The sequence below is a fragment of the Elaeis guineensis genome, chromosome 1, assembly GCF_000442705.2.
Source record: "Elaeis guineensis isolate ETL-2024a chromosome 1, EG11, whole genome shotgun sequence".
NCBI classification, from domain to species: domain Eukaryota; kingdom Viridiplantae; phylum Streptophyta; class Magnoliopsida; order Arecales; family Arecaceae; genus Elaeis; species Elaeis guineensis.
The window spans coordinates 182,478,622-182,550,710 of record NC_025993.2 but is presented as its reverse complement, the minus strand read 5'-3'; the positions used below and the strand labels follow the sequence as shown (position 1 = coordinate 182,550,710).

General features: G+C 36.6%; 2 protein-coding genes and 1 long non-coding RNA gene across 34 annotated transcripts in view; 2 read left to right on the top strand and 1 right to left on the bottom strand.

Annotated features, from left to right (window-relative positions):
• LOC105040066 (putative disease resistance RPP13-like protein 3) overlaps nucleotides 1-165 on the top strand; it is a 7,395-nt gene extending 7,230 nt beyond the window's left edge. Inside the window, exon 4 of the mRNA XM_073250667.1 lies at nucleotides 1-165. This exon is cut by the window's left edge and continues 70 nt beyond it. The gene's annotated coding sequence lies outside the window, so the exon portion shown is untranslated.
• A 51,741-nt stretch (nucleotides 166-51,906) lies between these two features.
• Nucleotides 51,907-55,172, top strand: LOC105040005 (uncharacterized). 12 transcript variants are annotated; one of them, XR_012137847.1, is made up of 9 exons: nucleotides 51,907-52,324; nucleotides 52,413-52,466; nucleotides 53,146-53,337; nucleotides 53,416-53,636; nucleotides 53,743-53,852; nucleotides 54,062-54,156; nucleotides 54,303-54,389; nucleotides 54,498-54,845; nucleotides 54,963-55,172. It is a non-coding gene; the product is annotated as an uncharacterized lncRNA (long non-coding RNA). The 12 variants fall into 12 exon arrangements; XR_012137845.1 differs by having other exon boundaries at nucleotides 54,291-54,389; XR_012137840.1 differs by having other exon boundaries at nucleotides 53,743-53,938.
• Nucleotides 55,173-56,407: 1,235 nt separating this feature from the next.
• Nucleotides 56,408-66,749, bottom strand: LOC105040004 (uncharacterized). Of its 21 annotated transcripts, XM_073250665.1 has the most exons (6): nucleotides 66,471-66,749; nucleotides 66,157-66,280; nucleotides 65,959-66,061; nucleotides 62,055-62,096; nucleotides 57,801-58,145; nucleotides 56,408-56,608 (listed from the first exon to the last, which is right to left on the bottom strand). In XM_073250665.1, exons 1-6 carry the CDS (start codon nucleotides 66,628-66,630, stop codon nucleotides 56,507-56,509), a joined length of 876 nt encoding a protein of 291 aa, XP_073106766.1. In that variant the 5' UTR covers nucleotides 66,631-66,749; the 3' UTR covers nucleotides 56,408-56,506. The 21 variants fall into 21 exon arrangements, 6 of the variants coding, with proteins under 6 accessions (XP_073106766.1, XP_073106762.1, XP_073106763.1 ...); XR_012137838.1 differs by lacking the exon at nucleotides 65,959-66,061 and adding an exon at nucleotides 62,948-63,060 and having other exon boundaries at nucleotides 57,860-57,951; nucleotides 66,157-66,678; XR_012137833.1 differs by lacking the exon at nucleotides 65,959-66,061 and adding an exon at nucleotides 62,948-63,060 and having other exon boundaries at nucleotides 57,860-58,162; nucleotides 66,157-66,668.
• Nucleotides 66,750-72,089: the final 5,340 nt, after the last annotated feature.

Genomic DNA, 72,089 nt, shown 5'->3' with positions numbered 1-72,089 from the left:
TAGCTATCTTTAGTTATTTATGTTTAATTGGATTTCTTGTCTATTATCTTTATGTTTGGTTTGGTTACAAATAACATGTTGGAATGTTGTGACTCTCTATCATCTTGGGATAATTGTTGTTGAGGATAAATTATTGCTTAGATTTTTTATTACTTTATTCTAGAAGATTAGTCTTGCTTTTATCACTATTAAAAATTTCACTATTAGCGACGACTAATTGCCATCGCTAATAGTGATTTTACTGTCTAATTGATGGTCTGAACAACCCTTGTGGCTAATTGCCCCTATTAGTGATAGATTTTTTAACCGTCGTCAATAACCACTATTAGTGATGGCATTTGTGATAACTAAATTTCGTAGCTATTTATTTTTTATTTTTAAATCAAATTTTAAAAAAATTTAAAAAAAATTAGTGACGGTAATGCCGTCCCTAATGCCGTTGGTAATAGCTAATTTTATTTTTTTAAAAATTTATAATAATATTTTTTTAAATCTATTTTAATTAATCGCAATCAATTATGGTTCCTAACATCTATTATAATTAAAAATCAAAGATAATATGACAATCACAAATAAAAAATTAATTATATTATATTAAAAATATAAATTATATAATTTTACAAGTAGTATCAAAAAAATACAATACATCAAAATAAAAAAAATCAGATTAGAACCTCCTCATCTCCTCCTTGTTCTCCTGCTTCTCTCCAGTAACTGATGGAAGAGAGTCAGATATCCCAGTATCTTAAAATGAAAAAAAATAAAATATTATTAATAAATTTCGATACGGAGGCGTATCTTTCAATACGGAGATGCATCTTTCGATACACTCCTTCGATTCTCGAATAGATTATTTCTACACATTTCATTCGATGATACGGAGCTATAGATATCGATCCATCAATTAAATAGTTAGATTAAATTTTTAGCCCTTTGATTTTTTTTCGAACTTAAGCCTAACCATGTGAAGCTTCTAAATATAAAAATTTAAAATAACTAAAAAAATTATTAATAGATTTATCTGTTGTGATGCCTGTGACAACGAACCTAGCTGATCATGCAGATGCGAATCCTGAAAAATATCAACAATCATATCACGGATGGTGTCTCGAAAGCTCTGAGGTCGCTGGCTCAAAAATTTCTGCACGATCTCTTTCATATGTGTGTCAGCCCATGTCTGGATTATCGAGCTCTGAGAAGAAGTCATCGACAAAGATCCTCGAGCTGATAGAGGGTCGAAGCTGTGGTCGAATCCTATGATCTGTCTCCTACTCAGCCCCTCCGATGGTCTTCACCGTGCCATGATATGAGATACTCCGTATCATTCGTCTACACAGTTTAGAAATTTATTAATCCATACATAATTCGCCTACACAGTTTAAAAATTTTTTTCTTTTATTTTTTTTTCCTTTCTCATTTTCTTCTTTCTTCTTCTTCTTCATGAAAATAGGAGAGGGGAAAAGGAGAACTCTAAGGCTGGCCACCTCCCAAGGTGGTGACCTTTGACAAGCAGCAGTCTCTAGTAGTGGTGGAACCCCAATTGCCTCGTTCTTCGGTAGAGCATGGCCGGCAACAATAGCTACTCCGACGAAAGAAAAGAAAACAAAAATAGGGGAGGCTCGGTCCCCAAAAAAATCTGCCATCAACCAGCTCAAAATTGATCAACAATGGCGGCTTTAGGATGGTGAGGGAGGAAGCAATGGTTCAGGGTTCTATTACCTCAATTTTCGATGAGATATTTAGTTCTCTTTTCTTTTGAACATGGAAGAAGGCTCATCGGTCTATTACCTCAATTTATGACAAGATATTTGGTTCTCTTTTCTTTTGAAAATGGAAGAAGGCTCATCGGATAAAACAAAAGAAAACCTATGAATTTCACTAGCGATGAATTGGGGATGAGGGTGATTTGCTTAGAGGGAGGGGGGAGATTTATAAAGGAGATCTAGAGCTCAAATAAGCTCTAGAGTTTCGGTCCTAGTCGATCTCGAAGAAGGAAGATGGACTCCATCAAGAGTCCTCTTCTGCCTCATGTACCTAGTGCAAGGGGTTCCTATTTTTTTTCTTTTTATTTTTGCTTGCTTTAAAATTCATGCAATGGAGGTTTTAAAAATTTGGATTCTTACAAGATTAGAATTTTATTATTACCTATCTAAGAATTTTTTAGAAAAAAGAAATAGAATAATTGGAAGCCCAGAAACACAACAAATTTTGAGATAAGGGTAGGGATTTAGTCCATGTCTCTAGCTTTGGCGCAAAAATGCTGTTGTTATCTCTCCAAGATAAATGTTTTTATTTTCTATTTTTAAAAAAAATTAAGATGGGGAAGGAAGCCTAGCCAAATATTGAGATGAGGGCAGTGGTTACACGCAAGTCTGTCTCTTGTTTTTTTTTTTTATTAATGATATAAACGAGAGGGTTGACCACCCAACTTTTATTGATAGGAGTAACGTTTACAAGGGGAAATATGTACAGGTGGAGAGGCCTGATTGCACAGGGTTTTCAAAGGTCCCCATAGCAAGAAAATATTCACTGCAACGGTGATACCACATCACCATTGTAACAAACGAATCATCAGTTGGGAATGAGTAAAATACACAGGGTAGTGTGGGGTATATAATTCATGGGAATTGATGAAATACACGACAGTCAATGAAATATAAAAATTATCATTGGTTTATTATAAATTTGATATGGTATCACCATTGCAACGAACATTTTTTCTCCCACAGCCTAGGCCATGCATTGACATGACCACGAATTGTGATTAAAAGTAAACAAAAAGGTGAATTCTGCTACATCATCATCGAGCGGAACCTATACTACCACTATTGTTGATGATAAAACGTGTTTCAAAAATTGTTGATTTCCAGTTACCTGTTAGAACAATAGTAAAAACACAGATGTGATTTAAGAAGAAATAAGAATCCAAATAATATTATAACAAAGATTAAAATTGATCAAATCGGAAGCATGAGAGGCACTATACCTTAAGGCATATTTCTGTCCTTCATGTAGAAACCCCGAAAATACCATCTCAAGATATGATCGATATCCCTCCACTTGCGAGCACGATCGTGGAGGAGGTTGAAGAAGATATTTTCAGCACCCAGGAAGAGAGAAAGAAATATTGTAATTGAAAAGAGAAAATTATAAGAGAAAGAAGATTAGAAAGCTCTTGGATGGCCTATTGGATTAGGTCATAAGGGCTCTTTTTATAGCCAAACAGAATGACTGTTTACGATCGTTTATAGCCATTGGGACTTTTATTAATCCATTAAGATTTTTAATAAGGAGCCCAATAGTCAAAATCTTTAATACAAAGCCCAATGGTTAGAAAAATAAAAATAAGATTAAATAGACATGACTATTTTGGTAATTAGGAACCTAACTGTAATAAATTAAAATCACGATAATAAAGAGATTAAACTATTTAAATGGTAAAATTAAAAAAATAAGATTAAAATACTTGGAGAAAAATCTTAGAAAAATTTTGAATTTTTCTTTTAGATTCTCTCCAACAATCCCCTACAAAATTCAAATTTTTTTCAACAATTTTAAAACAAAATAATATAAATTTTTGGATGCTTATACTATGCAATGGGTAAGATGACTTAACATTATTTAGTATGAATAATATCGATCTGAAAAAAATGAGGTGAATCAAATCTTGAACTATATTTTATGGATCCAGATTTTAACTACCACACACATATATAGTATAGAATTCCCTCATCGCGAATCTGTACATTATTGGTCTTGCACATATATCTTGATTTTTCACGAGAGTTATTAGAGATTGCCTAAATCTCATATCCACGACTATGTATGGATACTCTCATATAGGTGCGCCCCTCTAGGGATATGTGTAGAGTCACATCTTGTGGACAATACTATCTTGAGTCTCATTAAGAACTATAACTCTTCCTTAACCACTACATAAGAGCACTAAATACCATAGGGATGAGATGTAGTCTATAACTCCTATATTAAATAAACGATATGTGCTCTCTGTCCAATCAATTAGCTTGTTATTATCACATTGAATCTCCTTCAAGGGATCTCCTATTACAGAGGTTGGGTTCTCATTATTGGAAGATCCATTATAGGCTAATCCCCATCCCTCATGACGACTTTAGGACCTTAGCCCTATTTAAACCTTTAGCAAGGTAGATTAGTAAAAAGGCTTCCCCACACAACTTTTGAGATACTTAATATCATGGCATTAACTATATTCTATAGCTGTTCAGTCATATCACTAGAAATTATCAAGAAATATTACTTAAAAAATTAAGCATGGATTTCAAAATATGAACTATATAACTACTTGGGACAATAAGTTATCAAATAGAGCATGAAACAATACATCATATATATTGTATTTTTCCTTTTGATGAAAATTGTGTGGTATTAAGTATTTCTACTTAATTATAAAAGTATATTTCAATAACAAGTGGAAATAATCTAATATAAAATCAACCTATAGGTAAAATTCTAATGAATTTGTATTAGCATGACAACATTGGCATGATAACAACAAAACTGTAATACCAACAATGAAGTTACCAATCTAACAAGAGTTAGGATATGAAAGTTAAGACATTTTACTTGCATATTAAAAATGTAATGGCAACAATTGAACCAAGAATGGCAAGAGTAATGTATGAGTTGGCACAACTTAACAGCTCTAGGTCCACAGAAAATAAACTTGACAATATTCCAAATGGCAATAGCATATATTTACTACCTCTCTCAGCCCACCACGTAACTGCCTCTGAAAATAACTATTGAGTTAACACAGACATGCAAACACACACTGTCCGCCATAAATGATGGACACATCAACTAAACTATATATTATGTCCTAATATAGTAATAACTATTTCATAGACCCAATTCAGCACCTCTGTGCCCACAATCATTTGTCATCACAAGGCAAATGATGGGAATTCTGACAACCAAGGTTCACACTTAACTGATGCCTAAAAGCAATACAGACAGCCAAATCCAATATGCAAGAAACATAGGACTGTTTCATATTGTATTTAGCATCCCATCCTAACAATGATAACAGCATGTAGGATTTCACCCTTGTATCTGTCAAAGAATGCTCATTGTAAAGTAGCAAAAGAAAGCTTGAGGGGTTGAAAAGTCTAATGCAGACACTCAAAACAAGCAATTGATCAAGAAAATAACCGCAAGAAAAATATGAAATTGCATAAACATCTATGAGACAATAAAATTATTTCAAGTGTATTTACATAGATCTTCAGGATCAAACAGCTAAGTAGGAAGACATATCAATCTCTATTATATATATTTTTGCAGTACTATATCACCACAGCAGGATTTGCAAAGCTCTGAGGCTATACCGAAACAATGGGAGGGTTTTTCCTAAGAGAAATAGGCTTTCTAAATCCTTGATTTCAAAAAGTCCACTCTAGCCCGTTTTCTTTCAGAAATTCTAGCTGACAAGCTTGAATGGACTTTTGCAGTGTCCAGAGGAATGGTGCAAAACCAAAAGACATCCGAATAATAGATGGTGAGCGAGGATGATGACCAAATAATTCCCAATTTCAACACCCCAGTCACAGATTACAGAAAACCCCAATCTGATCAAATTTCTTTATCAAACATTCACTTGCTGATTTTATTATGCATAGGAAATTAAATGCTTTTTTTTTTTCAGTCATTGCAAATTGTTTGCAAATTTTAGTAAATAATCTACAATGTTTTTCAGATTTGGATGCTTCCAAAATTCTTTAGAAATCTCTTTTATCTCAATTATACATGTTTAACCATTCCTTCCAGATTCTTTCCGAAAGTAAGAGCTAAAACCTAAACTTGTTAACCACAAACTGATTAGACAGACAGGCAAACAGAAGGACGCATGAATAACCATAAGGGAGATCATCGTCCTCTTCTAACATAAAAATGTGCAGCAGCAAGATTTAAAATAAAAATATGCAACAACTTTGTAATTAAATTATCATATTTAAGTAATGGTAGAAAAATAATCATGACTAGATGAATGTAAAAAGTTTTATGGAATTTGTTTGTGAACACTCCATTGTCTTCTTTAAAAAAAAAAAAATCTTAACTTTGTGTCAGAAAAATTTATGAACTCATCATATATTAGCATTCCAAAGCAAGGTAGGATTCAAAAGTAACTCGCAAATGGTTGACTGCTTAACATAATACTTGTAAATGGTTCTGACTCTGTTCTGATGAGTAAGAAACTACAGAAGGAAAATAGCAAGTCAAGAATTGGGACTACATTTACATCAACTTATGGAGTCTTCAATTTGCAATGCATGATAACAATCTACCGTTTAACCATAAGAATTGTAATAAGATTTACCTCAATTAAAAACAAAATCAAAATAGAAAGGAAGCCAGTGCCTGCTACTTTTTCTAAAACCAGGGTATGTAACAAATTCATATTGCCAACCACCTATTTAAACATCACATAAATTTGTAAAGACATTAGAATACTATGTTCATCCCACTTCGTGACAGTCTCATGATTCATCAAGAATGACACAAGCAGTTAAAAGCAATACATATCTGCAACAGCAGCAAGTGATCATACAGCATAGCAAAGAGTTAAAGACATATTTGATCTTATGACATAAGAAGATTAGTAGATAAGCACATAGAAGAAACAAGCTACGATATATATAAAAAATATTAAAGAATTTAAACATCTTTTTTTCTTAATCACAATTTGCAGAAATATGCCTTAGATTGTTAGAACAATAGTAAAAACACAGATGTGATTTAAGAAGAATAATAATAATCCAAATATAATATAATAACATAAATTAAAATTGGTCAAATCAGAAGCGTGCATGACACTGTCTTAAGGTAGGCATATTTCCATCCTTCAAACAAGAACCCCATAAATACCACCCCAAAATATGATCGGTATTGCTCCATCTGCGAGCATGATTGTGGAGGAAGTTGAAGAAGACTCTTTCAGTACCTAGAAAGAGTGGAAGAAATACTGTAATTGAAAAGAGAAAATTATAAGAGAAAAATGATTAGAAAGCCCTTGGATAGCCAATTGGATTAGGTTCTAAGGACCCTTTTTATATCCAACCAAAATAACCGTTTATGATCGTTTATAACCATCTATTTTAAGATTTTATTCTTTAAATTTTATTAGGTTCGAAATATTTTTATACATTATACGATGCTCTCTTAGTTTTGGTTTCTAAATCATTAAAATTTCATTGCCCATGCTTTTGTGACATTACAGGTGATCTACATATATTTCATTACTTTTTTTAGATAAACCCCAAACATTATGCCAACATTTTCTGTTAGTGGCCAGTAAAATTTCAGTCATTGATCTTGGTTTATCATATTGCCAAAATAATTAGATGAATTGGTCTTTCCATTAGTAGAATGAGATTTAAAAAAAAAAAAAATCATCTCCCTCATCCGCTCCCCTTCCTCCCCAAGGCCCTCACCCTTAAAAGGTATTGTGGGGGTGGCGACCTCCCCACCAAGACGCCTATGTCGAGGTAGAGGCTGCGGGCGGTAGTGTCGCGGAGGCGGCGCTCGATGTTCTCATACCACTCATTGCCACCGTCGATGATAGAGTCATCGGGATCCATGAATTGGGAGAGGGTGGTGATGGTCTAGTCGATGAGGGTGCCGGGCTTGATGAGGATGATGATGGAGCGAGGGCAAGCGATGCAGAGGATGAAATCATAGGGGGAGTGGTGGCCAGGGGGGGCCACCCTCCGCCACCACATGACCAATGGTCTTGTCGACTTTGGAGGCGGTGCAGTTGTAAAAGGAGATCTGGAAGCCCTTCTCGATGATGTTGAGGGCTAGGTTTGGATCTATCACTGCCAGTCCGACGAGCCCGATGCACGACAATACCGTCGCCTCCATCAATCGATAGATCGAGTGAGGGTTTCGACAACCAAAGGAGGAAGAGGAGAGGAAGAAGACACCGGAGGAAAAAAGAGTAGAAGGGTGGCGGACGCGGCACCGAGGGAGGGGAGGGACCGTGGGGTGCGAGCGGCAAGGCCAGGGTCGGGGGAGGGTGGGGGTTTTGTGTGGGGTGTTGGTTCGGGACTGATTTTTTTTATAATTTTTATAAAATAATATTTGCTATCTATATTTTTTAATGATAATTTTTTAAAAAAATTAAAAAAATTAGTATTATATTTAAATTTTATTTAATATTAATTTTAAAATAATTAATTTTTAAAAATTTTAGTTAAGAATAAAAATAAAAATTTGAGTTGACTCTAATTTCTATCTTTGTATGAACTAAACAACAACAATGGGAATCATCCATTTCGATTTCGATTCTGATCACAAACTAAATAGTTCGGATGATTTGGCCATTCTAATTTTGATTCCAACCTATTTCCATTCTGATTCTGATTTCAATTTTAATTATGAACCAAACGTCCCCTTAATGGATATTGAAGGAAATGGCTTCACAGAATGCTATAACTTCTTTTTCTTATTCTCATATGATGTGTTAAAGCTGATGGATGCCGATCGATTTTGCTTGCTATATTCTTATGATTATTTTCTTATTTTTTCTGATGATGATCTAAACTTAATGGATATTGAAGAGAATGGCTTCACAGATCGCTATAGCCTCTTTTTTTATTTTCATATAATGTGTTAAAGCTTATAGGTGTCGATGGATTTTTGTTGCTATATACTTATGGTTGCCTACTTATTTTTTCTAATGATAATCTAAACTTAATGGATCTTGAAGGGAATGGCTGCATAGATTGCTATGGCCTATTTTTTTTGTTCCCATATGATGTGTTAAAGCTGATGGATGTCAATGAATTTTGCTTGCTATATTCTTATAGTTGCCTTTTTATTTTTTCTGATGATGATCCAAACTTAATGAAGATTGAAGGGAATAGCTCCATAGATTGCTATGGCCTCTTTTTCTTATTCTCATATGATGTGTTAAAGCTAATGGGTGTCGATGTATTTTTCTTGCTATATACCTATGGTTGCCTACTTATTATTTCTGATAATGATTTAAACTTAATGGATATCGAAGGAAATGGCTTTACAGATTGCTATGGCTTTTTTTTGGTTCCTATATGATGTCTTAAAGCTGATGGGTGCTAATAGATTTTGCTTGTTATATTCTTATGGTTGTCTTTTCCCTAATGATTATCCAAACTTAATAGATACTGAAGAGAATAGTCCACAGATTGTTATGGCCTTTTTTTTAATTCTTATATGATGTGTTAAAGCTGATGAGTGTCGATGGGTTTTGCTTGATATATTCTTATGTTTGTTTTTTTATTTTTTTCGATGATGATTCAAACTTAATAGATATTGAAGGAAATAGCTATACAGATTGCTATGGCCTCTTTTTTTTTTTATTTTCATATGATGTGTTAAAATTGATGGATGTCGATTGATTTTATTTTTAGCTGATAGCAAAGGAATTATTTATAATCGAAAGCAAAAATGACTCTCTTATTACCTTACTAGCTCTATATATTATGTTGGTATCACTTATTTTTACTGCAGATAATACTTTGAAAAGCCTATCAGGTGAGTTGTATAAGAAAGAGAAAGGCAGCTCATCATTATGATACATTTGGCATGAGGTATACTAAACAAATGATATATTTGGCATGAGATATACTATGACCTCTTTTTTTTATGGTTGCCTTCTTATTTTTTCTGATGGTGATCTAAACTTAATAGATATTATATAGAATGCCTCCACAGATTACTATGACCTCTTTTTCTTTTGTTGTTTTTTATTTTAAATCTATATTATTTATCTTTGTTATTTCTAGGCTATGTGATTGTCTGTTTTGTATTTTACTTTTATCACGAGAAGATTTGAGTATGTTTTAACCTTTTTTCTATTCCACTTTTTTGTTTAGGACATGTTTCTTGGTTGTGTATAATAGATGATGTTGTTTTTTGGTTTTGTTATATTTCAATGAACCTATAATTCTTGTAATAGAAAAAAATAATATAATTTTAAAATTTTTTTTAGATTTGAATTTTAATGATCAATTATTTTAATTAAAATAATTTCAAATTGATTTTGATATTGATTTTACAATCAATATTAAAAATAAAATAATATAAAAAAATATTTTGATCGATTTTTCAATCGATACTTTAAATTAAAAATATTTTAAAAATATTTATGATTGATTTTGAGATCAATTTTTATTTAATATTTTTTTAATAAATTTAGCTTTCACTTTTGTGATCAATATAAAAAATAAAAAATTACTAGAAATTTGCCTCAATTTTGAGACCAATTTCTTAAATAAAAAGTATTTTAAAAAATTAGAGATCAATTTTGAGATCGATTATAGTTTAATAATTTTAAAAAATTTAGCAATCGATTTTACAATCAATTTTAAAAAGAAAAATATTGTAAAATAATTTGTGATCGATATTATGATTGATTTTTTTAAAATAAAAATATTTTAAAAAATAGAGATCAATTTTGAGATGATTTTATTTTAATATTTTTTAATGAATTTAGTGATCAATTTTGCAACCAATTTTGAAAATTAAAACATTATAAAAAATAAATTATGACTAATTTTGCAATCAATTTTTTATATAAAAAATATTTTAAAAAATTCAGCAACTAAATTTTTTGATTGATAAATCAATTGCAAAGTAGTTAATAATCAGTTGTTTTCGATTGCTAAATTAGTCATAAAATTTTAATTATTTTTTTTACTTTCGATCGCAAAATTGATTACAAAATTTTGCGATGGATAAAATCGGTCATAAAATATTTGCAACCAAAATTTTTGCGATATCGATTGCAAAATCATCACAAAATAAATTAGCAATCGATTTTTATTATTTAGCAACTGATTTTGTGGTCACTAAAATCTTATTTTCTTGTAGTGCACCCCCTTCTCCTCCTCCACCCACCTCTTTGCTACTCGCTTTTCTGCCATCGCACACTGTTCCTCTCCTCCTCCATCCATCTCTCCACCGCTTGTCTCTCTACCACCATATGCCGTCCCCTTCTCCTCTGCTCACCACTCCACTGCTCGGGCCGGTCGCTCGCCTTCCCATCGCTGAATCCTTCTGGGTTTTGTTTGCTTGCTATGCTGTGAGTCTATAAATAGATGGTGAACTTTGTCAGTTTTGTATCCTTTTTCTATTAATGAATAAAATAGGGGAAGCTCATCGCTTCCTCCTTCTACACTCAAAAAAGGAAAATATTTGCATACAAGGGACCGACTCAATCTCTAACCATGCTAAATACATAACAGCAATATATTCACTAGAAAAAATTCATGATCATATCGTATTCGTATATAACAGATGTCTCTAACATGGGTTAAATAAAATAGTAATGTAATGAGAGAGAAGAGAGGGATTGGAGTACCAGTGAGGCCTTCATAGGCTCGATGAGAGAGATGAGGTTGGCATAGTCCTTAATGATCTGCTTGCTCTGAAGGATGTCGCACATCCGAGAACATGCATGCAATAAAATTTGAAGTGCAACAGAAGAACTTCAGATCTAAATTAAACCTTTTAATCTACATAGCATGCATCAACAGATCTAATCTATAGGCTAACAGGATCGATCACATGCATTTCAAGATGTTGAAAAATAAATCAAATTTAAATAAAAATTATTTCACCTTTGCACGGGTAGCTTTTCACCGCAATCCGATTGCTGTGGTAATTAGGTGAGGTTCTTATAGAGCCGCATATGCATCCGATCTCTACGGATATCCGCATGAAGCTTTCAATCCAATTAGAAGTCAGTTGCTTCATCGGGATGCTAGCACCCTTGCAGAAGCCATCTCCTGATAGTTGATGCAGATCTTCTCCATCGTTTTCTCTCAGAATTTTAGAGATGATGGAGAACAAGAGCAGGAAGAGGAAGAAGAAGAGATCCTCTATCTCTTTTTTTCCTTAGAACCCATGCCACAAAGAGGAGACTTTGGAGGAAGAAGATGTGAAGAGAAGAGGAAGAAGAGAACTCTTTCTCTTTTCTCTCATAAAAACCCAATACCTAGATGTAAACCCTAGGACCTCCATGCCCAAGAAGGAATCCATGCTTAAGAGCCTCACGCCCACACTTTTTCTCCCTTTTTTTCTCATGGTGAAAATCAGATTTCCATCCATTCATCATGCCAAAAACAAAACACTTTTATAATGGCATGCAAAGGAAGTTTAGATGAGGTCAAATCTCATCAAGATAAGGATTACCCTTGAACTTGAATTCAAAACAATCTCATTCTATCCAAAGGAGGGCGACAAGAAGGCTATTGGCATGGAGAATTTTCAAGCAAAACCTGAATCCTGCGTGAAGAATAAAGGCACAAGAAAAGAGATTTTTGGATGAGTTCAAACTCTATCAAGATAAGAACAATCCTTATCAGGTTTGAACTTGAATTCAAATCAGAATTTGAACTCAAATTCAAATGGATTTTGTCCAATCCTTAGGTGTGAGGTAGGAAGTGGCGACAATGCATTTTGGCATGGAGAAACCACATGCAAAAACCAGATTTGCATGAGGATTATTGGCTTGGACTTGGGGTGTGGCGCAAGCGAAGAGATCCAGTCAATTGGGTCTCTTGGTTGATTCAATTTGGTTCCAATCCAATCTGATTTGGTTTGAACCAAAGAGAGAAGATAACCTAATCTAATTAAGAATCCAATCATCTTAATAAAATTCTAATCTAATTAGAAATTAATTAAATTCAAGTCTTGATCAAATTAGAAATTGATCTTTCTTGCAATTGGATTATCTTATTATCCAATTAGGATTGATCTAATCAAACCCAATCCAAGTCGAATCGAATCCAATTTAATTAGACTTGATCTGAATCCTATTGCTTAATCAAATTGAGCCAATTAGCAATTCAATTGCTAATTAATCCTCTTATAATTTATTAACTCTTAGTAAATTACTTTATCGTAACTTTTGCATTGAATCAATCATCAATCATATTAATAATTAGATTCCTCTATGATTCATAATCATAGATCAACCATCTGATTGGATAAAGATCTCTTTTATGTGTGATCCTATAGCTCTATTCTGTCTACTAGTGAGATATATTGTGATTCCTATCATAATATCATCGAAACTCCTTTCAACGGATTGAAATGATTTCAACTTTGCCCATTAAAGGTCATCGATTATCAAGACGATGCTCGATGAGTCTCACAATCCATCAGCGACACCTAGCAGTATATAGTAACAATCCAGCAGAATAAAATATTAAACCTCTAAGTGCAGTTACCATATAATTTGATTCTCCTATCGTGAGTTCCAACAAGATGTAGGTCAAGGATAACTCGTCAAACTCGTTCATCCATCATATATCAGATTCAATAAACTCAAATCCATATGAAACCTTATGAAAACTCTTTTTCATCATTCACCTATCATGATCATGGATTTTAAGACTTAGTCTCATGAACTACATAGGACCTCTTCCTATCTATCAGGGTCGACAGATTCTATCTTGACACACATTCTATTCCTACAATGGACCTACTATAGCCAACATACACCTCAAGATTCTGAATGGCTAGGTAACTAAATATTGGTACAGTTAAACTACAGCAACTTTACTGTGAATAGTTGAGGCAACACAGATCAAAGAACTATCCATATAATTGTAACTTTGAATAAGTCACCGATAAGTGGATAGCCATCCAAGTGACTTCTCATGTTAGTCACGTTCAGTACCCTTGATCTTTATCAAGCATATATACTCTCACTTCAGTGTTCCCATACTGTCGACTCGAGACTCGTCTATTCATGAAGAGAAGCGATCCATACACCGATCTATCCGGATCAATCATCATTCCCATGATGATCCATCAATTGAAAGTATTTAGGAATTAACCACTAATGATACGTGCTTCAAATTTTTAACTTTTGAGAATGTGCCATTATCCATTAATTCCTCGGATGATTCATGGATATAATTTAAACACAACATGAATGAAAAATAATTTAAATTTATTTATTTCAAAATTTTAATCACATAATTACTCCCCTAGAATGTGTATATGTGTCAATCAATCTGACTTCTAGGGCATACATCTAACATGCTCCATCCTCTCTGAGAAAATGTCATCTTTGAACTTGACCACCACCACATGCTTCACTACACCCTTCGCCTCCACCGTCTCCTCTCGCTTTCATTTTGGCACTCCCATTCTATTCATATATGAAGGAGACCTCAATATTTGCTCACCCTTGTGTGATGATCGCTCGGCGAAAAAAAGGATTTTGCATTTAATTCCATTTGCCTACATCTAGGCTCTCTTTAAATTAATGCCCTAGTTTTATAAATTTCATATGTTTTTTTTCTTCTAATCATGGCAGATGCACAGCAGATTCAATCAGTCAAATGCACATATTTTTATAGTAAATAATTTATAAAATCTCATATTTTAGAAATCTTTTATATAGACTTAAAAATAGAACTTATTGCATATTTATCTTCTAAAGATTAAGATTTGCATCCTTACAAAGTGGATGTTTTCCATGGACATATAAACATAATAATTGTATAAAACTAGCACTCTTTTCAATGCAAATTGAATGTTAATTTTCAGGGACACCAATATAAAAGTGTAACACTACCAAGTGATAATAAAAATGATTTTTTTATTAACATCATCAACCAAAAAATAATGGGAGGGGCACCATGCAATAATAAGATGATTTGAGAGGTACATACGTGAATAGTGATTTTTCAAAAATAAGTACATAATAATCTATATTTTACTAAAAAAGTGTTTCTTGCTTTTACATAATAATCTATATTTTACTGCTAAACGTATATACATTTTTACATCAAGCAACTAATGTCTATTCATAAAGCTAGAGAGAAAAGCATTCAAATTTCAAAATTAAGTTATTTTTAGTGAATAAATATAATTGGCAAGAATCCATAAATTTAAAATATAAATGAATCTTCTTGAAAAATATAAATAAAGTAATCAATTCTAAGGATTTTCTTGTTTGATAAGAATCTAGTATATCTATTAGGATAAGTATGGTTACTTCATTTAGTTGTATGAAGACAGTCAAATAAATAAACATAACATTTACATGCAGGCTTTGAGGTTGACATCTTGTCCACCTCTATTAAGGCATACCAGTCATTTGAATAAAACATACTACATTACAAATTAAAACAAGTGATAAGTTTTATGTTAAATAATTTATAACAAAACATTCTTCATCTTTAAAAAAAATAGTTCTTTTGTTATAAGTTTGGTTCATTTTGAATATTATCAAACTATTGTATCCATATTTTTGGTTGATATCAAAAGTTTGTTGCATGTGCATCATCCCTTTCCACCTATGTGCACTGATTGCTATATTGTGTATTTATCAGCGGAATGTGTGCATTCACTTGACCATTGACATAAATCTATTTTGTAAAACTAAGGATAATATTAAAATTTGCTTTTATAAACACTTTGTAATTTGAATTTTAATATTATATTTTAACTTAAATAGAAAATAGAGGAATCCATAATGGTCATTACATTTATTGCGCTGGTTAAACCATATTTTTCAATAGGACTCAGTGTTTTTCAAAGCGCTTATTGATTATTGCTAAGCATGGCTAGACCTATCACACCTCAAACCTAATATGCAAATCAGATACATGATAGTCGCATACTCCTTAAGATAAGATCCTAAAGAATATACAAAGCCTATAAAATTCATCATAGTCTCAACATCCTATGAACATTATTAATCTTAATTCATTACAAATAGCCCACAAATATCAAACTTTATATAATTTATAAGACATATTCATCCAACTGTCGCTGATGGTGCACGCTCTATCTAATCGACACTTTCAATCATGCTTCTAACCATAGCTAAGTGTATGTATCCTATAATTCTGAAAAAGAAAAGAGAAGCAAAAGGGATAGTGATCTTTAAAACCCAGTAAGAATTCCCCCACACTCACACTAATATAATAATAATTTAAAAATAACATATGAATAATATCAAAGAGAGAGCATGTATAAACTATGAAATCTCATGTCAAGTATTCAGTATAACTAATTATTGATATGTATAAAACATACATCGTATACCATCGAATATCCATATGTAATGGCCCAGCCCATAGGGCTGTTGGGCCTGGCAAGATTTTGGTGAGCCCAAAAGAACCCACGAAAGGAAGGAGGAAGACTCCTAACTAGAGTCTTCTTCCCTTCCGACTCTAATGAAATCAGAGTGATAGAGTCCGGCAAGGGTTAAGAAAACTCCTCTATAAAACCCCCTTCTCCTCCCTTTAGGTCTTTATCATGGAATTTTGAGAGATTTTTAAGAGTTTAGAGAGATTTTTTCAAGATTTTTTTCACAAATTCTTGGACGGAAAGAAGGGTCGTCGGAGTTCTTCTCGACCGTCGGAGCAAGGTAAGCTCCTTTCTCTTCTTTATTTCGGATCTTTTCCCACCGTCGATGTGCAAGGAAGCCAGCAAGCTGTCGGTTTGGATTCAGATAGGGCCATCCCTGTTTTATTTTTATTTCTTCTCCCATGTGCCGCCGACAACAGCTGTCGTTGGGGCTGTCATCGGGGCTGTGGATTCACCACCATCGGGAGCTATCAGGGGTGGCCGGAGTTGGCCTTCTTTGGCTGCATGTGGGAGAGAGGGGATGAGGGGGATTGGATCCCCTGTTTTGGACGAGGAGAAGAGAAGAAGAGGTTTTTTCTCTCTCTTCTTAAATAATTAAAAAAATCAATCAAATAATTAATAAATTAAATAATTAATTAATCAATTTATTTTTTTAGATGGTTTAAAGAAATTTGGGAAGGAAGAATGTTGGGGACAAGGGTGAAGATTTTGATAAACCCCAATAGAAGATTTTAGGAAGTTAATTTGATTCATTTGATTTATTTTGTAATATTGATTTAATGTATATAGGAGAATAGTCTATCAGATAGGAGGGCATCGAGTAGGGTTTTGACATTCAGAGCATAAGGTGGTGAGTCTGATTTATCACTGCTTGAGGTAAGAATCCCTGTATATGATCATCACTGTATATGCTATTTTAGCACTGGTATTGTATTGTTTATTTTGCATCGTTGAATTCATGATCGATGAATTTGCTATGCTTAAGACACCATTATATATTATTTGCTTATATGATTTTTAAACATGAGTATGTTATGTCAATATATATGTATCAGTGATTGATGGTATGATTATATAGGTATGATATATTTATTTTGATTACTCTACAAATTAAAATTAATTAATGAAGTCAACATATTATAATTTTATGAAAAAAAGAGATATGATTTGGATTAACCTCGTCATATGGAACAGTCCATCAGGAGCTTGTGCCTGAGACAACCGGCTAAGACCTTATACCTGGGATAGCCCCCATGGGCTTATACATGGATCAGTCGGTCAGGAGCTCATGCTTGGGACAGTCCGTCAGGAGCTTATACCTGGGACAGCCCCCACGGGTTTATACGTGGATCAGGTGGCTAGGAGCTCATGCTGAAGACAGTCCATCAGGAGTTTATACCTGAAACAGCCCCCCACAGGCTTTCATATGTATGACAGTCAGTCAGAGGCTCATGTCTGGGACAGCCTTGAAAGGCTTATGAGTGAAAATTTGATCAGATGGAGACTGAGGCATAGTTGAGATTAGTCCAAAGTCGAAAAGGATAAAAGATTATCAAACTAAAGTTATGGAAAGATGAATCAGATGTTAAGATTTTTGTAAATTAATGTTGAATAAATACCTCGCATGATGTTATATGATGATCTATTATTTATTAAATGCATGTTTATGCTAGTATTTGAATTATTATATATATATATATATGAGTCTTCATAAAATTGTATTAGTATTAATATATTTTTTACTTTATCCATTAGTCTGATGTACATGTGTAGTGATTCTTACTGAGCTGAAGTAATTCATGCTCCCTTGTTATTTTTTTTTAGACCCACAGGATGCTTAGTTCGGATGGGTTGGGTGAGAGAAGACAAGTACTAAAGCTTTTAATAATTTAACTAGTTTAAATTTTCTGATACCAATGAACATTTGAATGATTGTATTTGAACAAAGTTTACTATTTGATTTGGAGATGTGACTCGATTGATATATTTGGTATTTATGTGATTATTTAAAATATTTGAATTTATAATTATTTAGACCTTACATGATCTCTAGGGCACTGCTCTAGGGATTATGTGGCTGTGTCACATGGCCAACCCAGGTGCTGGGTTTGGGGCATGACAGAGTGGTATCAGAGCTTAGATTTTAGAAATCCTAGGATTCACTTCAGAGAGAGTGTATATGGGTAGACTTTTTAATTGGAATAAATTGATTTGAGGCACATTCTTGACTCATGCATAAATAAAATCTTGACTAAAGTGAACCTATGTAGGTGATATAGCGTGAGGGACTGATCATGGGCATAATCGAAGACCTACTCATTTGCTGATGGCTCTAATGTCTGGGAGCCTTCTATGCAGCAAGAAAACACTTCACCCTCATTGATTAATGAGGCACTGCAACAAGAAGATCCTAATGAGCCTGCTGAAGTCACTCCCGAGATAGAAATCCCTGATGAATTTGAAATTCAATTCAGAGAACAAGTTACTGCATCCCAATTAATGCAAGTATTGGTTCAACAACAAGTTGCTACGAGGGAAGATATGAGAAAGATATTGGAGGCACAGTAGGGACAACAACAGCAGATCATGCAACAACTATTTCAGGAGCGACAGTCTCTGCAGCAACAAGGAGCTAGAAACTAGCATGAGTGTCAAATTAATTTGATAAACTTCAAGAAATATGCACCACCGGCATTCACTGGAACCTCAGATCCTATGGAAGCTGAAAGTTGGCTGAAAGCAATAGAGAAAGTTTTTCATGCTCTGAGATGTCCTGCTGAAGAGAAGGTCACTTTTGGCACTTTCATGTTACAAGGTGAGGCAACCGATTGGTGGGAGATGGAGATCGAAAAGATAGGGCCGAATGACACACCTTTGATTTGGAAAGAATTCAAAAATATTTTTTATAAAAGATATTTTTCTCAGAGTGTTTGACTCCAAAAATTTCGAGAGTTCGATTGACTGGTGCAGGGCCACATGATAGTTGCTCAATATGCAGCTAAATTTGAAGAATTATCGAGATATGCCTCTGCACTGATAGCTGAAGAAAGTGTTCGAGCCAAAAAACTTGAGAATAGACTAAAGGATTGAATCCAGCAACTAGTGACTGTGTTTGAGCTGCCCACTTATAAAGAAGTTGTTAACAAATATTTAATAATAGAAAAAGGACTTAATGATGCCCAAGCAGCAAGAGAGAAAAGTATGAAGAAAAGAGGCTGAGCAAATGATTCTCAAGATCAAAGTAACAGAACCTTCAAATCAAAAACCCCAAAACCAAATCAGACAGCCACTGAAGAAAAAGCACAACCTCAAGAAAGTATTACATGTTATAGATATGGAGGACCCCATCTTAAATGAGATTGCACATGGCCTGGAGGATAGTGTTACAAATATGGATGAGATGGTCATAAAGCAATTGTATGTCACAATGAAGGAGAATCTCAGAGACAGCAGATGCCTCAATATTTTCAGAATACCTCCGCAAATCAGGCACCTCAGGATGTACAAAATCAAGATGGGGGACAACAAAAACCTAGGACCCAAGGATGAGTTTATGCATTGACGCAACAGGATGCTAATGCCTCTAACTCAGTGGTGACAAGTACTGAATCGACCTCTAATTCTTTTTAGTATACATGCCATGAAATATTATGAATTATATGCTTCAATACATATGGACATATAGCCATAGATGATGAATGTGTAGCATGTAATTATCTGACAGGTATGATTAAAATATCATCCAACAATGTCTATGCTCTGTTTGATCTTGGTGCTACCCACTCTTTTATATCAACTAGTTTTATTAAGAGGATCAATGAGTTGTCTCCTGTACCTTTAGAAAATGATCTCTGTATCTCTACGTCACGTGGAGATGTGATCTTGGTTAATTCAGTTTGCAAAGATTATATCCTGAGTATTGAGGATAGAGAGATGAAAGCAGACTTATTAGTCCTAGAGATGAAGGACTTTGATTTGATCTTGAGGATGGATTGGTTAGCAGCGTATCATAGCACAATTGACTGCTTTAAAAAGATAATAAGATTTCAAATCCCTAATCAGTCATAGTTTAGTTTTGTGAGTAATAAACTCTTCTTCCACCAGAAGTTCATCTCAGCTTTTCATGCCAAGAGACTCCTTAGAACAGGATATGAAGGATTTCTAGCCACTGTATTAGATACTCAGGATAAGAAGCTCAAGTTAGAAGATATCTCTATGGTGAAAATTTTTTTTGATGTTTTTTCAGATGACCTATCTGGATTACCTCCTGATCGAGAGATTGAATTTTTTATTGATTTGATTCCTGACACTAGTCCAATTTCTAAAGCTCCTTATCGAATGGCTCTAGCAGAACTAAAGGAATTAAAAAAGCAATTACAAGAGCTATTAGACAAAGAATTTATTAGACCTAGTGTATCACCTTGGGGCACTCCGATGCTATTTGTGAAAAAGAAAGATGGTAGTCTTTGGTTTTGTATAGACTATCGAGAATTAAATAAGGTAACTGTATGAAATAGATATCCTTTACCAAGAATTGATGATTTGTTTGATCAATTGCAAGGGGCACAGATCTTCTCAAAAATTGATCTTCATTTCGGCTACCACCAATTGAAGATACAGCCCAGAGATATATCAAAAACAGCCTTCCAAACTAGATATGGGCATTATAAATTTTTAGTTATGCCCTTTGGTCTGACTAATGCACCTGCAGCCTTCATGGATCTCATTTATCGAGTGTTCACACCGTACTTAGATCGATTTGTTGTTGTATTTATTGATGATATTTTGATCTACTCCAGAAGCCCACTCGAGCATGAAGAACATCTGAGGATAGTATTGCAAACTCTTAGGAAAAAGAAGCTATATGCAAAACTATAAAAGTGTGAGTTTTGGTTGGATAGTGTTACTTTTCTTGAGCATATCATCTCTAAGGATGGTATTTCTATTGACCCAAAAAAAATGGAGGTAGTAGTTGAGTGGAGCTGATCTTCTAATGTATCAGAGGTGCATAGCTTTTTGGGGATGGCTAGCTACTACAGAAAGTTTGTGGAAGGTTTCGCTCATATTGCTATGCCCCTATCCCATCTAACACAGAAATGAGTAAAGTTTGAATGGACAGATGAATGCGAACAAAGCTTTCAAGAGTTAAAAAGATAGCTAGTGACTGCTTTGATTTTAACTATTCCATCTGGGATGAAAGGTTTCACTATCTATAGGGATGCTTCTCGTAAAGATCTTGATTGTGTTCTAATGCAAAAAGAAAAAGTAATAGCTTATGTCTCTCGATAATTGAAGTCATATGAGCGAAATTATCCTACATATAACTTAGAGTTAGCAACTATAGTTTTTACTTTAAAAATATGGAGGCATTATTTATATGGAGAGCATTGCGAGATTTTCACATATCATAAAAATTTAAAGTACATCTTTACTCAGAAGGAGCTAAACTTGAGGCAAAGAAGATGGTTGGAGCTACTAAAGGATAATGACTTAACAATAAGTTATCATTCAGGGAAGGCGAATGTTGTAGCCGATGCTCTAAGTAAAAGATTCTCTAATGAATTGGTCATTTTGATTACCTCGCAAAAATCTATTTGCTAGATTTGGAGAGATCAGGAATTGAAATGCGACTACATGATCCTCAAGTTCAACTTACAAATCTTACAGTACAACCTACCCTGATTGAAAGGATTAAGTCAGCTCGGAAAGAGGATTCAGAGCTACAAAAGATTAGAGAAGCAGTAGAATCCGATACACAAATTGAATTTTTGATACATATGGATGGTTCATTGAGGTTTGATAATAGACTATGTATTCCCAATATTTCAAAATTAAAGAACAAGATCTTGGAGGAGGCTCACAGTTTAGCTTACACCATGCACCCAGGAGGCACTAAAATGTATCAAGATTTAAAGGAAAACTTTTGGTGGTCTGGTAAGAAAAAGGATATTACACAATTTGTGGCTCAATATTTGGTATGTCAACAAGTAAAAGCTAAACATCAAAGACCAGCAGGACCATTGCAGTCTCTTCTTATTCTCCAGTGGAAATAGGAGCATATTACTATGGATTTTGTAACTGGTTTACCTAAAACACTTCCTAATAATAATGCTGTATGGGTAATTGTGGATCGATTGACGAAATCAACTCATTACTTATCTTTCCGAGTTGGTCTCCCTTTGAAAAGATTGGTAGGCTTGTATATAGAGCAAATAGTGAGACTGCATGGGGTACTAGTTACTATTGTGTCAGATCAAGATAGCAGATTTGTTTCACAATTTTGAAAGAGCCTTCATAAAGCCCTTAGTACCAAGTTAAATTTCAGTACAGCATTTCATCCCCAAATTGATGGACAATCAGAACAAACTATTCAAATCCTAGAAGATATGCTGAGGGCTTGTGTCATGGACCTAGACGGTGCATGGGATAATTACTTATTATTGGTTGAGTTCGCTTATAATAATAGTTACCAAGCAAGCATTCAGATGGCTCCTTTCGAGGTATTATATGGAAGAAAGTATAGATCACCTATTTATTGGGATGATGTGGGAGAAAGAAAGTTGTTGGGATCAAAAATAGTGCAACAGATAATGGATAAAGTATCCATAATCCAAGAATGACTTCGTACAGCTCAGAACAGGCAAAAGAGTTATGCTAATAATAAAAGAAGGGAGCTAAAATTTCAAGTAGGTGATCATACTTTTCTAAGAGTTTCTCCCACTAAAGGTGTAATGAGATTTGGAGTTCATGGTAAGTGAATCCAAGGTATATTGGCTCTTTTAAAATTTTGGATAGAATTGGAGAGGTTGCATATCAGTTAGCGCTAATGCTGGCTTTATCTAATGTACATAATATATTTCATATATCAATGTTGAGAAAGTAAATTTCAGACCCAAGTCATGCAGTGAATTATGAACCCTTGCATCTACAGAAGGATTTGACTTATGAAGAGTATCCAGTACGGATTGTTGATAGAAAGGATCAGGTGTTGCGACATTGAACTGAAAATACAATGGAGCAACCATAGTGAAAAAAAGGCCATATGGGAACTCGAAGCAAAAATGAAGATCAAGTATCTGTAGCTCTTCAAAAACTCAGATATACTAATTTTGAGGGTGAAATTATTTTTAAGGAAGGGAGAATGTAATGACCTAGTCCATAGGGCTCTTAGGCCTGGCAAGATTTTGGTGAGCCCAAAAGAACCCACGAAAGGAAGGAGGAAGACTCCTAACTGGAGTCTTCTTCCCTTTCGACTCTGATGAAATCAGAGTGATAGAGTCCAGCAAGGGTTAGTAAAACTCCTCTATAAAACCTTCTTCCCCTCCCTTTAGGTCTTTATCATGAAATTTTGAGAGATTTTTAAGAGTTTAGAGGGATTTTTCAAGTTTTTTTTTCATAAATTCTTGGATGGGAAGAAGGGTCATCGAAGTTCTTCTCAGCCATCGGAGCAAGGTAAGCTCTTTTCTCTTCTTTATTTCAGACCTTTCTCCACCACTGACGTGCAAGGAAGTCAGCAAGCTGTCGGTTTGGTTTCAAACAGGGCCATCCCTATTTTATTTTTATTTCTTCCCTCATATGCCACCAGCAACAGCTGCCATTGGGGCTGTCATTGGGGCTGTGGATTTGCCACCATCAGGAGCTGTTAGGGGTGGTCGAAGTCGGCCTTCCTTGGCTACGTGTGGGGAAGAGGGGATGAGGGGGATCAGGTCTCCTATTTTGGATGAGGAGAAGAGAAGAAGAGGTTTCTTCTCTCTTCTCAAATAATTAAAAAAATCAATCAATTAATTAATTAATTAATTAATTGATAAATTAAATAATTAATTAATCAATTTATTTTTTTAGATGGTTTAAAGAAATTTGGGAAGGAAGAATGTTGGGGACAAGGGTGAAGATTTTGATAAACCACAATAGAAGATTTTAGAAAATTAATTTGATTCATTTGATTTATTTTGTAATATTGATTTAATATATATAGGAGAATAGTCCATCAGACAGGAGGGCATCGAGTAGGGTTTTGACATCCAGAGCATAAGGTGGTGAGTCTGATTTCTCACTAATTGAGATAAGAATCTTTGTATATGATCATCACTATATATGCTATTTTATCATTGGTATTGTATCATTGATTTTGCATCGTTGAATTCATGATCGATGAATTTGCTATGCTTGAGACACCATTATTTGCTTATATGATTTTTAAGTATGAGTATGTTATGTCAATATATATGTATCAGTGATTGATGGTATGATTATATGGGTATGATATATTTATTTTAATTATACTGTAAATTAAAATTAATTAATGAAGTCAACGTATTATAATTTTACGAAAAAAAAGAGATATAGTTTGGACTAGCCTCGTCATATGGAATAGCGTATCAGAAGCTGGTGCCTGGGACAGCCAACCAGGAGCTTATGCCTGAGAAAGCTCCCACGAGCTTATACGTGGATCAACCAGTTAGGAGCTCATGCTTGAGATAGCCTGTCAGAAGCTTATGCCTAGGACAGTCTCCACGAGCTTATACGTGGATCAGCTGGTCAAGAGCTTATGCCTGGGACAGTCCGTCAGGAGCTTATGCCTAGGACAACCCCCCACAGACTTTCATACATGGGACAGCTAGCCAGGGGCTCATGCTTGGGATAGCCTTGAAAGGCTTATGAGTGAAAATTTGATCAGATGGAGACAGAGACATAATTAAGATTAGTCCAAAGCCGAAAAGGATAAAATATTATCAAACTGAAGTTGTGGAAAGATGAATCAGATGTTAAGATTTTTGTAAATTAATATTGAATAAAGACCTTGCATGGTGGTATATGATGATCTATTATTTATTAAATGCATGTTTATGCTAGTATTTGAGTTATTATATATATATATATATGAGTCTTCATAAAATTATATTGGTATTAATATATTTTTCACTTTATCCATTAGTCTGATATACATGTGTAGTGATTCTTACTGAGCTGAAGAAGCTCATGCTCCCTTATTATTTTTTTCTTTTTTAGACCCACAGGATGCTTAGTTCGGATGGGTTGGGCGAGAGAAGATAAGTACTGAAGCTTTTAGTAATTTAACTAGTTTAAATTTTCGATACCAATGAACATTTGAATGATTGTATTTGAACAAAGTTTACTATTTGATTTGGAGATGTGACTCAGTTGATATATTTGGTATTTATCTGATTATTTAAAATATTTAAATTTATAATTATTTAGGCCTTATATGATCTTTAAGGCATTGCTCTAGGGATTGTGTGGCTATGTCACATGGCCAACCCGAGTGCTGGGTTTGGGGCATGACACTATATCTTTTCAAAACTGATATATCACATATATATTAAGTAAAACTCTTTTTACTTAATTGTAATTTTTTATCTTATCATTCATATCTCATTAATATAATTCGGATCAATCAGCAGTTGTCTTTAAGGATTTGGACTAATCACGATCATGTTGCAGTCTGTGACTAGCAAGCCATATATCATTCAACCTGTAGAGATGAGCCAAAATAATCACTCATAGAAGCAAAACAAAATATCTGTGCTTCAGCTTGTGGTGGTAAACTCAAACATCATGTATCTATCTGTGGCAGGGCTATTCTCGAAACCATATATCTGTCCATGACAAGCTATTCTCAATATCATATATCTGTCCATGATAGGCTATTCTTGGTATCATGTTCCTACCAGTGACGAGGCTATTCTCAGTTTAGCATAACTAGTCCAAACTTCTTTTTTTGATCATCAATTTATTAAATCTCAATTATATCAGAAAAATAATGTATCATATTATGTTCTTTTCAAAAAATCTCAATAGTTAGTATCATAATCCAAACCATTCGAAAACAATCAAAATTTTGTACAAACATGTGATACAAAATATATAAATAATTATGCCGATAATTATAAATAAATATCAGCCATGAGCAATCAAATCATGCAATGCAAAATAAATATATATATCGGTGTTTATGTCCAAAATCAAGATCCTTACCTCTATCAGTGATTGATTCAAACACAATCATCGGTGAACTTCTCGATCTATGAATTCGAAATCAAGGTATTCTGCTCGACACCTTGTGAGGACAATTGCACCTCTACATGACCAAGATAAAACATAAAAATCATAGATAATTTGGGATAGTAAAAAATTATGATGAACAATCCTAATATCATAAATCCACGATCCCTCTTACGGTCAACTAAGATCTGGATTTGTTTAAGACGTATCTGGACCCTCCATTGGTCTATAAGATTTCTAGAGAGAGAAACTCATGAAGAGAGATAGAGTTCTAAAGGAAGAAAATTCTTGAGAGACAAATTAGAGAGAAATTTGTAGAGAGAGAAATTTTAGAGAAAGAAGATAGAGATAGGAGAGAGGGAAGAGGAAGAAGAATTTTTTTTTTTCTCATTTTCTTTTTTCTTCTTCTTCTTCATGGAAACAGAGGAGGGGAAAAGGGGACTCTAAGGCCGGCCATCTTCCATGGTGGTGGCCCCCAACAAGCAGCGGCCTCTATCAGTGGTGGAACCTTAGTTGCCTCGACCTTCAGTAGCCGAGCATGGCCAGCAACAATGGCTGCTTTGGTGAAAGAAAAGCAAACAAAAATAGAGGAGGCTCGGTTCCCAAAGAAATTCGGCCATCAATCGGCTCAAAACCTACCGACAATGGTGGCTTTAGGATGGTGAGAGAGGAAGCAATGGTTCAGGGTTCTATTACCTCAATTTTAAGTAAGATATTTGGTTCTCTTTTCCTTTAAAAATGGAAGAAGACTCCTCAAAAAACAAAAGAAAACCCATGGATTTCTCCGAATTGGGGATGAGGGCATTTGCTTTGAGAAAGGAGATTTATAGAGGGAATCTAGAACTCCAATGAGCTCTAGAGTCATGGTCCTAGTCGAGCTCGATGAAGGAAGACAAACTCCATCAGGAATTCTCTCTGTCTCACATGCCTGGCGCGTGGGGTTTTTGTTTCTTTTTTTCTTTTATTTTTGATCACGCTTCAACATCATCTAGAATAAATAGTATTATCATTCCTTAAAAGAATGGAGTAGAGTTTCCACGTATATATTTTCAGTATCGGACGTACAGGAGCAAAGAATTTACTATAATCAAAAGAATAGAGCATAAGAATAATACTGTCTTTCGACGAAATCTCGATCTAAATATATCTCATCTCTTATACTTCCCTGATCTAAATAAACTCACCTTGGCAGCCTTTTTTATTTCTTTTTTTTTTTCTTGGAGCTGAAATAAAAAGCACGTCACGTAACATAAGTGAACGTATGTTTCTCGAAAAGAAAAAAATAAAGAAAAGGAAAGATTGATTAATTAAGCAGGAAAGACGAAACCACTCTCGATCGCTCGAGCATCATCTTCGATAAGCGGCAAGGTTGCTCGGCAGAGGGGACATGAATTATTGCGTTGGAGCCAGGGCGAGATGCAATGTAGGTGGAAGACATGAGAGCAGGGCAGCTCGATGCTTCGAAGCCATTCGTCCTCCACCTCCTGGAGGCACACCGCGCAGGTTCCCAGCGTCAACGATTCGCCACACACGGCATTGACGAAGTCCCGGATCAGACGACGATCCAGTGCCATCTCGTCCAGCTCTTGGTGGCTCGGCAGCACGTGAAGGTACTCGGCGTCGGCCACCACCGTGATGGGTCCTTGCTCCCCGGTGATCCCCGCACCGCCCGCCACGGCCCGAGCGAAGCGACCCAAGACCTCGCCGAGAAGCAGGCTCGGTCGACCGCCCAGGGCCAGGGGGGAGGAGAACAACGGGGCGAGGGTCTCGCGGGCGGCGTCGGGAGACGAGAAGCGCTGCGCCGGGTCGCCGTGGATGGGGAGCCGCAATTTGGCCTCCGGCGTTTCGGCGGGCTGGAACAGATACGATCTTCCTTGCTCCGGCGAGGGCACCGTGAAGGTCACCTGGACTCTCGTACGAACCTCCACTACCATGCGAGCATCGTCGTCCTCGCCGCTGCTGCTGCTGCTGCTGCAGCCGCCGCAATGAGATGACTCCGACCGGAGGTGAATCGTGAACTGCGACCGGCCGTCTTCCTGGTAGAAGCGACGCAGCAAATTCGAAGTGGTAGGCTCGTGACCGTGCGGGCAGCAGGACATCGCCGTCGATCGATCCAACAAGATAACAATATCCGCAGTCGGATAGGTTGAGACAGGTACTGTTGTTTCACATCTATATATATATATATATATATATATATATATATATATATATATATATATATATCTGCCTTCGACTCGTATGACCTCTTCCTACTAGGAATCATATGGCTGGCCGACCTACTAGGAATCGGCTTTCCATATGATTCCTACTAGGAATCTGGCTTTCTATATGGTGATTTCATGCTAACAATAGAAAGAGTAATTCAATTCCAAAGGTACGTGGAATCCAGTCAGAACAGATATGCTCGATAATTCAAGAAAATCCGTCAAATCATATAAGCCATAGGGTTGCAAACAACATGCTTGACTTCAACTTAATTTGTTTTGTGTCTTGATCTTGATTTTGAATTCGAACCGACCTAAGATCGGTTGGATTGAGTCAGGCTAAGCTAATACAAAATAACATATAAACAGTACTATAATAATCCCCATACACTCACACTCACATCAATATAATAATAATTTGAAAATAACATATAAACAATATCAAAGAGAGAGCATAAACTATGAAATCTCATATACATCAAGTATTCATTAAAACTCACTATTGATTATGTATATCACATGTATCATACACTATCGAATATCCATATTTTCAAAACTGATATATCACATATGAATTAAGTAAAACTCTTTTTACTTAATTATAATTTCTTATCTTATTATCCATATCTTATTAGCATGATTCAGATCAATCAGCAATTCTCTTTAGGATTTTGGGCTAATCACAATCACACTGCAGTCCATCACTAGCAAGCCATAACTGCACTTCAGTTCGTAGTGACGAATCAGAATAACTGCACTTCAGTCCACAGTGACAAACCAGAATATCCACACTTTAGCCTGCGATAGCAAACTCAAACACCATGTATCTGCTTATGACAAGACTATTCTTGATATCATATATCTATCGATGGCAGATTATTCTCAGTATCATGTATCTATCCATGGCAGACTATTCTCGGTATCACGTTTCTATCTATGATGAGGGTATTCCCAGTTGAGCAAGACTATACCAAACCCCTTTTCTTGATCATCAATTTATTAAATTTTAATTATGCCAGAAAAATAATGTATCATATTATGTTCTTTTCAAAAACTCTCAAATCATAATCCAAACCATTCAAAAACCATCGAAATTTTGTACAAATATATGTTACAAAATATATAACTAATCATGTCGGCAATTATAAATAAATATCAATCATGAGAAACCAAATCATACAATACAAAAATAAATATATATGTCGGTATTTGTGTCCAAGAACCTTTATCTCTATCAGTAATTGACTCAAATACAATAATTGATAAACGTCTCGATCTATAAACTTGGAATCAAGGTATTCTGCTCTACACCTTGTGAAGACAGTCGCACCTTTACATGACCAGGATCAAATATAAAAATCATAGATAATTAGGGATAGTGAAAAATTATGGTGAACAATCCTAATATCATAAATCTAGGACCCCTCTTATGGTCAACTAAGATCTGGATTCGTCTAAGTAATTGGACTCTCTGCTAGCCTATAAGATTTTTGGAGAGAGAAACCTATGAAGAGAGGTAAAATTCTAAAGAGAAAAAATTCTAGAAAAAGAAAGGAGAGAGAGAAGTTTATAGAGAGAAAGTGGAGAGAGAAGATACAGAGAGGAGAGAGGGAAGAGAGAGAGAAACTCCCTTTTTTTTCCTTTTTCCCTTTCTTTTCTTTCCTTGTCTTTTTTTTTTCTTTCTTATTTTCTTCTTCTTTCTTCTTCTTCTTCGTGGAAATAGAGGAGGAAAAAGAGGAACTCTAAGGCCGGTCACCTCTCATGGCGGCGGCCCATGACAAGCTGCGACCTCTAACAGTGGTGGATCCTTAGTTGCCTCGACCTTTGGTAGCCAAGCATGGCCAGCAACAATGGCTACTCCAGTGGAAGAAACGAAAACAAAAATAGGGGAGGTTCGGTCCCAAAAGAAATCCAGCCATGAACCAGTTCAAAACCAGCCGATAATGACGGCTTTAGGATGGTGAGGGAGGAAGCAATGGTTCAAAGTTCCATTACATCAATTTTCGGCAAGATATTTGGTTCTCTTTTCCTTTGAATATGGAAGAAGGGTCATCAGCAAACAAAAGAAAACTTATGAATTTCACTAGTGATGAATCGGGGATGAGGGCGATTTGCTTAGAGGAAAGAGGGAGGAGATTTATAGAGGGGATCCAGAGCTCCAACGAGCTCTAGAGTCTCGATCCTAGTCGAGCTCGAAGAAGGAAGATGGATTCTATCAAGAGTCCTCTTCCGCCTCACGTGCCTAGCGCATGGGGTATTTGTTTCTTTTTTCTTTTTATTTTTGATTGCTTTAAAATTCATATAGTGGTCATTTTAAAAATTCAGATTCTTATATTATCTCCCTCTTAAAATAACTTCGTCCTCAAAATTAAGATGCTGTAAATTAAAATTTAAGGGTACAAACTTCCTATCTCATCCTCAAGCTCTAAAATAACCTTCTTTATTGAGAAAATGAAATTCAAATTCTCTACCATAATATTTTCGCTTAAATCACTAAGTTTTTGCTGTGCACTATGATTTAATCCACTGAATATCTTGGATTTGCTAAATAACTTTCAAATCAATAAGATCATAAATTTGTCAACCCTTTGAATTATACTTCGAGATACCAAATTATCCATTGAAATTCAAACCAATCCCTAGTGATCATAACCCTAAATTTTGATATTCTTTATATTATGTTCTCACAATAAAATCTAATCCTCTAATAGAATCAAATATATTTTTCATCATATGTGACTTTCATACATGATATTCAATGTTCAAGAAATACCCATGAAATTCTTCCATAGGTCATACCTGAAACAACTTCTTTTCTGACAAACTCAAATTGTAATGATCAAACAATTAACATCAAAATTAGAAAAGTCATCATAGTCTTCATCCACATCAAGTTTAGAATTACAAATTCATCTAAATAATAATTAAACAAGTATACTCAACATAGCATATCAATATATCTCACTTTATTTCAAGATTAACACCTCTCATACTTAGGTCAAATCTTACTTATTGAAATCTAAAATATAACTTATCAATTCTGTTATACACATCGTATGGCACTTATGCATAAATTCTATCATAATATCTAGTGATCCAAGATTCAAACTTCAAATTCTTTCTACCATTTTTATCATGTTTCTAGTGACCATAACCTTAAGTTTAAAAGCCACTTAAGTCATAGCCTTAGTGCTCATAATATTATTCTATTACATCCTTAGTAATCATAATCTTATGCTCAAATACCTCTTAAATCATAGTCCCTAGAGATCATAACCGTAGACTCTGATACCATTTTGTCACACACAGGACTCAGTATCTAGATTGGAAACATGATGGCCACATACTCCTTAAGATAAGATCCTAAAAAATATGCAAGGCCTATAAAACTCATCACAATCTTAACATCCCATGAACATTATTGATCTCAATTTATTATAAATAGCTCACAAATATCAAACCTTATATAATTTATAAGACATGTTTATTCAACTGTCATTGATGGTGCTCTATCTAATTGATTCTTTCAATCGTACTTCCAACCATAACTAAATATATGTATCCTGTAATTTTAAAAATAAAAAGAGAAGGAAGAGAGGTGGTGAGCTTTACAGTTCAGTAAGAATCTCCACACACACACTAATATAATAATAATTTAAAAATAATATATGAACAGTATCAAAGAGAGAGCATAAACTATAAAATTTCATGTCGGGTACCTAGTATAACTCACTATTAATATGTACAAAACATGCATCATATACCATAAAATATCCACCTTTCAAAACTAATATATCACATATGTATTAAGTAAATTTTTTTTTACTTAATTGTAATTTCTTATCTCATAATTTATATCTCATTCACATAATTCGGATCAATTAGCAGTTGTCTTTAGGGTTTCGAACTAATTACGATAACACTGCAGTCCATGACTAGCAAGCCATAAACAACACTCTAGTCCATCGTGGTGAACCAGAATAATCGTGCTTCAGTCCGTAGTGGCACACCAGAATAATCATGCTTCAGCCCATGGTAGCAAATCAAAATATGCATACTTCAACCCGCAGTGGTAAATTCAAACACCACATATCTGCCCATGGTAGGACTATTCTTGGTACCATGTATCTGCCCATGGTAGGCTATTCTCAATATTATGTATCTACCCATGGCAGACTACTCTCAGTGTCACGTTCTTGCTCATGATGAGGCTATATCTATTCTCAATTTAGCATGACTAGTCCAAACTTTTTTCTTGATCATCAATTTATTAAATCTCAATTATACCAGAAAAATAATGCATCATTTTATATCCTTTTTAAAAAATCTCAATAGCCGTTATCATAACCAAAGCCATTCGAAAACTATCAAAATTTTGTGCAAACATATGATACAAAATATATAAATAATAATATCGATAATTATAAATAAATATCAGTCATGAGAAACCAAATCATAAAATGCAAAAATAAATATATATATCGATGTTTGTGTCCAAGAACCCTTATCTCTATCAGTGACTGACTTAAACACAATAATCGATGAACTTTTCATTTTACGAACTTGAAATCAAGGAATTCAGCTTGACATCTTGTGTAGATAGTTGCAACTCTACATGATCAAGATCCAACATAAAAATCATAGATGATTAGAGATGGTGAAAAGTTATGGTGAATGATCCTAATATCATAAATCCAGAATTACCCTTAGGGTCAACTAAGATCTAGGTTTGTCTAAGTACCTAGACCATCCACTAGTCCACAATTTTTAGAGAGAGAAATCCATGAAAAGAGATAAAATTTTAGAAAGAAAAAATAGAGAGAAGTTTATAGAGAGAAAGTGGAGAGAGAAGGTATAGAGAGGAGAGAGGAAAGAGAGAGAAGAACTCTTTTTTTTTATTTCTTTTTTTTCTTTTATTTTTTTTCTTTTTCATTTTCTTCTTTCTTCTTCTTCTTCATGGAAACAGGAGAGGGGAAAAGGGAAACTCTAAGGCCGACCACCTCCCATGGCAGCGGCCCTTGACAAGCAATAGCCTCTAGCAGTGGTGGACCCCTTGTTGCCTCATTCTTCAGTAGCCGAGCATGACCAGCAACAATAGCTACTCCAACAAAAGAAAAAAAAATAAAAATAGGGGAGGCTCGGTCCCCAAAAAAATCTGCCATCAATCAGCTCAAAACCGACCGATAATGGCAGCTTTAGGATGGTGAGGGAGGAAGCAATGGTTCAGGATTCTATTACCTCAATTTTCGATAAGATATTTGGTTATCTTTCCCTTTGAAAATGGAAGAAGGCTCATCGAATAAAACAAAAGAAAACCTATAGACTTCACTAGCGATGAATTAGGGATGAGGGTGATTTGCTTAGAGGAAGGAGGGAGGAGATTTATAGAGAAGATCTAGAGCTCAAACGAGCTCTAGATTTCTAGTCCTAGTCGAGCTCGAAGAAGAAAGATCGACTCCATTAGGAGTCCTCTTCTGCCTCGTACCTAGTGCATGAGGTTTCTATTTTTTTTTCTTTTTATTTTTGCTTGCTTTAAAATTCATGCAGTGGAGGTTTTAAAAATCTGGATTCTTACAAGATCAGAATTTTATTATTATGTATCTAAAATTTTTTTAAAAAAGGAAACAGAATAACTGGAAGCCCAGAAACACAACAAATTTTGAGATGAGGGTAGGGATTGAGTCCATGTCTCTAGCTTTGGTGCAAAAATGCTGTTGTTATCTCTCCAAGATAAACATTTTTGTTTTTTTTTTTAAAATTAAGATGGGGAAGGAAGCCTAGCCGAATACTGAGATGAGGGCAGTGGTTACATGCAAGTCTGTCTCTTGTATTTTTTTTTATTAATGATACAAATGAGAGGGCTGACCACCCAACTTTTATTGATAAGAGTAACATTTACAAGGGGAAATATGTATAGGTGGAGAGGCCCAGTTGCACGGGTTTTCAAAGGTCCCCCTAACGAGAAAATATTCGCTGCAACAGTGATACCATGTCACCATTGCAACAAATCAATCATCAGTCAGGGATGAGTAAAATACACAGGGTAGTGTGGGGTATAATTCATGAGAATTGATGAAATACATGGCAATCGATGAAATATAAAGACTATCATTGGTTTATTATGAATTTGATAAAGTATCACCGTTGCAATGAATATTTTTTCACCCACAGCCCAGGCCATGCATTAACGTGACCACGAATTATGATTAAAAGTAAACCAAAAGGTGAATTCTGCTACATTGTCATCGAGCTGAACCTATACTGCCGCTATTGCTAATGATAAAACTTGTTTCAAAAACTGTTGATTTCCTGTTACCTATTAGAACAATAGTAAAAACACAGATGTGATTTAAGAAGAATAATAAGAATCCAAATGTAATATACTAATAAAAATTTAAATTGATCAAATCAGAAGCGTGCGAGGCACTGTCCTGAGGCATATTTTCGTTCTTTATATAGAAACTCCAAAAATACCATCCCAAGATACGACCGGTATCTCTCCACTTACGAGCACGATCATGGAGGAGGTTGAAGAAGACTCTTTCAGCACCCAGAAAGAGAGAAAGAAATATCGTAATTGAAAAGAAAAAATTATAAGAGAAAGAAGATTAGAAAGCTCTTGGATGGCCTATTGGATTAGGTCCTAAGGGCCTTTTTTATAGCCAAACAAAATGATCGTTTATTATCGTTTATAGCCATTGGGACTTTTATTAACCCATTAAGATTTTTAATGAGGAGCCCAGCAATCAAAATCTTTAATACAAAGCCCAATGGTCAGAAAAATAAAAACAAGATTAAATAGACATGACCATTTGGTAATTAGGAACCTAACGGTAATAAATTAACATCATAATAATAAAGAGATTAAAATGTTTAAATGGTAAAATTTAAAAATAAGATTAAAATACTTGGAGAAAAATCTTTAAAAAATTTTGAGTTTTTTTTTTTTGGATTCTCTCCAACAATCCCCTACAAAACTCAAATTTTTTTCAAAAATTGTAAAACAAAATAATACAAATTTTTTAGTGCTCATACTATGCAATGGATAAGATGACTTAACCTTAGTATGAATAGTATCCATCCGAAAGAAATGAAGTAAATCAAATCTTGAACTATGTTTCATGGATCCAAACTTCAACTACCACACACATATATAGTACAAAATTCTTTCATCGTGAATCTGTGCATTACCGACCCTGTACATGCATCTTGATTTTTCATGAGAGTTACTAGAGATTACCTAAATCTTATATCCACAGCCATGTATGGATACTCTCATATAGGTGCGCCTTTTCAGAGATATGTGTAGAGTCATATCTCGTAGATAATACTATCTTGAGTCTCATTAAGAACTACAACTCTTCTTTAACCACTACATAAGAGCACTAAACACCATAGGGATGGGATGTAGTCTATAACTCCTATATTAAATAAACGATATGTGCTCTCTGTCCAATCAATTAGCTTGTTATTACCACATTGAATCTCCTTCAAGGGATCTCCTATTATAGAGGTTGGATTCTCACTATTGGAAGATCCATTGTAGGCTAATCCCCATCCCTCATGATGACTTTAGGACCTTAGCCCTATTTAAACCTTTAGCAAGGTAGATTAGTAAAAAGGCTTCCCCACACAAATTTTGAGATACTTAATATCATGGCATTAACTATATTCTATAGCTGTTCAGTCATATCACTAGAAATTATCAAGAAATATTACTTAAAAAATTAAGCATGGATTTCAAAATATGAACTATATAACTACTTGGGACAATAAGTTATCAAATAGAGCATGAAACAATACATCATATATATTGTATTTTTCCTTTTGATGCAAATTGTGTGGTATTAAGTATTTCTACTTAATTATAAAAGTATATTTCAATAACAAGTGGAAATAATCTAATAACAACAAAACTGTAATACCAACAATGAAGCTACCAATCTAACAAGAGTTAGGATATGAAAGTTAAGACATTTTACTTGCATATTAAAAATATAATGGCAACAATTGAACCAAGAATGGCAAGAGTAATGTATGAGTTGGCATAACTTACAGCTCTAGGTCCCCAGAAAATAAACTTGACAATATTCCAAATGGCAATAGCACATATTTACTACCTCTCTCAGCCCACCATGTAACTGCCTCTGAAAATAACTATTGACTTAACACAGACATGCAAACACACACTGTCAGCCATAAATGATGGACACATCAACTAAACTATATATTATGTCCTAATATAGTAATAACTATTTCATAGACCCAATTCAGCACCTCTGTGCCCACAATCATTTGTCATCACAAGGCAAATGATGGGAATTCTGACAACCAAGGCTCACACTTAACTGATGCCTAAAAGCAATACAGACAGCCAAATCCAATATGCAAGAAACATAGGACTGTTTCATATTGTATTTAGCATCCCATCCTAACAATGATAACAGCATGTAGGATTTCACCCTTGTATCTGTCAAAGAATGCTCATTGTAAAGTAGCAAAAGAAAGCTTGAGGGGTTGAAAAGTCTAATGCAGACACTCAAAACAAGCAATTGATCAAGAAAATAACCGCAAAAAAAATATGAAATTACATAAACATCTATGAGACAATAAAATTATTTCAAGTGTATTTACATAGATCTTCAGGATCAAACAGCTAAGTAGGAAGACATATCAATCTCTATTATATATATTTTTGCAGTACTATATCACCACAGCAGGATTTGCAAAGCTCTGAGGCTATACCGAAACAATGGGAGGGTTTTTCCTAAGAGAAATAGGCTTTCTAAATCTTTGATTTCAAAAAGTCCACTCTAGCCCGTTTTCTTTCAGAAATTCTAGCTGACAAGCTTGAATGGACTTTTGCAGTGTCCAGAGGAATGGTGCAAAACCAAAAGACATCCGAATAACGGATGGTGAGCGAGGATGATGACTAAATAATTCCCAATTTCAACACCCCAGTCACAGATTACAGAAAACCCCAATCTGATCAAATTTCTTTATCAAACATTCACTTGCTGATTTTATTATGCATAGGAAATTAAATGCTTTTTTTTTCAGTCATTGCAAATTGTTTGCAAATTTTAGTAAATAATCTATAATGATTTTCAGATTTAGATGCTTCCAAAATTCTTTAGAAATCTCTTTTATCTCAATTATACATGTTTAACCATTCCTTCCAGATTCTTTCCGAAAGTAAGAGCTAAAACCTAAACTTGTTAACCACAAACTGATTAGACAGACAGGCAAACAGAAGGATGCATGAATAACTTTAAGGGACATCATCGTCCTCTTTTAACATAAAAATGTGCAGCAGCAAGATTTAAAATAAAAATATGAAACAACTTGGTAATTAAATTATCATATTTAAGTAATGGTAGAAAAATAATCACGACTAGATGAATGTAAAAAGTTTTATGAAATTTGTTTGTGAACACTCCATTGTGTTCTTTAAAAATTAAAAAAAAAAAAAAAAAAAGATCTTAACTTTGTGTCAGAAAAGTTTATGAACTTATCATATATTAGCATTCCAAAGCAAGGTAGGATTCAAAAGTAACTCGCACATGGTTGACTGCTTAACATAATACTTGTAAATGGTTCTGACTCTGTTCTGATGATTAAGAAACTACAGAAGGTAAATAGCAAGTCAAGAATTGGGACTACATTTACATCAACTAATGGAATCTTCAATTTGCAATGCATGATAACAATCTACTGTTTAACCATAAGAATTGTAATAAGATTTACCTCAATTAAAAACAAAATCAAAATAGAAAGGAAGCCAGTGCCTGCTACTTCTAAAACCAGGGTATGTAACAAATTCATATTGCCAACCACCTATTTAAACATCACATAAATTTGTAAAGACATTAGAATACTATGTTCATCCCACTTCATGACAGTCTCATGATTCATCAAGAATGACACAAACAGTTAAAAGCAATACATATCTGCAACAGCAGCAAGCGATCATACAGCATAGCAAAGAGTTAAAGACATATTTGATCTTATGACATAAGAAGATTAGTAGATAAGCACATAGAAGAAACAAGCTATGATATATATATAAAAATTAAAGAATTTAAACATCTTATCTTCTTAATCACAATTCGCAGAAATATGCCTTAGATTGTTAGAACAATAGTAAAGACACAGATGTGATTTAAGAAGAATAATAATAATCCAAATATAATATAATAACAGAAATTAAAATTGATCAAACCAGAAGTGAGCGAGACACTATCCTAAGGCAGGCATATTTCCATCCTTCAAGCAAGAACTTCGAAAATACCACCCCAAGATATGATCGATATTGCTCCACCTGCGAGCACGATCATGAAGAAAATTGAAGAAGACTCTTTCAGCACTCAGAAAGAGAGAAAGAAATATTGTAATTGAAAAGAGAAAGTTATAAGAGAAAAAAGATTAGAAAGCTCTTGGATGGTCTATTGGATTAGGTCGTAAGGGCCCTTTTTGTATCCAACCAAAATGACCGTTTACGATCGTTTATAGCTATTGAGATTTTTATTAACCCATTAAGATTTTTATTATGGAGTCCAACGATCAAAACCTTTAATACAATGCCTAACGATCAGAAAATAAAAACAAGATTAAATAGACATGACCATTTGATAATTAGAAACTTAATGGTAATAAATTATGTTGGGATGATTTAGTTGATTCTCCGATTCTGACCTTCGATCGATCTTATAAGCACAACCTGCCGACTGTCAATCGGTTGGCCGACTGACAGTTGGCTAACCTGAGCCATCAACAAACACAGCCATGACAACTCAGTTAATCTTAGATCGATGACCATCGACATATCAGAGTTACCGACCGATGCTCATTTGGATTTTCATGACTACCAACATACAGTCGGCTTACTTGAAACTATTAGCACAGAAAGTGCATAATGACCAGAACATGATCAGTGATGAATATAACTATCCATTCCATGATCACATAATGCTGAATGAACGGGACCCACGTGTCCAACCATTACAGACGATTACCAACTACTCGTTTATAAAAGGAGGTAAATGAACAGTATTTGATAAGGCAATTCTGAACTGATACTCTATCACTTTTAATACTTATCTGTTGTTCACCACTCTCCACTGACTTAAGCATTGAAGGATCTCTATCGGATATAATTTCGATCAGTAAGGACTTCATTTTGCAGGTGCTCTTCACCGACAACAGACGCAACAGGGGATTGGCCATAATAGATTGGAATGCCAGGAAGGAGAAAGGATACAAGCAATCATGCCTAAGACCAGAGCTCAACATTCTACAAGATTCGCGAGGTAATCTTTTCATCGAAAAGATCTTCCTCCCCCACCTCCATTGGCAGGGCCCATCTCTTCGCATCCAGTAATTACTACAGATGCATAAATTGCTGCTCTAACGTAGTAAATGAAGGTGTTAACAGAGGTGGTTCACAGCCTCCAACAGCAACAAACACAACAACAGTAGCAACCATCGATGGAGGAGTCGATGGCTCATTCGGTGCCGTCAAGGCATAGCCGCCATCCTCCACTGCGTTCACCCTCTTTATCTCCAGAACGATGGTCGTCTTGGCACTCTCACTGAGTCGAGCAATCGCATTCTCGACATTCCTATCATGCCGCACATCCTTCGCGGCGATCTCCCTCTACTTTCTGTGTACAAAGCATCAAGAAGAGGAAGAGGCCACGTATACCTTTTGTTTCTCCATCTTTGAGTTCTTCGAAAGATTCTACTCCTCAATTTTTCCAGCAACGATGGCTTAATGACTACGAGCGCAAGTTCAAGGAGATCGACCGCTAACTTGCCCGACTTCAGGTGAAAGTTCAAAAATTCTCCAATGACTATGACTTCCACACTGCCCAACCTCTCTCTCAGTGCATCCTAGACGAGCTGATTCTGTCTTGGTTCAAGATACCGTAAATGGAGCCATATGACGGCTCCACCGATCTAATTGATCACTTGGAGAGCTATAAGGCTCTCATGATGATCCAAGGGGCAACCGATGCGCTCTTATATATTGACTTTTTGATGACTATTCGAAAGGCTTCTCGAGCCTGATATTCTGGACTTCAGTCGGGGAGCATAAACTCTTTCGAGCATTCTTTCATAGTCCATTTCAGCACTAACCGAAAGGTGCCACAGAATCAGATAGTCTCTTCTGCATCAAATAAGATGAGACAAAGATATTGAGAGATTTCATGGCTCACTTCAATATGACCATACTAGAGGTCAGAGATCTCAATGAAGATATGGCCATATCGACCATGAAGAGGGATCTGAAGAGATCCAGATTCACTTATTTTCTGGATAAGACTCTCTCCAAGACCTATGTTGAACTCTTGGAGCATGCATACAAGTATATTCATATAGACGAAGGTGCTTCTGACTATGCCAGATAGAAGAAAAAGATCAAAAAAAGAAGCAAAAAAAAAAGTGAAGCTCCAACCAAACCAAGTCAGTCAACCATCAACAAGCGAGCTTCACCTTGACGTTGGAGTCCAAGACCAAACAACTATGACATATATGACTCCTATACTCCTCTTTCTGCTTCCCATACACATGCAGATCTTAATGGAGATCGAAGGAGAGGAGTATATTCGACATCCCCCATCGATGAAAGCACCATTGAAGAGTCGTGATAAAAAAAAATACTGTCAGTTTCATCATGATCACGATCATGATATCGAATAATGTATTCAACTCAGGGATGAAATAAAGGCCTTGATTCAACGTGGCTATCTCGAAAAATTTTAACAAGATCACCCAACTCAACCTCCGACCGACCGACCATCACAGCCACAAACTGAGGAAACGATCAACAATCGTCCAACGGCAGAAGTAATCAATATGATCTCTGGGCGACTGAAGGACTGGGAGGTAATTTTTGAAGAAGAGTCGGCAAAAAAATGATGACTAAACAATGTAATCTTTTTTTCAGAAGATAATGTTCGAAGAATACAAACTTCTCATGATGATGCTGTCATCGTCTCAACGATGATAGCAAACTATGATCTAAAAAATTTTAATTGATAATGAAAGTTCAACTAATATTCTCTTTTACTCGACTTTCTTTGGAATGCGACTACTAACTGATCGACTCAAAAGAGTCTCGACGTCATTAGTCGATTTTACTGAAGATGCAGTTATCATGGAAAGAAAAATTACTCTCCCACTAACCACAAGAATAGATCCACAATAAAGTACTATTCTCCTTACATTCACTATCGACTGAGTTCCATCAACTTATAATGCCATGCTTGGATGATCCGGACTTAATACCCTGAGAGCAGTAGTTTCGACTTTGCTTCCTAATCTCTATAAAGAATAATCAATCTGAAGACTCTTTATCTATTAATAAATTGGATCAAAGAGAAAATGAAGAAAGGGATGAACCAACCGAGCAACTAGTTTCCATCCCATTAAAAGAAGAAGATTCTGAAAAATGGTCCAAATTGGGTTGCAATTGTCTGATCCGAAGTGGCAACAATTGGTGAATCTACTAAGGACAAATACTGACATTTTTGCCCGATCGATAATTGATATATCAAAAATTTTTCTAGAAGTAATAATCCATCGGCTGAACATTGATCCTAAAGTTGGGCCGATAAGACAAAAAAAGATCTTTTGCTCCTGAAAGACAGAAGGTTATCGACGAAGAGATTGACAAGCTCCTCACGACTGGCTTCATCAGAGAAGCCAATTATCCTGATTGGCTCGTCAATGTAGTGATGGTGAGAAAAGCGAATGAGAAATGAAGAATTTATATTGACTACATAAATCTAAATAAAACTTGTCTGAAGGACAGTTTTTCTTTACCAAAGATCAACCAACTAGTTGATGCAACTTCGGAACACCAACTGTTAAGCTTCAGGGATGTCTTTGCAAGCATAATCAGATTCGAATGGCATCCAAAGATGAGAAACACACTGCCTTTATAACCGACAAAGGCATCTACTGTTACAAAGTAATGCCATTTGGTTTAAAGAACGCCAGAGCTACTTATCAGCAGCTAGTCAACAAACTATTCATGGCACAAATTGGATGAAATATGAAAGTCTACGTTGATGATATGCTGGTGAAAAGCCTCCAAACTTCTGATCATATTCAGGATTTGAAAGAAGCTTTCGACATACTTCAACGACATCAGATGAAATTAAATCTGACTAAGTATGCATTTGGAGTAACTTCTAAAATTTTTTTTGAATTTCTTATGTCACAATGAAGAATTGAAACCAATCTCATGAAAATAAAAGTTATCATCAATATGAAGCATCCAAGCTCCAAGAAAGAGATACAACAACTTAATGAAAAGATCGTCGTACTTAACCGATTCATCTCAAGATCGGCGAAAAGATGTTTGTCCTTCTTCAAGATCTTGAGACAAGCAAAAAACTTCTCGTGGTCAGATGAGTGCCGACAATCCTTCGAAGATCTAAAAAGATATCTAGCATCTCCACCATTACTTACAAAATCAAAGGTGGAAGAAACTTCTTATACTATCTGACGACTTCGACAAAAGTAGTTAGTTCGATACTCATCCAGGAGAATGAAAATTGAATTTAACGATCAATTTACTATACCAACAATGTGCTTCATAATGCTGAAATAAGATATTCAAGAGTGAAGAAGATGATCTACGCTCTAATTATATCATCACAATGACTTTATCTGTACTTTCAAGCATATCCTATAGTCGTCTTGACAGATTAGCCATTGAAAGTAATTTTACACCGACCTGATACTTCAAATCGAATGACAAAGTGGATAATAAAACTCAGTGAGTTTGATATTCAATATCATCCAGGACCGTCGATGAAGGCATAAATTTTGATCGATTTCATCATCGAGTGTACTATATCTGACAATAACTCTGAGGAAGAACCCAACGATAAATTAAAGCAAATTAAAACTCCTGAGGCCGACTTAACATCGATGTGGGTGCTACATATTGATGGAGCATCCAATGCATAAGGTAGTGGAGCTAGCCTCATCCTCATCAATTTTGAAAGGATTATAACTGAATCTGCCCTTCGATTTAATTTTAAAGTTTTAAATAATCAAATCGAGTATGAAGCTCTCCTAGTTTGCTTGAAGATTGCCAAAGAGCTTAATATTAATAATCTGAAGGTCTTCACCAACTCACAGTTAATTATCGAACAAGTTAAGGATGAGTTTGAGGTCTGAGATCCCATTATGATGAAGTATCTTCAAAAAGTAAAAGATCTTATATCGACTCTAAAATATTTTGAGATCTCTTACATTTCAAGAATAGAAAATACTAGAGCTGATGCATTTTTTCGACTCACAACCACTTCATTCAACTCGTTGGATCATATATTCATCGAATGTCTTGAACAGTCAAGTATTGATAAAATCGAAGAAGTGCTACAAGTCAATGATGAGCCAAACTAGATGGACCCGATCATCTAGCACTTGATTGATGAAACTTTACCTATAGATCCTTCAAAAGCCAAACGACTAAGGTGGATGGTGTCATAATATATTTTGATGAATAGACAACTTTATAAAGGGTCATTCTCTCTTTCCTTACTGAAGTGTTTGAGACCAGCAGATGCCGACTATGCACTTCGAGAAGTTCATGAAGAAATTTGTGAAAGTCACTTGAGAGAAAAATTTTTGGCTTATAAAGTCTTATGACAAGAATATTATTGGCCCACTACGAAGAAAGATGCAGCTGAACTTGTCTGAAGATGTGAATCATGTCAGAGTTTGCTAACATACAACATCAATCGCCAGTCAGCTGACATCAATCGTTGCATCATGGCCCTTCGCACAATAGGAAATCGACATATTTGGTCCTTTTCCTCTGGCATCCGATTAGAGAAAATTTATAGTAGTTGCCATCGATTATTTCACCAAATAGATAGAAGCTGAACCCTTGGCACAAATCACTGAAAGTAAGATAGAAAACTTCATTTAGAAGTTAATCATATATAGATTCGATCTACCATACACCATCATCATCGATAATGGTCGACAATTCGACAATCAAAATTTCAAAGAATTTTGTGTAAAATTTTATATTACATACAAACTCACATCAGTCAGTCATCAACAATCCAATAGTGAAGTGGAAGTAACAAATTGAACAATCCTACATGATCTCAAGATCAGACTGAATGAAGCTAAAGGCCTCTAGGTGAAAGAATTATATCCGATCTTATGGGCATATCAGATAACTTCTCATATACCGACAGGAGAATCACCATTCAACCTAGCTTGTAGGACAGAAGCGATGATTTCACTTGAAATCAGATTACCATCAGTAAGAGTGGAATAGTATAATGAACCAAGTAATTCTGAAAGTTGGAGAGCCGATCTAGACTTACTTTCAATAGTCCGACAGCAAGCTTAAGTTCAGATGGCGGCATATCGGCAAAGAATAGTCCGATATTATAATGCAAAAGTCAAACCAAATATCTTTCATTCAGGAGATCTGATCCTAAAAAATGCAAAAATTTCAAAGCCTCTGGATCAAAAAAAATTATCTCCAAACTGAGAAGGATCTTACAGAATAATCGAGATACTTCGACCGGATCCATATCGGCTAAAACCTCTTGATAGAATGACTATTTCTCAGAGTTAGAATGCTAATAATTTAAAGATGTACTATCAATAAAGTTGTTCATATGTATAATATTCAGAATGAAACATTAGAATTCAAAATCGTGAAAGTTTCAGTCAACTACATCTACAAAATGATATTAGATCGATAAATAATCGATCAATTTTTATCGATTATATCTTTATTTTTCATTGTAAAAATAGACTTACTAACTATATCTCATTTTTTATTATAAAAACTGACTTCAGTCAAATGACTACTCATGCTGACTTAGTTTTAATTAAGTGGAATATTATGCCGACTCGACCCCGATTGAGTAGAAAATATACCGACTTGACTATGATCAGTTGAAGGATATTCGACTTATCACTATCTATTAAATACTTATAAAGTATGTAAACAAAGTTGGCTGACACCCGACTAGTGAACAAGCTCTACCATAATTATTGGTCGACATTCAACTCATTGATGAATGATCGAAAATTTGATTGTTATTCGATGACATTGAAAGTACAAATGTAAAAGAGATTTCATACTTAAAAAATTTCTTTTCATTCATTGAAGAAAAGATTAGAAAATTGGATCCAAGATCCGATTACAAAATTAAACTATCTGATTACAAAAAGAAAAAGAAATAATGTTACATCGATCATCTATCGGCTTCTTCATCACCTTGCTCCGGTATAACCTCGGTAGTTGGAGTAGGTTCTAATGCAATCGGTGCATCTCCTTCAGTCGACACAGCGGTCTCCTCAGCAACCTCTTCTTCTGAACTAGGAGGAATAATGCTACTCAGGTCTAGATTCAGATATAATTTTTTGACTGCATCTCTGCCGTCCTCATATCCGACGCAGTAAGAGACGAATCCGCCCCCGAGAAATTCATCCTTGAATTTTTGTGAATCCTTAAAATTCTCGATGGCTAAGCTCAGAGCGCCTCTTGTTGACTTAGCTTCTTCCTTTACGGAGGCCGACTTTGCATCGGCTAGTGCCAGCCTCTCCATGGTGGCTCGATGCCTTCCGTGCTCCGCTTCAAGCTCTTCAATACATCTATCTCTCTCTCTCCAGAGCTGACTGATGAAATGCTTCTTGCTCTTGATCCAAAATTTGAGAGATGCGATGCTCTGACTAGCTGACTCAAATTTGGCTTTGGAGGACTACAGGTCGACCGTCATATGGGAGATCTCTTTTTGGAGCATCTTCTTCCATTTAGTTGTCGTCTGAAGTTATTCAATGACAGCAGTCTTTTCGACGTTGGCAGCCACCACTTTGTCCATCTATGCCTGACGAGGATCGATGATTTTTTGATATCTGCTCTCTAGAGCGTACATATCGTGCGCCCACTAAAAAAAAAGATAAGTCAAATCAAAAAAACAAAGAGAGGAGAGGAATGTTGGAAACTTACCCCAAGCATCGCTGGATAAAATGAAGAAAATATTTCGGACACTATCCGATTTCTCCTATTCTCCCAACCAGTCGGGAGAAGTGCGACTTTGATGAGTCATTTGGCTAATGATGGATTGGCCAAAGCCAACTCACCGACAGGGATTCAGATGTTGAAGAAGATGGGGAGGCCCGCAGATGACCCATCATCGGCAGAAGTAGCCGGTGCCTTTCTCCGGTCCCCAGTCGGCGGTCTGTGCTTGAGACCGCCATAAAATTGGTTCTTGACTGCACCCGAGACCGCTCTGCTAGAGGAATAGCTGGTGCAGCAATAGATTGTTCTGGTTCAGCCATGACTTCTGATTCAACCCAAACCCCCACTGATGGAGCCACTGATGGTTCTGTCGTAGCATCTTTGTCTCTCACCGTCTCGACTCCAACTGACGGCACTTCAATCGGAGGAAGTGTTATCAAAGCCGACAATGCTATAACTGGCTTGGAAGCTGTCACCGACGGAACGTCGGGTTCCCTTACCGGTACCGACTGAAAATCAACTCGACTTTTTCTCGATGGTCGGGAGGATCTATCATTAGTTGCTACCCTCTTCTTAGCAGCATGTAAGTGGATGTCAGCAGTCGAAACTCATGCTCTCGTCTGCATGGCTGCAATCAAAAGATAAAGTTTAGTATAAAATTCAGAAACAAACAAAGAGAAAAGTGACGTGATCGATTATGCTATATCTAAAAAAATTATCGAACTAAGTCCAACATCATAGAGAGCCTGCTTTGTCATCAGCTTTCATTGCGATGGAACTTTCATATCTTTAAGTCGGAGAAAGTCTTCTCGATTGATGGATCCACCCGACTATGTTCGTTGGGACTAGTTCTCAGATCACCCCAGCATGAAGGAAAGCCCCCAGGAGAAGAAGAAGAAACAAAAGGTGAGGATTGGTCGGGATAAGATGACACAATAAGGCGAAGCTGATAATCAACTGGATGGAGTTCGAAGCCAGCTGAGTAGGACAAGGACTGTAATAATCAAGAAGATTTCGGACGAACTCCGAAATCAAAAATCGAAGACCAGCTTGAAGGTCCTCAACATAGAATGCAACCTGGCCCGGAGGAGAAGAGTTCACCTGACCGTCCGGATCAAGAGCAGAAAGCTGATATTGCTTCGGGATATAATACTATTTTCAGAGCCATTCGATATTAGGCCCAGACAAAGAAGAGACTTCCGTCTCCAAACCCGAAGGAGAATCGTCGATTGAATTCTCTGACCAAGTATCCTGAGAAGATGAAGCTTTCATTTTCTTACTTGCCATTAGAAATAAAAGAACCTAGAAAAAAAAGAACAAAAACCTAAGAGGGAGGAATGAAAACTCAACCTGGAACTAGGCATGACGCGAAGAACAGAAAAACTTCGAAAGCTCCTAACACTAGGGCAGAACCTTCTATTGCAGAGGAGAATGATGAATGCAAAAGCAGAAAGTCCAAAAGAAAGCAACTTTATATATATAAGACCCCTCAATGGTCTGGATGAAGTCATTCAAATCAGAATTTTTTCAGATGTCGACACGTGGCTATATCAAGACCGATCATTGATCGAACGGTTTGACGCACCTACTCCCAGATCACGCCACCTCACCATTATCCGCATGAACGGTATAGAGCCAATGATATCTAGACACATGATCAAAATCTACTAGTGAGAATCAAATCATCCAAATTTTTCGGACGTCGGATTATTTTCCCGAAGCGACACCCCAATGATAATCTCACAGTTATCGAAACAATAAAATGGCTGGAGACCTTTCATTTTTTGAAAAATCATTAATGCCTACAACCGAATCGAGGCTCGAGATAACACGTGGCAACTTCCTTCATCCAACGTGATAGAGCATGTGACAACACACATGTCAAACTACCTTGGACTTGAGAATGGAGGGCAACTGTTGGGGTGATTTAGCCGACTCCCCGATACTGACCTTTGATCGGCCTTATAAGCACGATCTATCGACTGTCAATCGATTGGCTGACTGACAGTCGACTAATCTCAGCTATCAACAAATACAGCTATGACAACTCGACTGATCTCAGATCGATGACCATCAATATATCAGAGTTACCGACCAATATTTATTCGGACTTCCACAACTACCAACGTACAGTCGGCTTACTTAAAACTGCCAGCGTAGAAAGCATATAATGGTCAGAACAGATCAGTGACGGGTATAACCACCCATCCCATGATCACATAATGCCGAAATGAGCGGAATCCACGTATTTAACCGTTACAGACGGTTTCCAACTACTTGTCTATAAAAGGAAATAAATTAACAGTATTTAATAAGGTAATTCTGGATTGATACTCTACCACTTTTAATACTTATCTGCTGTTCACCACTCTCTACTGACTTAAGCATCGGAAGGTCTCTGAACGAACACAATTTCGGTTAGTGCGGACTTCATTTTGCAAGTGCTCTTCACCAGCAACAGACGCAACAAGGGATTGACCGTAATAAATTAACATAATGATAATAAAGAGATTAAAATATTTAAATGATAAAATTAAAAAATAATATTAAAATATTTGAAAAAATATTAAAAAAATTTTGAGTTTTCTTTTTGGATTCTCCCCAACGTTACCTCCATAGCAAGAAGTGGAGCTTCTTAGCTGCGGATGCAGTGAACACCACATTTTGCTAGAGAACTTCGAAATGGAATAGCCTACCATTTGCTCTTTCCAAACGATCCAATAGACAACTATTGCCAGGCTATCTAGCTAGTTGGCATGTTTATGGGTAATTGATCTCGCCAACAATTCCATAACTCAACGACTGTTTTTGGAGTAGTTGGGATTCAAAGCTTTTGAGCGATCAGAAGCCAGATGCCAGCAGAGAAGTGGCAGATTAGTGGTACGCAATCCGTTGTTTCTTCCTCAGAACAGCAAACCAAACAGAAGGGGTGGGGGAGGTGATCTTCGTTTTCCTTATATTCTCTGCCGTCAGGATTCGATTGTTAAAGGCTAGCCAATTGGAAATTTTTAGCTTCTCTGGAAGAAGCATTTTCCAGTTGTATTTGGTGAATTGTGATCGGATTCCTCCATGGCTTGAATATAATACTCGACCATGCTTCGCTCCCTCTCCCTCCTTTTGAGAAGAATTTCCGTATCTTTTCTGAGTTCTACCACGCCACCATCACTTCCATTGGAGAACGACAACATGTACGCCCTCCTAAGTCACTTGTGAAAGATATAAATAGATGGGTATTTGATGAAGTAGTCAAAATATTTGGATCCTACCAGCCAACTCGGATGGATACGGTTTTCTTTCCCATTTTATTTTAGGCGCCATTTGACAGGGGGGATGAGGTTACTATAGTACGGGTACGCTTCTTGCTCTTCTTATTTATTTTGTTTTTCCATCTATTTTCAGATTTTATTTTTTAAAATTTATTAGGTTCGAAATATTTTTATACATTATTCGATGCTCTCTTAGTTTTGGTTTCTAAATCATTAAAATTTCATTGCCCATGCTTTTGTGACATTACAGGTGATCTACATATATTTCATTACTTTTTTTAGATAAACCCCAAACGCTATGCCAACATTTTCTGTTAGTGGCCAGTAAAATTTCAGTCATTGATCTTGGTTAATCATATTGCCAAAATAATTAGATGGCTTGGTCTTTCCATTAAGCTCTTTATTATTTTAATCATCTAGCTCCAAACTTTATTTCACATCTTATTTACATATGAAATAAGTCATTGTAATTGTGAGGACCCTTTTACTTTTATAAAAAATAAAAAGGACCTTTATTTGCAATACATCCAATGAAGTGTTATAGCTTCCTTATTTATTGCAAAGCGCAAGTCTAACTACATCTTTGTGCATTTTAAAAACACTTTGATAATTTAAAATTTTATATCAGTCCCCTAGCGAAATAATCCTGCCTCCATCCCTAGCAAAAAGTAGGGCTTCTCAAAAGGAAGACGGGTACCATCAGCGCAAGACTAGACAAAAAGGGGTTGTAATATCTATTTTACTATTCATACAGGGGCATATCTTTTTTCCATGTGCCAAATAAAGTCTTAAAAGCTTGATTGTTATATTAGACTACGTATTACACAAGGTATTTAAAATATTGCCCCTTTCCATAATTTTCCTGTGGTTTATATTATTTTAGCTGTTCATCATGACTGAAAAATTTTATAGCGTAAGTTATAAAAAACTTAAAAATGTACCCAGATTTAGAATTGTTATTTTTAACAGAGTAGAGATTAATGCAGTTTCTCTGTTGCCGCTACCTGCTACCAATTCCATTACTCACTTTTGATTGAGCCACGCTATCACAAATTAGGGTCCACGCCCTATGCTGCTGGAAGTAAAGCGTTATTGTCTCTGTTGTGCACTTCCGATTGGGCCCATGCAACCGGAGTCCTTTTATGCAATGTTAAACCCGGCCCGGCCCGGCCCGACCGGTCCATCCGAAAACCTGATGATCCAGCCATGGGACCGGACCGGTTGCCTAATTGAACCAGATGCGCTTAAAAATCGATAAAATTCGAGTGAACCGGCCAGTTGGACCGCAAACCATCGGACCCGATAAAATCCGATCGAGGCAAATCCGGTTTCATTTTATCTCCCGTCCTGATCGTCCCTTCGGCTTTGCCTTCGAGTCTTCAACTTTTCGATCCCAGGCTCCCGGCTTCCTTCCTCAGTGACCAAGTCGGCAGCGGCCGCGGCGAACGGAGAGTGTGGACGGGCCGACGAGGACGATCGGAGCTCCGATGAGTAACAGCAGCGTAACCTCTTTTTTTTTTCAAATCTCTAGTGAATAGATGCAAGATCGGTCCCTCCGCCTCCTTCTCCTCCATCTGCGACCTCCTCCCTCCACTTCTTTATTCTTCACTCGACCCACTCCGCCTCCTTCTCTATCGATCGAGACCTCCCTCTGCCTCCTCCTCCTCCGCTCGACCCCTCCCCTCCTCCCCCCCCGTCTTCTTCTCCTCCGCCATCCGGGGCATCTTCCCTCTGCCTCCTCCTCCTCCGCTCGACCCCCTCCATCTCCTTCTCTCTATCCAGAACCTCCCCTCCACCTCCTCCTCCGCTTTCCTCCACCTCCTCCTCCTCTACCATCCGGAACATCTTTCCTCTGTCTCTTCCTCTTCTACTCGACCCCCTCCGTCTCCTCCTCGTCCAGGACATCCCCCCTCTGCCTCCTCCTCCACTCGACTCTCTCCCCCCTCCGCCTCCTCCTCCGTATGGATCCCTCTATTGGTTCAACCATTGAACCGACAGTTGGACCGTTGATCCACTGACCAGGTGTCTTGTGCGGGTCAAAGTCCGAGCCGGGTTTAATAACATTACTTTTATGCAAATACTGGGAAGGGATGACACTATAAATATAATTTTTGCTACCAGTTACGTGAGTGCTAGTGGTGATAACCTCCCTCTTCAAACAGCTTATAACACTACAGTAAAATAGTAAATTCCCGACAGTGTTTTTTGCCGACGTTTTGGACACTATAAATATAATTTTTGCTACCAGTTACGAGTGCTAGTGGTGATAACCGCCCGTGGTCCTCCGTGTGCCTCGCTCCCCGGCCGCCGGCACCCATCCCGGCCTCCCGCTTTCCTCTGGCGCCTCTCGCTTTCCCCGACCACCTCCCCCTCTTCCAGCCGCCGGTTGTCCTCTGCGCCCCTCGCTTCCCAACCCCCCCGGTGACCGCAGCCCCCCCCTCCCCTCCCCCCTCCCGCGGCCCTAACCGCCGCCCCCTCCCCGACCCGCTCGCCCGCGACAGCCCCCCCTCCCCTCCCGGTGACCGCAGTGCCCCCCCCACCCCCTCTCCAGCGGCCCTAACAGCCACACCCGCTAGCCCCCTCCCCTCCCCCCACATGCGGCCCTAACCGCAGCACCTGCCGCCCCCCCTCCCCGGCCCTCCCGCAACAGCCCCCTTCCCCCCTCCCGATGCATATAGGTTTCCTCTCCTTCTCTCTTTCCGTCTCTTTTTCTCATAGTTGATGGCTTTCTTTGACCGTTTTTGTGCTTGTTTTTGCTTCTTGCAGGGCATCTAAAGGGCTTGGACCAGTCACCTACACGCGCTGCCATCCGAATCAGAGGTACCTTCCTGTGCAATCCATAGCATATTTTTGGTTTTTTAATGATGAAAACAGTGATCAGATGCGTATTTATTTGGTTTTTATAAGGTAGAGTCAGATTCCTAGGATCCCATTTTATGGTAGATGGTTTTTGGACCGGAATGCATTGTTTATTGGTTAAATTTTACAGAACAATAAAAACTTGTTGATCCTTAGAATAGTAAGTTTAATTTCTTATTTAATTAATTAATTAATTAATTAATTAATTAGATGCATTGGACTTGGGTTTCGGCCCTGCACGCTCGAGCTTTTGGTCCCAGTTGGCATCCAAGGCATCCAGCCCTCGCACACCCTATGCGCTCAGACTGATGGAAGGTGCCGAGCAGCATTAATTATGAGTTAATTTTAATAAAATTTGTATTGCATGGAAGCAAAATGAAACCTAGAGACTTATATGATATGGGAAACCAAGTGAAAGATAATGACCATGACACTTATACGCAATGTATGCCTTACAATTTTGTGCCAGCTGATGATTTAAATGCCACAGCGACATTTGTTAAGATGAAAAATGAAGGAGACACTACTGCTTGATTGTTATTGGTAATAAATATTTATGATGTATATAATTTGTATTAATTATTATATTAAATTACTATTTATGTTAACTGATTCTGACTTTTATTTATGTAAATGCTAGGTGACATCATGCATCGCAGGGGACGATATGCTGTTGTGGAGTTCCAGTTTTTACAGACAGAGGCCGGTACCTCTTCTTCAGCGCAGCAGCCTGAGGCCAGTTCTTCTGCACAGCATTCCGAGCCCTGTCCTCCATCATCAGCACAGCACGATCCTCCTGTTCATCAGACAGATGATGAGCTATACGTTCAGGGTACTTTATGTCTTTCATTTCATTTGATTTGATTCCATGTATGTTCAGTACTTCGTTACTTTTACATATTTTTTGTAGACAGATCCGGGAGAGTACGCCCCAAACGTAGACCCACAGTAGTGCGAGATGTGTGGTAGTTGCGTGAGGGCGAGAGGATTGTTGTGGAGTGCAATCAGCAATGTCAGTCAGTTAAGAAAGTTGCCAGCTTATTGATTTCATTTTTGGGGACCGTTGCTCTGAAGCCTCAGCTATATCCATTGGGCTATGCAAAATGGAATGGCATGCTTCCAACGTACAAAGTTGAGCTCCTCCGAGTTATACAGATAATGAATTGAATTTCATATTATATTTTAATTGTTAAATACTTACATTATTTATTTGATTTAACATATTTTTTATTTGTAGAGTAAGTTCGTACTCCCTCCATCCAAGTCATGATTTTGTAACGAAGTCTTTCAACCGCAAATGGAAAGAATATAAATCACACTTGAAGAGGGACTACATGAGACGAGCAGGTATGATAGAGGAGGAGGTTGCTAGGAATTGTCCTCCTAATGTATCCTTGGAGCTGGTCCATTATTGATTCTCTGAGAGGGCACAGGTTCATTATTGGTTCATTGTCCCTTTCTTTTAAATATATTATAAATATATTAATTTATATTGTACATTATACATTTAATGCTTTCCTCTTAGGATATAACAAATTGTTTACTTTATTTTGCAGACTTATTTTAATATTGGTAGAACTGCACGAGCAGTTCAGTCTGTTCCTCGTACAATGGGGTCAAAGAGTTATGCATGACTCTGATATCGGAGTCCGTATGTTCTTTATAATTTCATAATTAACTTATGCTTTTTATGTTGAAACACTTATATTTTTTTATGAAACTAACATCATTATGTATCGTGGACCATGCATGTATCATGATACTTAAATTTTTTTTTTTTTTAAGTTGTTCATGTAGGTAGATGAGCATGGGAGGGAACCTAATAAACTGGAGTTTTACCGGATGACTCATACTCATCACGATGGCACTTTTGTTTGGGATGAGGTGAGGGATTTATATGTATGGTATTATTAATATTCTATTTTGTGCAATGATTTTAGTTTGATTTTGTTAAACATTAATTTATAACTCTTATTTTTAAAATAAATATAGGGAGAGGGCTACATCTCTCATTGTGGAGCATGAGGACGAGTCCAGAGCCGTATGAACATAGCAGAGTTGCATGAAGGCCGAGGTGTTCACAAAGTTGATGGGACCGGTGCTACAGTCGAGTGAGAGGGGTTATGGAGTAGGAGTCACCCCTACTCAATTATCTGCGGTGAACAGATATACGCAGGATGCTACAGTAGATGCTCAGGATTCAAGCGTCCGCAGACTCGAGGCGGAGATGGAGCAGATTAGATAGAGTGATGCTGCTGAGATGGAGGAGATGAGACAGAATTGTGCCGAGACGTAGATCATGAGGGAGCAGATTGATCGGCTTACATTTTTGTTACATATGTACGCCTCATCTCAAGTAAACACATATTATTAAATATATGTTTTTGTGTCAATTTAATGATTAATACATTTTTATATATGGATTTGCAACTCAAGCTTTTTATATGTTTCTTGTAGGCTCCCGTTACGTCAGGCACTCGTGGAAACGGCGGCACGTCAGGCATTCATGGAGACAGCGACGACCATCTACCTGCAGATGATTGACATTTTTTTTTTTTTTTTTTTGTAGCCCCATGTTTTCTGTATGCTTTTATTTTGTTGAACTTTTGATTGTAATGGACCAACATCAACACTTTGTTTTTATTTATATAAAACAATATCTTTTAACCCAAATTTGCTATTGGTGTTTGCTTTTGTCATGGGTGGTGTTATTTGTACAGATTTATATTGTTTAATTGATATAATTTTGTACAGAAAATTTTGTATTCATATTTCTATACGTATTTTGTTTAAAAAAAAGAACTGACGATGCTTTTAAGCATCGTTAATCCCTCTGTTAACGATGCTTAGAAGCATTGCTAGTCACTTATTAACGATGCTTACCAATGTTATTAAAAAGCGTCGGGACACACCGCACCTGAGTGTTGTCAGCAAATTTTAAGCTTCTGATCGGCATGAAACTTTCCGATGCTTTTTAAAAGCATCAACATGTTATGTCTTCATGCTTGTATACACAACGCTTCCGCAACACTTTTTGAAGCTTCGGGACGGTTGTTGCCGACACTTATTAGCGTCAGAAAAAAAAGCTTTATTAGCGTCACCTATTATCCTTTTTACTGTAGTGATAGTTTCATACGCTTCATATGTAATTGCTAACACGCTATACTATGACAGAAATTGAAATCATATTATCTACGTATATTTAATAGAGGCAAGTCTTGGCGTAATAGTAAAATTGCTCTATTTGACTTGGATGTTTGGAGTTGGGAGACGCTAGGCTTTTGCACACAAATTTCGATGAATAAGTTCACACAAAGGAGGCTTAAATGGAAACGTTGGATGCTGGTAAAAAGGGTAGGAGTTTCATATTGACTCAAGAGCAATGGACTTGATGGATGTTTCTAATTGACACTATTCTACTTGACCAAACCAAATGCTTGGCAAGAGCGTGAGCATGAGTGGCAGATACTAAATACGCTGTTCAATTTAATTCACTAAGATTTAGAAAGGAGGCTCCTACAACCTGTAAGTTATGTATGTGACCAATGTGGTAAGGTGAATGAAACATGTTTCCAAATAAAAGCTTACAAATAGCATTTATGTCCCTCCAATTCTTTCGAGGCTCCATTTGCTTTGTCAAGCAAATATGATGATAACGGTAATAAGCTGCTTCGTGTTGATTGGTGTTAACCGGCATCAAAAATCTTAAGAAATTCTTAATCTCTATGTCCAAAATATTTGCATGCAACAAACAACGCAAATCTCTACAAACACTCTGCCAAGGAACACTATACATTCAGCAACAAAGAATTCAAGAAAGATTTTGTTGTCACATCCTGAATCCAGATACGGCCACACAATCTCTAGAGCAGTACCATAGAGATTATGTAAGACCTAAATAATTATAAACTCAATTATTTTAAATAATCAAATAAATATCAAACATATCAATCGAGTCACATCTCCAAATCAAATAGTAAACTTTGTTCAAATACAATCATTCAAATGTTCATTGATATCAGAGAATTTAAACTAGCTAAACTACTAAAAGCTTCAGTATTTATTCTCTCGCCCAATCCATCCGAACTAAGCATCCTATGAGTCTGAAAAACAAAACAAAGAATATGAGCTTCTTCAGCTCAGTAAGAATCACTGTACATGTACATCAGACTAATAGATAAAGTGAAAAATATATTAATACCAATATAATTTTGTAAAGACTTATATATATATATATATATATATATATATATATATATATATATATATATAATAACTCAAATACTGACATAAACATGTATTTAATAAATAATAGATCATCATATACCATCAAGTGAGGTCTTTATCAACATTGATTTACAAGGTCTTAACATCTGATTCATCTTTCCACAACTTCAGTTTGATAATCTTCTATCCTTTTCGACTTTGAACTAATCCAAATCATGTCTGTCTCCATTCGATCAAATTTTCACTTATAAGCCTTTCAAGACTGTCCCAAGCATGAGCTCCTGACTGACTGTCCCACGTACGAAAGCCTATGAGGGGCTGTCCCAAGCATAAGCTCCTGATGGGCTGTCTCAGACATAAGCTCCTGACAGGCTGTTCCACATGATGAGGCTAGTTCAAACTATATTTTTTATTTTTTTATTTAATTATTATATATTAATTTTACCAAATCAATTCTGATTTACAGTGTGATTAAAATAGATATATCATATTCATATAATCATACCATCAATCATAGATATATATATATATTGACATAACATACTCATGCTTAAAAATCATATAAGCAATAACGGTATCTCAAGTATAGCAAATTCAACGATGCAAAATCAATAATACAATACCAACGGTAAAATAGCATATATAGTGATAATCATGTACATGGATTCTTATCTCAATTAGTGATAAATCAAACTCATTGCCTTATGCTCTAAATGTCAAAACCCTACTCGATGCCCTCCTATCCGATGATAAAATAGCATATATTTTGGAATTGTTGCTTCTCTGTTCTCAATTTGAATGTTTTAGATCCCTTCTGTTGCTTAATATTATGAACCAGACAACTTTCTCCAGGTTTATTTGCTCTCTTATAACTACCACACCCCATTCCTCCTGAAGCTGCCTTAATAAGGCCCTGTGTGTTTTTTTTTTTTTTTTGAAAGAGATTCTTCATTAGCATCACCTTGACAGTTTACATTCCAAAATACATAACACCATAGAGTAAGGAGTAAACAACCTGTACACCAAAAGTAAACTGAAAATAGAAACCAGTTTCTGCAGAATCCATACCCAATCACATAAAGAAAATTGGAGAAGTAATAACTGGAGAATTAGAAAGCTGTACACACATGCTCCGAATAAGCGGAATCTGGTAGTGGGAGGAATAGTGCAAGAAAATCTGAGCAGCCGTCTAATCCTTTGAGAGCTCGTGAGCCAGGCACTGTAGATGAAGAACAAGCACATAAATGAAGTCAGCAGCAACATGGCACCAATTAAGTATAAATCATACAACTGAGAGGAAAAACATCCTGTCTGTTCGCCATGAGTGGAGTGATCAGCCAATTCCAAAATCAGGGAAATGTAGCATTGAACAAGATAACCATAAGCTCGGAGGCAATGATAAGCATGTGGACCCTTCAAATGAAGTAAGACTGCATCATAACAGGATCTGTAAATATCCATGAAATAACAAAGAATAGCATGTAATACGAAGACCTTCCAACCAGCTGCAAAGCCACAGCAAATATAATTGATAAAGCTGATTGGAGCGGATCGGTCGAAAGTGGTAAGCTTAGCTGTAAACATTGATTCCATGCTTTGGGAATGCTATAGAATAGGCCTGCCAACAAAATATGAACCAAATCTGGATGTTGAGGCAGAAGGTGTGAGTCAAAAGAAAAACCACCTGATAAAGCATAAGAGGCTGCCCAATCAGCCGCCTGATTCTCTTCACGGCAAATGTGAGAAATTTTAACAGATGAAAATCAGGGAAGCCACGAAGCTAAATCTAACATCCAGGAAGTTAGATTCATTCAGTTATGGTGCAGTTTATGAAGCCAAGATATAACAACAGAAGAGTCACCCTAAATCGAAATTGCTTGAGTATTAAAGCATGTAACTAGATATTTTACAGCAGCCCAAGTGCCAATAAGCTCTACAAAAGGAACCGAAGATTTAGGAAGGAGTTTGCCCCCAATTACCAGCAGTGAACCATCATGATCTCGGATAATAAACCCAGCAGCCGATCTGTCCGTTGTTGTAGCTCCATCAAAATTAATGATGTTATACCCAAAGGGAGGGGGAATCCAAGAAATAAGTTTTGGATAAGAAGGATGCTGGTTACCCAACTGAGGAATTCCCCAGTACCTTTGTTGGGAATACATTAGGTGTGGAGGAGCTATAGATGCAGAAGATTGATCTATATCAAAACAAATGCATAGATGCAGTAGATGCAATGAAGTAAGGTAGCGAGCTTGAAAAATCCTCTGATTTCCTGCATACCAAATTAGTGATGCCATATAAGCTATGAGAGATTTCATCCTCTTTGATACTCTAGAATTAGATAGATAAGTATACAGATCTGGCAAGGAAAAAGGGATGGGACTACTATACTGCTGGCGCAAGAGGACCCAGCATTGTTGGGCAAATGCACAAGTAATTATAACATGTTGGCAATTCTCCACACAATTAGAACACAGGTCACATGCAAAAAAATTGGTATACAGAATATTTAGATAAAGCAACAGTTCTTTTGTTGGTAAGCGTTGCCAAAACAACTTCCAACAAAAACACTTCACTCGTTTTGGCACGGACAGATGTCAGATCCAACCAGTGTGGAAATTAAATGGAACAGTTGAAGGCTGCATGAGAGCAACAGCAACATCTTTAGAGGAGATAGTTGATGCTCGTGATTGAGCCCAACCGAATTGGTAAGGCCAATGTAGCTGCACAAGCGGTATAAAGGTAATTGCAGTCAACATATTGCTGTTAAAGGGTAGCCAAAAGGGGCATATTCCAAGAATTATTCGGTAAAATAAAGTCAGCCACAGTAAAGTTACTGAGATCAACAGCCACGTTGGTATATGAGGGCCACCGACACAGTGGTATGTTAGAAAGCCAAGGATCCTTCCATGCATTAATTGCAGATCCATTACCAATCAGCCACATAAATTGAAATTGAAGACGATGGCCAGTAGAAACAATTTTGCGCCACATAGGTGAACAATGAGCAGGAGGACAATAGGCTACCCAAGAACGTTGAAAGTTATATTTAGAGTAAACTAGTTGTGCCCAAAGGGAAAAAGGTTGCAATATGAGTTTAGCTGCTATTTTTTCTAGTAAAATAGCCTGCTGCTGCCGTAATGAGAAGAATCCCAAACCTCCAGTTTTGTTGGATGGACAAACAGTTTCCCAAGAGATGAGGTGAAACCCGTGATTGGAAGAGGAGTGTCAACGGACTTCTCGTTCTAAATAGACCACAATGGAAATCGGAACTGGAAGAGAGGCTAACATATGTATTGAAATGGAGAATAACACCGATTGAAGAAGTGTAGACCTCCCTGCAAAAGATAGTGCTTTCCACTTCCAAGATAGAATTTTAGCCAACACCTTTCAGTAATAAAATTAAAATCAGATGGCCGTAACTTAGAATAAGTAATTGAAACTCTCAAGTATTTCCAAAACTCCTCGTTTACGGGGCACAGCAAAGATAGATGAAATGGTTCTCTTGACAGATGGGTCAACCGAAGGACTAATGATGATAAAACATTTTGATGTATTTACCGATTGACCTGAATAGTGACAATATGAGTCCATTAATGGCATCACGAATGGTTGCTCTAGCTATAAGAAGACAACCATCAGCAAAAAAAATATGAGATACACGATGCCCATTCTATCCTGAAATATAAGGATGGAGAAGTTGAGAGTGAACTGCTGCTTGAAGAGTGAGTAAAAACATTTCTAAAGAGAGGAGAAAAAGAAAAAGGAGATAACGGACATCCCTGTCTTAACCCACACTTCATCGAGAACCAATCAGTGGTTGATCCGTTAATAAGAAGGGCATATCACGAATTGAGCACCAAAGCAGCAATCCAAGTAACAAATTGATCAGGGAAGTTAAATAGCTTCAATACTCTTAATAAATAACTCCACTGTACTCGATCATAGGCTTTCTCCAAATCAGCCTTGACCAATAGAAGAGCACTAGGTGGGCCAGCCCTACCTAGAGAGTCCATGACTTCTTGGACTACAAAAATGTTTTCCATCAAAGATCGGCCCCCTATAAATGCACTTTGGTTCAAAGAAATGAGGTCTGTCATGAATAGCCTCATTTGATTAAGCATGATGCTTGCCACCAGCTTATATATTGTGTTGCAAAGGCTAATGGACCGGAAATCAGAAAGCTTAGCAGGGTGTTGACTTTTAGGTATCAAAGCAAAATATGTATCTTTCCAGGATATAGGCATAGAAGAGGTTTGGAAAAAAGCAAGTACCACACTTACCACGTCACTGCCTATAATATGCCAAAAATCTTGAAAAAAGGAGGCTGCAAATCCATCTGGACCTGGGGCTTTATTAGGATTCATAGAGTGTAAGGCATTGACTATCTCCTCTTTAGTTACTAGAGAAATGAGAAATTGTTGTTGAGAAAGGGAGAGAACAGATGAAGCCTGGGGTAGCCAAACATCATCAGAATTCAACAATAGATTGTAGCGAGATTGAAAATCCTGTGATAGTATTGATTTTATACCAAATTCCTCATAAACCCATTGTCCGGTGTCCGCTTGAAGAGCAATAATACGATTACTGTCTATTGTGGATAACAGTACTATGGTGAAAGAAATTTGTGTTCAAATCACCTTCTTTAAGCCATTGGATGCATGATTTCTACCTCCAATAACATTCCTGGATAGATAAAATGCGATTATAATTTTGAACACAATGGAGAAGGGTGTGATGATGATCAGATAAATAGCCAGTCTGAGATTCAAGTGACTGAAGATAGAGAATTTGATTATATAGATTATGCACTTTAAATTTACTCCATTGAAAATGCTTATGTCTAAGTTTCAGTAGCTTGAAAGAGAGGCGGTCTATAGGAGCTAACTGTTCAACACCCTGCCAACACCTGCGAACCAGATGATGAAAATTTGGATAGCACTTCTAAAAGTTAAAGTAGTGAAATGGAGGAGATGATCTCAACTTATAAGTTTGGATCGTCATCAGTAAAGGACAATGGTCAGAAGTAAATCTTGCCAAATGATGGATACTAGAATTAGGGAAGAGATCAATCCAATTATCTAAAGCAAGTCCACGGTCTATGTCACGCCCCGAACCCAACACCCGGATCGGATACGTGATGGCCGCACACTCCTTAGAGCAAGCCCTAAAGAATATGCAAGGCCAAATTAAATCATTACAACCTTAACATCCATAACAATTAATTTCAACAATAATTCGTAAAATCTTGCATAATTACAATTTAAACTTCTTCAATTCTCTGATCAAATACTATGACACTCTATTTATCCTTCTGCTCACCCGTAAATCCAAGCCATAGCCAATCATGAACGTCCTGTAACTCTGAGAAGAAAAGAAAGATGAAGGGGTGTAAGCTTTACAGCCTAGTAAGAATTCTCACATCACACCAATATAATAATATAATCTGAAAATAATGATAGGCAATATCACATAAAAGTCAATGTTCACTGTCCAGAATACTGCAAACATTTATAGATTATCTGTTTTATCAAAAGTGATGCATCATCATATGTTAAATAAGTGAAACAATTTTATTCAACGATTATTTCATGTCTTATCTTTCTATTTTCTTCTATTATCACATCATCTTTAAATCCTTTCTTTTTGGCTTTAGCTTTAGCTTTGGCTTTGGCTTTGGCTTTGGACTACCAGGATCATGCGACGATCTTTTATTCGGATCGATTTCTGTGATCTTCCTCGGATCGAAATATTCATGATCTTTTTCGGATCAAAGTGGCCATGATCTTTCTCGGATCAAATCATTCATGATCTTTCTCGGATCAGATTCTTCATGATCTTTCTCGAATCATATTCTTCCACACATAAGCCTGTGGGGGCTGTCCCAGGCATAAGCTCCTGGCAGGCTATTCCACATGACAAGACCAGTCCAAACCATATTTCTCTTTCTTTTCATTTTCATGAAATTATGATATTTAACTTCATTAATCAATTCATCTTTTGCAGTGTAATAAATATGTCATACACAATCATGCCATCAATCGCTGATACATTTGTATTGATATAACATACTCATGCTCAAAATCACATAAATAAATAACAATATCTCAGATATAACAAATTCATCGAACTCAAATCTAACGATGCAAAATCAATGAAATAAAACCAACGGTAAAATAACATATATAATGATGATCATGTACAGAGATTCTTACCTTTACTGGTGACTGATCCAAGCACAGAAATCAATGTTCTTCTTTAATTTATGAATTTTTTTAACAAAATATTCCACTTGATATCATATGCAGACAATCATCTCTTCATAACCCTGATCAATATAAAAATCACATATAGAAAAATTACCGATAATTGATCCTAATACACAAATCGAGGACCTCTCTTAGGATTAATCAAAATTAGGATTTATCTAAGTATCTGGATCCTCCACTGATCCATAAGAATTTTAGAGAGAGAAAATCTATGAAGAAAGAAAAAATTTTAGAGAGAGAAAGTAGAGAGAGAAAGTGGAGAGAGAATCTTCGTATTCTTCCGATAAGGCAATCATGATCGAGATCATCAAAGATCCTATCAGGGTGACTCAATATGAATCAAGTGTTACAAATTTCAAATAGAATCGGACTGCGATCAGATCTACCGCACGAATTTCGGAGCAATCTCAAATCATCATATTTTTATTTCAAATTTATCCTAGGGTCTGTGATGTAATCAAAGAGAGTAGAAAGATTCTAGAGAGATAAAATCTACAAAAAGAGAGAAAAATCTAGAGAGAGAAAATAGAGAGAGAATCTAGAGAGAGAAACTGGAGAGAGAAGGTAGAGAGAGAATCTTCTTCTTTTTATTTTATTTTATTTTTATTTTTCTATTTCTCTTTTTCTTTTCTTTTCTTTTTTTTTTTTTTTCTTTTTCTTTTTCTTTTCCTTTCTTCTTCTTCTTCTTTTCTTCTTCTTCCTTCTTTTCTTCCCGCGGCCTCCCTTGGCTGAAACAGGGGAAGACCATGAGGTCCCCCCCTCGGTGGCTCGGGCTCCGGCGGCTTGATCGGAGATCCGGCAACAGGTGGAGGCGGCGGTGGGCAATGGACGGCCGGCGGCAAGGTTCGATCGGCAAAAATCAAAGGAAGATTCAGAAAATAGGAGATTCTTTTGCGACTGATTTTCGACAAAGACGGTGGCCGGCGGCGAGGCTTTGGGCCAGGGGAGAAAGGGAAGAGGGAGAGGAAGAAGGGGAGGGGCTTACCTCGAGCTCCGGCAGCCGAGAAGAACTCCGACAATCCTTTCTTCCTGTTCAAAGAACTCGCAGAAAAATCTTGGAAAAATCCCTCTAAACTCTTAATAATCTCTCAAAATCCCATGATAAAGACCTAAAGGGAGGGGAAGGGGGTTTTATAGAGGAGTTTTCTTAACCTGTGCCGGACTCTATCTCTCCGATTTCGTCGGAAACGGAGAGGAAGAAGACTCCGGTTAGGAGTCTTCCTCCTCTGTTTTTTTTTGTTTTAAATTCTGGGTTATTACAGTCTAACCATTCCCGTACCTGAGCCAGGCCCTTCTAATTGTTGCACCAAGTAAATTTAGGACCTTGGAAACCCAGATCAATCAAATCCTTAGAAGAGACAAAACTTCAAAATTCCTTGATATCTCGATTGAGACAAAAGGGTTTACCACCCACTTTATCATGGAAATTCAAAAGACAACTAAAATCTCCCAGTAAAAGGGTAGGCACACCCAAGGATAAGACATGAGTAGTTGAATGCCACAAAGTATGACGCTCTAACCCATGAGTACTGGCATAGACTAAGACCAAGATCCAAGAAAAAGACTCTAGAGAGGATATGGTGCCGAAACAAACCTGTTGATTAACATGGGTAAATGTAACCTGGCCTAGGTCTTTACACCAGATCACTATAATGCCACCAGAGAGACCCTTGGAAGGAATCATATAAGGATCCCACAATGGTCTAAACATCCGTCGAATTCGATTGAGAGAGCTCATATCCAACCTTGTTTCAACAAAGCCACAAATATTTGGGCTGTACTTGGTAATAAGGAGTCTAGAATACTTGCGAAATGAGGGTTTGCAACCTCTCTGCGGTTCCACAGAAGTACATTTGTAGGGGAGGATGAGAATCCTGCACTCAACACAGTCCGAGAAGCACCCACAAAAGCTGACACTGAATATGGATTAGCTATATGCCCTGGCTCAGCTTGAGATTGCAGTACATGGTTTACCTGAGTGACCAGGTCTATATGGTCTGATACAGACTGGGCAGATGACGAACTAGAAGAGACAGGTTGAGAAGTAGCTACCGATGAAGCCCCATTCGGTTGAGTAGGATCTGACGTAGAACAAGAAGCTGATAGGGTACATGGGTCAGGTATAGGAGTAGCAACCAGTGAGGACCCATCCAGTCGATTGGGGTTGGTCCCCACGGTCGCCAAACTTCTTCCTTGAACCCTTAGGATATAAGATTAAGGCACTGGAATTGTTAAAGGGAGCATCTTTGTCTAGTTCCTTCTTAAGAACAATAACTTTAGATTGTGGAGGAGAGATGGACGATGAAGATCTTGCACCTGGGGCTGAAGGAGGGGGCGACCTTTTGTGCTTGTCTTTAGAACTGGACCCAACAACTCTAGATAAGTCAGAGGAGATGCCCGACATAACCCCTCCATAGGAGTTACTTCAGCTACCTGGTTATCATCACCCGAAGACAGGGGGCATATCTAGAACCTCCTCCCTTGTTGTTTGAATGATCAGTTGAAGATTGAGCCTTAGGACTGGTCTTAGAAGCAACTTTCTTTGGAGTGAGCCAAGGATTACCTAAAGTGACAGCCGCAGAAGGCATTGAAGAAGATTTTGTATTGCCGCCTCTATCAGGTGATGATATCGGAACACGAGCGGCCCTAATCTGGGGTCCATACAGTAATGAGTCCTATGTTGAAGTCTAATCTTCACACTTTGAACAAGTGTTAATTGTAACTCCCACATGACCACAACTATAACAGATGTCTGGCAAGTCTTCATATATAAATTCTTGCCAGACAACTTGATCATTAATAAGGAGCTTAGTACCTGGACACACCGGCCTACTAAGGTCAAGCTGAATGCAAACTCTGGCAAACCCTAGTCGAGACTGACGAGCAGTCCAAGGGTCCAAAAACTTCGGTTTGCCTGCCTTAGCTACTATTTTAAGGATCATATCATTATCCCATACCTCAAGAGGCAAGTCAGGAAGTCGAAGCCACACATTCACCTTATTGATGGAGTCCTTCGAAGGTTTGAAGTTGGGTCTCCAACATTCAAGAGCCAGTAATTGTCTAGCCAACGACCAAGGATCATGTTCAAGAACACGCGAACGGACTTCCTCAGATGAAAAATAGAACAATAAAAAGCCTTGGGATAAGGGATTTACCTGAAAGTCACCCGCCAACTGCATCGGTTCTTCAACTCCTTCTGGACAAACTCAAGTGGAAAACCTTGCCCTAAAAATTTGCCCACAGCTGCTGTTTTCCACTTCTTGGAAGTTCTCTGCAACTCTACCTCCGAGAAAACGACCAAATCATTAAACTTGGCTTCCAAGATGGAAATATCCTCCTGAGAAGGTCGGGGCATCTCCCACATGAAGCACCTCCGACCTTGAACAACCTGGGCCCATGAGGGCTCTGATTCCGGTACAGATTCAACAGAGTTGCCCAAAATCGAACAAGAGGATGACGCCCCCCCTACCTTTAGAAGAAAGCCCATTAATCGGTCGATTCGAACCCCCAGCAGCAGAAGCCCTTGGCTCCCGATTGCGTTGGCCTCTCTCCGGCTGTAAAAGCCCTTCAAGAGAAGGGGAGGATGACACCCTAGCTCTGGAACTCTCTGTGAGCAATGGGACACTCATGAGGCTCTCCTAACTAAATTCTATTGATTAAGGCCTGTGTTTGTAATATACTTTCTCAAAAAAAAAAAAAAAGTGTCTACATCATCTGATTATCTTGAATCAGGTTGATCTGTCTTTGTGTTTGTGTTTCTGTTTCTTTTGTTTTGTATTGGTGACAGTGAGCTATGTGCCATCGATTTCAATTGGAGCCTTTGTTTATCATCTATTTCCACCAAAATTGCATTTTATACATGCAGAATATGATGGATGCTGTTGTCTTCTTGTACATATGGAGTTTATCATATGTGGCCCATCTACTGTGTCAAACTTTTTAACTCCAAGCTCGTTTTATTTTATTTTAATTTTTGGCTTTGCGTCGTCACATGCTTGTCAGGATTTAATGTGGAGATGGTGGAATACAAGAACATTAGGTTTACCGCGTGGGATGTGGGTGGTTAGGACAAGGTTTGTACTGTCTTTCTATAGTCTATATAATGTTTGTTGAGTAATTGTAAAATGGGTAATGTCTGGTACTGTGATTTCATTTATATCTTTATTTGGAGTTTCGCATATGATTAAAATAATATTTATTGAGTAATTGTAAAATGGGTAATGTTTGATACTGTGATTTCATTTATATCTTTATTTGGAGTTTCACATATGATTAAAATAATCTTTGTTGAGTAATTGTAAAATGGGTAATGTTTGATACTGTGATTTCATTTATATCGGAATACAAGAACATTAGGTTTACCGTGTGGGATGTTGGTGGTTAGGACAAGGTTTGTACTATCTTTCTATAGTCTATATAATGTTTATTGAGTAATTGTAAAAAGAACATTAGGTTTACCATGTTGGATGTTGGTGGTTAGGACAAGATTTGTACTATCTTTCTATAGTCTATATAATGTTTGTTGAGTAATTGTAAAATGGGTAATGTCTGGTAAAGGACCTTACTTGTCAAGAAGGCTTTTCTTCTCTTTGCTCTAATCCAGACATCTAATTTTGTATCTATTAAATCTCCACGCCCCAAAACTCTTTCTTCTTGATTTTTGGATACCCCAAAAATCTCTCAATGCTCTGTAATCCATGAAAATTTTATGAAGAAATTCATTTTAAATAGAGAGATATGAAGAGTCCTTGTCTAGGTCAAATACCTAATCAAAGATTATCCAAACAAGACAAGACAAGGAGCGCCCAACTCTTGGGCATCCCCTCCTTTTTCTGCCGTAGACCATCAGCAAAGAACACATATTATGTGCCATAAAAGTCACAAAAATCTCAAAAAAAAATTGAGTAAAATCAGTGCCATAAGAAAAGAGTTTTGATTTTCTAAAACTCTATCTCATAGAATTTGAAATCCAAACTAATTTCTACTTTGACTTGATCCACAACCACATTCCATGTAAGAGAAAAAGAGAGTAAAGTTTTGGATGTGCGTGAAGACCTAGGAGAGAGGATTTTATCGCACAAAATAAGAGAGAGTGGGTGTGGAGGGTTAAGGTGGCGCAAGGTGGAATCCTAGTCTTACTAGGATTCAATCTATGACTTGTTCAAATTTGGTTTCTCAAACTAAATCAAACCAAAATCAAATCAACCTAATTAAAATAGATCTTAATCCAATTAAAATTCTAATTTAATCAGATTAAATTAGATAAATCTAATTTAATTTTCTAATCAAATTAGAAATTAGGTTGACCCAAGTCTTAATTGAACTAGAACTAATTTTTTCTTGCACTTGGCTTATTCAATAAACCAAATGGACTTGATCCAATCAAGTCCAAATCAAATTTAATTAAATCATATTTAATTAGACTTAATCTCAATCCTTTGGCTTAATCAAATTAAGCCAATTAGCAATCGAATTGCTAATCGATCCTCCTGCAACACTTGCACTAGGTTAAATGTCAATCGTATTGATCGTTTAACCCTAGAACGATTCTTAATCGTTGATCAACCATCCGATCAGATCGTAAACTCTAATGTGTGTGATTTCATAGGTCCGAACCTAAGTCGGTAGCACAGGAATAAATTTCTATACCAATCGAAGTGACCATTTAGCAACGGTACCCGACGGTCGGATAGGTCGAATGTGTAGAACAACATCCTTAGAACCTATGCGAATATAGTTTCCATATAATTCATCCTCTTGATCAAAATATTTATATGACACCTCAGAGTTCAAGTGTCAACTCTGATCAGGTTGTCCACATTGTATTTCAAAATATTAAATCCATTTGATGGATTACCTTGGCCAAGATTTTGCTAAATTGAAATACAGCGATTCATTCTTCTCCAACTCTTGGAGTGGTCAATCCCATCTCGATCATACTCTGACTTCGCAAGTACTTGACTGTGCCCAGAAGCCTTCTGTCACTGAATTAAAATTTTAGTTAGTCCAATATCAAAGCACAGTGAGTTGCTTGCAAGTCACTGAGGCGATCTCAGGTCTAAGGGACACTTATACCTATCTCCCATCAGAGACATTTTCGACAGCAGAATACTCTGGAGTTGGTCACGTTCAATGATGATGTACCCTTACATCTCATCTGTATGCCATACCAGTGTCTCCACACTCCTTTGTTAAGAGGATAACCAACCTATATGGTCTACAGCGATCTATGCTCAATAGAAGCTATCGTCCTTATTAACAGCCTATCATTTGGTCATGAACAGTTTTAAGGACTAATCGATAAATTCTCTCTTTATTGAATCTAAATAGTCCTAAGGACTTCATCACAACAACGGAGTTTATTAGAAGATGAAAATTTATGATGAAAATATCAAAAATATATTTTATTTATTAACAAATCAATTACAATACAAGGTTGCTCAGATGACTTGTGGTTGTCGAACTCCTTTATTGCCAGGACTTTAGTGAAGGGGTCGGTCAGGTTCTCCTTTCCATCGATCTTTTGAAGATCGACGTCACCTCGATCCACGATCTCCCGGACCAGATAGAAGCAGCGCAAAATGTGCTTCGTCCGCTGGTGGGGTCGGTCAAGTTCTCCTTTCCATCGATCTTTTGAAGGTCGACATCATCTCGATCCACGATCTCCCGGACCAGATAGAAGCGGCGCAAAATGTGCTTCATCCGCTGGTGTGCTTTGGATTCCTTTGTTTGAGCTATGGCATCAGAGCAGGACCGGACATGCTTCTGCTATTAGTGAACCCCACAAGTTTTAGATCATAAACCAACTTTCCAGTGGTTGGGTAATGTTTGGTAAAGAACCTTACTTAGAGCAGGACCGGACATGCTTCTGCTATTAGTGAACCCCACAAGTTTTAGATCATAAACCAACTTTCCAGTGGTTGGGTAATGTTTGGTAAAGAACCTTACTTGTCAACAATGCAAAAGGACCTAAATCGGATACGAATTGCCTCTATCAAGGATCGAACCACTAATCTCCTAGTTAGTTGCCAGCCATTCAACCACCAAGGTAACTTTGGCACTGATTAGATGTTGATGTTCTATTATATTTCTTTAAAACTTACATCATAAGAACAATATATATCATATGTTATTTATTAAATCCTTTTATAAAACTAAATCCTTTAAGCTATGATAAAAATGAAAATTTTCCATAATTTTATTGTTTAAAAATTCAAAAATATCAATACATATAACATATTCCTACTAATGCATAATAGAAATTCTCTATAAAATAGATAAAATTATTTTATATTATATATTAATATTATAAAAATTAATCTCTAACATATTTTGGATTTAAATCCAATCAAACCAATGATCGAGATCCTAGGCTGCATAGGTCACCATGCGAGTTTAATAATTATGATGTAGATCTTTACCAGTTAATTGTGCATGGTGTGTGATCTTGAAATTGGATCCCATACCCATCCTTTACAACTTATGTCATTTATATAGTTTTTTATTATTAAAATATGGATTTGTACTTGTATCCATTTAGAACAAATGTGGTTTTGTATATATCTGATCTGTATCCGTATCAATTTAGAACAAACATGGATACTAATCTTCGTATTTGTTTAATATCCATATCCATATTCATATAAACTAAAAAATATGGCTACGGATATGCGTATATCAGTATCCAATCATAATCTGATCCTTTTTCATCGCCAGTGTTTCATTATTTTCAATTGAAGCTTGTGGAGGTGCCTTTATTTCTGATATCATTTCAGATACAGATCTGGATGAACAGTTACGGATTACATGTATGTTGTGTGCAGCTTCTAGAAGCTAAACTGGGTGTTATTTCTCTTAAGGTGGTGTGATTTGGCTTGAATGTTGACCTTTCTTGAAAAAAATTGGGTTTTAAATCTTCTTGCTTGATGACATAGTTCTGAGTTTATTTGCAATGCTTGGACCTATTACAATCCTGCCCTTTACACCCGCAAAGCCAAGGCATTAAGGGGTGGTTGAGGGAAGAGGGTCTGAAATCGGAATCGAAATGGATGACTCCCATTCCAACCATTTGGTTGGAAGAAATCCCATTCCGATTTCAGGATGGAATGAAAATGGCTCATTCTATATAGAACTCAATCCCATTCTCTTTTATGGATTCAAATTTTCATTTCAATTCCGATTCGATTCCGGTTACGAACTAAATGCTTCAGAGGATTTGGCCATTCTGATTCCGATTCCAAGCCATTCTGATTCTTATTTCTATTTCAATTTCGATTACGAACCAAACACCCCATAAGGGTGGTGAATGCTAGGGTCTTAACCAGGACAATAACAGTCCACTGTGCCCCATGGGTGTTCTCATCAGCTTTACTATCATGACTCTCACTTTGGTCTAGGTAGTTCTTTCCATGTGACAACTTCTACTCTAGGACAATTATGTAGCCTTTTCCTTGTGATGGCTGCACTTTGGCTGCTATGTATCCTTTTCTACAGGTGTCTTTCACTTTAGGCTATATTATTCTTTTCTTTTCCACTTTTTCCTTTTTGCACAAGCCAATACTTCTCTGACTTGAAAACTGGATGGTGGCCTGGCTCTTATACCAAACACCATGACTGCAATCCATACCAAACACTATGACTGCAACCCATTATACCTAAAAAGCCTAGGGTCTTAGCCAGGACCATTACAGGGCAGGCTAGCTAGAGTTTCAACAATCTCTAATTTCCTGTTCAAGTTTAGGGAAATTCCTTATGGAAGAGAAGCTTGTCTGTCTTTTCAAGCTGAAGCTATTAGTATATGAATTGCAAAATAATATTTATATTCAATGCCAGAGATCCTTCATGCTTCAGAGGACGTTTGATCTTGCCTGTGGTTGTTTCTAAAACAGCAAATTGTTTTTATTGTTATCACCAATTAATCAAAAGTTAGTATATAAAAACCTCATGATCACATGCATCTTTTTCAGTCTAATTATCCCAATGTCATAAATATTTGCTGGAAATATACCAGTGCTTACTGCATTCTTGAGATATTTTTGACAACTGGTTAACATATGTGCACATGCGCGCACACCCAGAGAGAAAGAGA

Coding starts and splice junctions, on each gene's coding strand:
- LOC105040004 (XM_073250661.1), bottom strand. CDS start 66,488: ATGGGCTTTCTTCTAAAGGTAGGGGGGGCGTCATCCTCTTGTTCGATT. Junction 62,097..65,958: donor TTCCTGACTTGCCTCTTGAG/GTATGGGATAAT, acceptor TTTTCTTCTCAG/AGTTACAGGACGTTCATGAT. Junction 56,609..57,800: donor AATTTTCTTTATGTGATTGG/GTATGGATTCTG, acceptor TTTGTTTTTCAG/ACTCATAGGATGCTTAGTTC.